Genomic DNA, 72,089 nt, shown 5'->3' with positions numbered 1-72,089 from the left:
CATTTATTGCCCATTCCTACTTGCCCTTGAGAAGGTGGTGGTGAGTCACCTTCTTGAACCGCTGCAGTCCATAGGGTGTAGGTACACCCACAGTGCTGTTAGGAAGGGCGTTCCAGGATTTTGACTCAGCGACAGTGAATGAAAGGTAATATAATTCCAAGTCAGGATGGTTTTTGATCAAGAGCATCTTACCTCTGTGTTCAAAGAGGTCCATCCCAAGATGTTCCCGTGGTCTTGATGGAAAGGAAGATGACATCAATGGTTCTCTTGTCTCCTGATGATGAATTGCACAAGTAATACTGATATCATCTCTTCCAATAACTTGGAGAGACCTGGCCACCAAACAGAATACCTTGCTCTGGCTCGATATTTTGTGATGCCCAAATGTCCATAGTGCAATCGTTGCAGTATATCGGGTCTCAGGACACTCAGAATGACCAATCTCTTGTCATAGATGAGTAAAGCATCATAGTAGTCTGAGAATGGGATTGTGTGGCATGTATGCTGGCCATCCTTTGACACAATACTCTCTGACCTGAGCAACTTCTCTGATTTCATTCAGCCGCTCAGTTGTTGCTGGTAGAGTTGTGGTTATTCTTAATACAAAGGGCTCTCTTCAAAAAGGGCCACATCACCTTGTTCAGGCCTTGCCACTGGTATACAGGACAATGCATCTGCTGTTTTCCTGGAATGTACTCTGTCTTTGTATCAAACCTTACCATCCTCAGTCTGAATTGTTGTAGTCATGGAGGCAATTTTCTTAACTCCGCAGAATTTAAGAGTGTCACTAAGTGTTTGTGATCTGTCTTTATCTTGAAGTGGAGACCAAGAGATTAATCTATGAACTTTTCACAAGCCAGTGTAGCAGATAATGCTTCTTTATCACTGCATATCTCTGTTCAGTCTCTGTCAGTGAATGGCATAGTAACGTGGTCTACGCCTTCCATCTGTCTGTATCTGAAAGAGTACAGCTCCTAGCCTTGTAGAATATGCATCTGCAGCGACGATAGTGAGTAACTCCTGGTCATAGTGAACTAAAAGATCAGGTGATAGCAGCATCTCTTTGATTTTTCTCAAAAGATGTCTGATGTGCTTCCTCCCCGCACTATGTATTGTCTCATTGACGTAGTGGCTCATGGGCGACAACTAGATTAGACAGGAATCTTCCTATAGGGTTTACCATACCCATGAATCTCTGGAGCACAGTCATGTTCCAATGAGCTGGAAATTCCTTGATTGCTCTTGTCTTCTGCGGGTCAACTCTGACACTGGAAACATCTACAATATGCCCAAGGAACTTGACAGTCAGCTATGAAAGTTTGCATTTGTCGTTGAGTAAAGTCCTGCTTCCTGTAGGCATTGCAGAACAGCTTGCACTCTAGTGTCATGTTGTGTCTGAGTGGATCCATGGATTAGGATATCATCCATGTGAAATACGACTCTATCCAGTCCTTCTAAGATACTTGTTATTGTCCTCTGGAAGGTTTCTGGTGTTGATGTGATGCCGAAAGGTAATCTGTTGAACCAAAACTTTCCAAATGATGTAATGAAGGTGAGAAACTTAACCTCTTCATCAGGTAGTTGCCAAAAAACACTATTTGCATCTTGCTTCGTGAAGATTGAACTCTGTCCTAATGTTGCTAAGCTCTGGTCGACAGATGACTTGGGATGAACTTTGCCTTTTATTTTCTTCATTCAACTGTGTAAGATCTATGCAAATTCTGATTGATCTGTTGGGTTTTGGCACTGGGACCATCCCTGAGCACCAGCTTGTTGGCTCTGTCACAGGTGAAATAACCCCTTGCTTCAACATATGGAGAATGTTCCCCCTGTTGGGGGTGGGCGCAGACCCCTTGCATGGGCAGGCCAATTAAGGCCCGCCCAGTGTGACGTGCGCCCGGAAGCGCTAAGCGCTCCCTGTGCGGTCGGCGGGGTCCCTGAGTTGGGGCCTTGTGCTTGTGCGCGAAAGAGCGCAGAAATCCCTCTGAGGCACAGAGCTGCCTCAGGGAGATTAGTTTAAGATCCCAAAATTTTAATAAAGAAAAAAAATTATTTTAAGACATGTCCCCTCATGTGACAGTGTCACATGAGCTGGGACATGTCAATGAACATTAATGAAAAATGTATTTAATTAATAAACCCTTCATGAAACCTCATCCCGCCTGTGGATAAGGTTCCATGAAAAATGCAAAGGCCTCCTGGGCTCTTCGCCTGCTCACCAACGGACAGGCAGCTCAGTTTATTAGGTTAATTGATATTTAAATGTCCTTAGTAGGCCTTTGACAGTTCAATGGGCGTGCAGCCGACTTGGTTGCGTGCCCGCCGAACTGAAAATCTAAATGATGCGCGGTGACATCGGGACGCCCGCCCGACGTCACCGTGTGTCATTTTACTCCTCGGCGAGCGGGGGCTGTCCCTGCTCGCTGAGCAGAAGATTCAGGCCATAGAGTCAATTTCCTTCTTTACCTTTGGCAAAAGTGGATAAGGAACTTTTCTGACTGTAAACAGACACACTGGCTTCATTTCAGGATGTAGAGTGATGGGGTATGTTGTCTTCAGTTTTCCTAGTCCTGTGAACAGCTGTGGAAATTCAGCTCTGAAGCTTTTAGGCTGATCTTTTCGGCTTTCCAGTTTCTCCACTCTGCAAATCAGATGTAGTCAGTACAGGCTTTACTGCTAAAGAGTGAACAACTCTGGTTCAGGATCACATATAAGCTTTCAGCGTTTTTTCTCTGTCTATACTGAAGGGTTGCATTCAGTTGTCTTATGACCTTGAGTTTGATACCTCCTGGTCCATGCAGTTTTTGCATGATGGCTGAAGAGAAATTTTCTCCAATCATGTTTCAGCATCAGAATGAATCAAAACGGTTGCACCCGTGTCTAACTTAAGGCATGTCTTGTTGCCCTCTACTAGGATATCAGCGCTCCAGTGGCTTCCGCTTGGTTCCTGGATCCCTCCTAGGAAATGCATCTTAACATCGTTTTATAGATCTTGTCACCTTTCAAAAGCTCTTCTTTTGCTAATTCTGTGCAGGTTTCTTGCATTGGCACACAGCGTGAGAGTGATCCTTTCTGCAAAAATGGTATTCGGCCTCTTTGACAGTTTTCATGCCCATGTGCTTTGCCACCGCACCAATTATAGTTGGCTAGAGCTGTCGATGGATGCCCGTCCTGCCTCCCCTGCTTTAGTATGGCCACCTCTCTGCTTTTGAATTTAACATACTCCACTGAGTTAGTTGTTTTTGGGGCATGGTTCTCCCTGTCACCATGAATCACTGATCAATTTTGCTTCTTGACCTCAGCTTGTCTGCTCAGTTGAATTGTCTTGTGAAGGTTAAATCATCTCTCGACTGCAAATGGTCAGAGACAATGCTTCATGCAAGGCTCCAACAACAGTTCTGTCCCTGATTAGTTCATCTTTTAAGCTGTCATATTCACAGTTCCCTGCAAGTCTGTACAGATTGTTGATAAATGTATCAACACTTTCCCCTTGTCGTTTGGTGCACTTGTTAAATTTAGCCCACTTGACAATGGTATACTTTCACAGATTGAAGTAGGCATCAAGTGCTTTTATTACTTCATCGTACACAGCTTTAACTTTATTGATCCCTTCCCTGACTAGAATATTGTCTGCGTAGCCACCCATCGCATACAATAGTGTGCTGATCTGCTCTCCACTTGGTTTCACTGCAAGGCCCGCTCGCTGCGATATCTGACAAATCTTCAGTGCTAATTCAGCCACACTTCTGCTTGATTGAGACCTGCAACCTGCTTAAAACTTTCTGGTAATGGCAGAGAATTTTAAATACTTTTTCTTTTACTCACTGCCACCATATAATGTCCCTGGTCTCCTTTCGCTATACAGAATATTTACAGAGTCTGCTGAAGTAAAGAAAACATCAACTTTATTGGAACATCTCTTCCTGTGTCTACATCTTACCCAGAGGTTCTACAACAGAGGACAAGACATGTGACATTTCATCACTTTCTGTGATGATGTATAGTGTATCTTATTAGTAGATTACACAATTAGAATTAACCCCTTATAGTACACTGATCATCTCGAATTTGCTCTTCAGGGGCTTAACACTGGTTTCAAGGCCCAGTTGAGAAATTTGACATAAACAGAGTGTAGCATGTTACTTGCATGCATTGCTCAGTTTTTCTGGGTTCACATTCTAACCAACGGTCCTTAAAGGAACTGCTGAACAAAGGTAAGTCAACGTGGAGCTGGGAGGAGCAATCCACAGCAATACTGCGGGCTGCTGCTAGCCTGTCCTTTTCCCGTTCACTTCCCATTGCCACCCACCAAGATGTGCCTGCAGGCTGGTTCCACGTTGGAACAGCCAAAATTTCTAGGCTCCAACAGATGAGCTGCAACAAAACATCCAGTTGTTATTCCTTCGATAGCATCTTCCAAACCCACGACCACTACCATCTAGAAGGACAAGGGCAGCAGATAGATGGGAACATCACCACCTGCAAGTTGCTCCCCAAGTCACTCACCATCTTGACTTGGAAATATATCGCCGTTCCTTCACTGTTGCTGGATCAAAATCCTAGAACTCCCTCCCTAACAGCACTGTGGGTGTACCTATATCATGTGACTACAGCGGTTCAAGAAGGCAGCTCACCACCACCTTCTTGAGGGCAATTAGAGTTGGGCATTAAATGTTGGCCTAGCCAGTGATGTCCACACCCTGTGAAAAAATTCTTTAAAAATTTGCAGGTCACCAGTTTTAAATAGGTGAGGTCCGAAACCCAACTCTCAATGCACATCAGGCTGACATCTAGGGATTCATATTCCAGGCATACCATCCACTTTGTACTGGTTTCCAGCCCTTGACCGATTTCTCCCACCTATCCCTGACTTTCTATTTTTGCTTCACCCCTCTCTTCAACAGCGTAAGACCCATCACATTTCTACCTCTCTTCAGCTCTGAAGACGGACATGAAATGTTAACTCTGTTTCTCTCTCCACAGATGCTCCCAGGCATGCTGAGTTTTTCCAACATTTTCTGTTTGTATTGCAGGCACATCTTAGCAGGTGGCCTTGGGAGTGAATGGGAAAAGGTCAGCTTTGACTGGCAGCAGCCCACGGTATTGCTATGGATTTCTCCTCTCAGCTCCACATTTACTTATCTTTGCTCAGCAGTGTCCAGCAGCCCTTTTAAAGACTGGAGTGATCAACAAGAGAGTTGAGGGTTATGGGGTGCAGACAGGAAAGTGGAGTTGAGGCCACAATCAGATCAGCCATGACCTTAGCGAATGGCAGAGCAGGCTCGAGGGGCCAAATGGCCTACTCATGCACCTAATTCTTGTGTTCTTCTGAGGTGTGTTTCTTTACATTAATGAGGGCAAGAAAGGGATTGGTTGTGATGGCTTTTCGAGTCCAATAGCCCACTGACATCTGCTGTGCCAGCTTACACGAAGAACCTTGACTGGTACAAAGTGCCAAAGAGAAGCCAGCTCTTCTGAAATTTTACTCAGCTTTCAGGAGGGGACGACAGAAAGACAGAGATAAAAAACATCGAAGAAGGAACAAAAATGTAATGGTTTCTGGAATGCTGATGATTTGGGTAGTGATTTACAGTGGCTGATTAACTCAAATTACATTTCAATTATATTGGAGTCAGGGACTTTTACTGGTGTTTTGAGAATAGCGTTCTGCAATTTCTTGTGACATTGCAAATTGATGCCTTTGTTGTTATCACAAGGTAAACTAGTTTGGAGGAGGTAATAAGATTGATAGTATGATAAAGATAAATTAACATTTGCAAAGATTCAGTCAGTAATATAAAGTGCTTTGACAATCTTGTCATTTTAACTATGTTGTGCACTCCATAACCTGAAAAATGCTTCCTGAATGGAATTATTCTGATTATAGTGATGAAAGGCTTTTTATCTGAAGTACATGTGAAAAAAATTAATTCAGCCCAATTCAATTCTGTAACCAAATTCTGTGGTTACAACAGGAAAACTATTATTAATGTGTAGCAACAAGCTGCAAAACATGAGATGAAAATGAAAATTCTTCTGGGTAAATTGAGCTTCTCAGATTTCCAGTATTTGCATTTTTTTTTCTTTTTATGTCACAAAAGCCTCATTCATACCTTTGAAAATCTACCCATGTGCTACTTATTTTGTGTTAATAGCCAGTACTACTATTGATTATTAATCTCTTTGTCAATGTGAGTGTTCATTTAAAGAGCTACTGCCATCCAAATCTGGTTTGTAGCCAGAGGTAGAGGCAGTAATCTAATTGGTGCTCACTGATTTTTATCTTCTAATTCCTTGATTTAAGACTTTAAATCCATTTTAGTTAGAAGATGTTGTCAGCTGGATACAGTATGATGATATCTGATGTGTCAGTGATGTTGGCAGCCCCAGACTTTTCTTTTCAAAGTATAGACAAAAACATTCAAAATAAAATGACATGTAACATCTGAGGCAATACAATCTGATCCTCCAGTGCTCTCACCCCTTCTTTCTAAGTATGGTGGAGCTTGAATTGAAGTTTCAGTGTGAGGTTTATATCTTTCCCAGGGAACATGCCCTGTCTGAAAAGTCCCCAATGAAGCACTGATGATCCTTCATCAATCTGCACTGTACACATGAGTTCTGGCTGAAACACACATTGCACATTTTAGGGGAACATCTGCTGAGGCACCAATTCATTCCCCATATGTTCTGTAATGCTTATTTCAATGGAATAATTAGAAAGGGGGAACATTTTTCCCACTGTGTGCTAGCTGGGCATTTGAGGAAGGGGTGGCGGGGGAGGTGAGGATGTTCATAGAAGGAATGCTATACTGATAGTTACAGTATATGAAACAGGATATCAGGAAACTTGGAGGCAACTGAAGTGCTGGAGTAGGAAAAGTCAGGATATTTAAAGACTGAGTACTGCGAGGTGATTTCTTTGTCCTTTCATCAAATCAAAATGATCTTCTGTCATCCACTTACACTGAAGAAAATTAGACATACTGGCCCATCTGTTTCACTCTGATGTAGCCCTAATGAGGCATGGAAGCAAATTTATCACATATCGTGAATTGCATTCTCAGATGTTTTAATCAAGCGAGAAGGTTGTTTTGAGCAGGGTTAATGCTTTTAACAGATTGAACTGTACAGAAGGCGAAATTAAATCAACAGTGCATCAATCTAATAATGTACGGTGTATTGTTCATTAAGGGCATGCAGAACATGCTGAGATGCCCATGTGGTGAGGGTACAGCAACTGATGTAGTGTGACTGGCATGGCAGAGCAAAGCTGAACTGATGGAATGATGGTCAAGCTTGAGAGGAGGCAGCTATGAATCATCTGAAAATTCATTCTTGCTCACTGAGCGTGCTGTAAACAATCACTTACAATCATTTGAATGTCACATGGCAGACTGAGAAATGTTTGCGTTTTGTGCTTCTCTATAGCCTTCTGCATGTGTGGATGTGTAAATATGACATTTCGGTGAAGTTAATTTGCTTTTTTATTACAGTTTGTGCAGGGGCATATCTTTCTTGAGGGGAGGGTTCCAGTTCATTAAATGAGTTTTAAGATTAGATTTAAAGAAAAACAACTTGAATCATTAGCCAAATGAGAGAATTTGTGCTGCTAGCACATCTCTATATTGACAAATAATGGCAGCTTGTGTTGGCAGGAACATAGTATTGTGACAGGGCAGAATAATTTACAAATGCACTTATTTCTCTGTTGTTTTCAAGGAAACATGAAAACATAAGGAACTGAAATAGGCCATTCAGTTACTCTAATCTGTTCTTCCATTCAACTAGATCAATTTGATCTGTATCCCAAATCCATTTACCCACCTTAGTTCCACAATTCTTAATGCCATTACTGAACAAAAATATATCATTCTCAGTTGTGGAATGCTCCATTGGCCCAAACCTCAACAACTTTTTGAGGGAGTGCGTTCCAGATTTCCCTTTGTGTCTTGACATCACCCTAAACAGCCAAGCTCTAATTTTAAGTTTATGCCTCTTGGTTCTGGACATCCTCAACAGAGGAAATAATTTCCCTTTACCTGCTCCATCAAATCCTTTAATCATCTTAAACACCTCAATTAAATTGCTAATTAATCTTTGATACTCAAGGGAATACTCAAAGAAATAGTTTGTCCAACGAGTCCTTGTAATCTAAGCCTTTTAGCCCCGGTATCATTCTGATGAATCTATGCTGCATCCTCTCCAAGACCAAAATATCCTGTCTATGGTCTGGTGCCCAGACTGAATGCAATACTCCAGGTGCAGTCTTACTATAGTTTTAAACAACTGTAACATATCCTCCCCCACTTCCTGCTATAATCCTTGACCTCCCCTGTGTGGTACTGCTTCCTCCCTCTGTCTTCTACGAGCCTACATAGGGCTGTCACTTCTCTTTCTCCTTTGTTCAGCCATATCTCATTCCCCTTTCACAGCTGCTACCCAATCACCCCTGGTTCAATAAAGCTCCCATGAAAGAAAAGTAGCTCCTACTCAGTCCAAATCCACCAGGAAGACTATCTCACCTGCTGCACGCCACCTATAACTAGTTGTGAATCTGAAGACATGTGTTTCTCATTTGCTGCATATGTAATTCCAAAGGTACAATTTAATCTGGCGAAATTGTGTTTTAATGAGCTTGCATTGCATGCTAATCTATTAAAAAGAGTTTCCTGCCACTTGATGTTGGGAGGCATGATCCACCCTCAATCCACCGCCAACTTAATACACAACTTTCATCCCGCCGTCAGAAAACTGACATTTTGTCTCCTGCTCAATTAAGTGATCCCACTCACCTTGTTTCCCGCTCCTGTGAACTTCACGAGATTCCGCCCGATGAAAGGGTGGAGCTGATTAGAAACCTAATAGGAAATCTTCCCGTTGAGACAGGGGGCATGTCTGAGGTACTAAATGAGTATTTCGCATCTGTCTTCGCTAAAGAAGAGAACACTGCCAATGGTCCAATAAGGAAAGAGGTGGAAGATGAATCCAGACTCCCAAAGCAACTGTTCTACTCGGAACTTGAATGCGACTGGAGATTCCCAAGAGGACAGTTGAAAAGCTTCAGGGATATCCTCAAAGTATCCCTGAAAAGATCAAATGCCCCACCGACCTATATGGGAGACCTTGGATAGTGACTGACCAAAATGGAGAAGGCTCATCTAGGAAGGCACCAAGCACATCGAGTGACTTTGTCAGGAGCATGCAGAGGTGAAGCCAAGGCATCGGAGAGAGCACAAAACCTTCAAACACCTCATCTGCTGACCCTGCAAACACCACCTGCCCTGCATGTGGCAGAGTCTGCAGATCACTCATTGGACTTCCCAGCCATCTGAGAACCCATCAAATTGGAGTGGAAGCAAGTCATCCTCAATCCCAAGGGATTGCCTAAGAAGAAAGGAGAAGGTAGAGAAACTGAATCGGATAAAAATAGATAAAAAAGAGTTACTTAAAAGTTTGATAATGCTCAAAGCAGAAAGGTCACCTGATCTAGATGGGATGTTTTCTAGGTTGCTGATGGAGGTAAGCGGCATCGGCCTGGATTTTAATCCTTGAGGCAGGTAGGAAGAGTTGTGAAAATTCCTGACTCGGTCAACCCACCTCAGTAGAAAATGCCTGCCAAGGCAGGATCTTTGTTGGGTGCAAGCTGGAGTCAGGCCAGCCGATCTGGGAAGAAGTGCAGAGGCAGCCACAGGAGCTACTGGGTGCAGAGACAAGCTATTTAAAAGGCCCACCTTGGTACTGTGGGGCTTTGTCCCAGTGACAAAAAAAAGCATAAAGGCCCTCTAACACTCACCCCTCACACCCTCTTCATCCTCAAAACACTCCCCATGCCCTGCCCCTTCCATGCCACCTCATGACCCCACCCATTCCCTCAGGCCCCCCGCACCAATGCCAGGCTCTGCCCTCCCACCCACTGCCTATGCCCCTCATTCCCCCTATGCCAGGCTCTGGCACTTACATGCCCATTTACCCACTATGCACTTTCTACAATCAACGTTCACCACAGTGTAAAGTGGAATGTGTTTAAAAAGAAAAGCTTTGAAAAAATGTAGTCTTTGATTACTTTCCACTATGCTTGAAAACAAAGGTCAGAAGTACAAGCTAATAAAAATGTCAGACAATCCAGGCCCTTTGAAGCTTCAAAAGCCACAAACCACAAACACTCGAACTTTTACTTATGTCAACAAACATAGTGAAATTGACTGCAGAGATCAGAGAGTCTGAGCTGTCAATCAAACAATACTTCCTTTGGGGAGCAGGTGGTCTCCTATTCAAATAGGTTTCTGGGCTTTCACAACATGCACCCATCACTCCCTGAAGGAAGACCCAGCCATTCAGGGCATCTTTTCTGAGGTGGGTGCGTAAATCTGGAAAATTTCCTGATCCTGTGCACATGCCTTGGGAGTGGAAATGCAAACCAAGCATGCCATTTGGCTCATTGTGTCTGTGCCAGATAGAAAGGAGCTGTCCAGCCTAATCCCACTTTCCAGCTCTTAGTCTATGACCCTGTAGGTTACAGCATTTCAAGATATCCAAATACTTTTTAAATGTTATGAGGGTTTCTGTTTCAACCACCCTTTCAGGCAGTGAGTTCCAGGACCCCACCACCCTGTTGCTGAAAGGTTTTCTCCTTACTTCCCCTCTAATACTTCTGCCAATTATTTTAAACTATGTCCCCTGGTTATTTACCTCTCTGCTAAGAGAAATAGGTCCTTCTTATCCACTTCATCCAGGCCCCTCATAATTTTGCGCACCTCAATTAAATCTCCTCTCAGTCTCCTCTGTTCTAAAGAAAACAACCCCAGTCTATCTGATCTTTTCTCATAGCTAAAATTCTTCATTCCTGGCAACATCCTCGTAAACCTCCCCAGTATCCTATGGCGCATCACATCTTTTCTGTAATGTAACCAGAACCATATGCAGTACTCTAGTTGTTGCCTAACTAGCATTTGATACAGTTTTAGCATAACCTTCCTTTCTTTATATTCTATGCCTTCACTAATGAATAAGTGTCCTGTATGCTCTCATCATGACCTTATCTACCCACCCTGTTACCTTCAGGAATCTACAGATATGCACACCAAGGACCCTCTGTTCCTTTACACTTCTCAGTATTCTACCATTTATTTCATATTCCCTTAATTTGTTTGCCTTCCCTGGATGCATTACCTCACACTTCTCAGTGTTGAATTCCATTTGCCACTTTTCTGCCCACCTAACCAGTCCATTGATATCATGTTGCATTCTCCAGCTTTCTTCCTCACTCTCATTCTTGACAAAATTCTTTCCTCTGTGAGAGGTCAGGGAATTAGTTTTTTTTTAAAATTCCTTCTTTCATTTATTGGAGAAATTAGCTTGTATTGGATTACAATTTCATAGGTTTATGTGATCTCCAGTTTTACATCTGTAGGGTTAAACAATGAGTGACAGCAGGTTATTTGACTCTAGGAACATGTCATAACTGAGCACAATCCTGTTATAAATCAACATTGATGTATGTTCACGTATGCACATAGTTGCTAGCCAGAATTATTAGACAGTGAGCAGGAACAAGAACTATAACAATTTTTTCCCTTTCTAGCTGTGACACTAAAGCCAAATGGAAAATCCCTACTCCCAGCTCATCTAAGATTAAGATAATCTGGTCTGTAACTCATTAAACCTCATTAAAAAAGTTAACAAAGCAGCTTTTAACTTTCAAACTTCAGGCTGACTGACAAAGCGATGCCCATCTGGATCTAAAGGACAGGCCAAGAGCCATTAGTGAAGGACAGCACTATTGTTAAAAAAAAGTGGAGAGAACACACGGTGAATCAATAAATAGTGATTAGAGGACACCAAACTGAATTAATTAGTGCCTATAATGTGGTAACATGGTAGCCGTATCACTCTACTTTAGCAATATTACAATGGTTATTGTACTGCTGAACTTTCCTCTAAATATGCTTACCCTCAAGAACTTGATCTGCTCGCCATCTGATGTTGAAACCATTTCACAACTTTGTTCATTTCTACAAGATCAAAATTAGGGAACTGTCATCTCCTCTCTCTCCAGCAATCTAAAGGCTTTAAAAACCAAAATTGGTCATCATCTAATCACAATGGCAGTGGGACAATGGTAAGTATGTTTGCAGATGACACCAAAAATCTGTGCAAGTGTTAAGAAGTTAGAGGCATTCAATCAAGTTCAGAAAGATTTAGATGTGTTCGGGGAATGGGACAAACATTGACAAATGACATTTAATTTAAGTAAGTGTAGTGTCATGCATGCTTGTGGGGCCAACACAGAATAGATGTATCATTTGTAGGGAACAATACTGAAAGAAGTTAAGAGAGAAAAAGATCTGATTAGTGTTATTGTGCTTTTCCCTTTATGGCCCTTTTTTTACTGCCTTTTTGTCTCTTCCATAGCTGTGAGGTGGGCTCAGCAGTGGGTGGGGGGTAGTGGTGGGGATGGGGGGGGAGGTGGGGGGTGGTGGTTGGCATGTGGCAGTGCAGTGGGGTGAGGGCTGGTGATCAGAGGAGGGTAGAAGTGTTTAGCTGTGATGATCCTGCTACCTTGGTGCGGATTATTCTTGACTGCCAGTTTGTATGTTAGGTTTTATTGTTTCACCTTATACTCTTTCCTACTCTTTCTCTGTTCTGCACTATTGAGCTTTGGCCTGTCATTTAGGTCTCACAATAAAGAACAAATTCAAGGTGATTACGCCAATTAAAGCAATGCCTCTGATAGCAAGTCCGTGAGGAGGCTGTATCAAAATTTAAGACAGAACAATCAAACCTGAACTAAATAAAATCCTTGCAAAGCCAAGATTTGTGGAAATCATCAACACTATGTAATTAGTTAATAATTATTTAAATTCCTCCTAATGATCACTACATTCCTGAACTTTACATGACTGAAAAATGTATGCTTTTTTATATAACCGCACCCTAGTGTGAGTATAATACTATTATTCTGTCTATTATTGAGGGATTCATTACTTATGTAGTTCTGGACAGCCCTCAAGCTCCTTCCAATGGAACAAGTCTTGCTTAAAAATATTATTGGCAAGTTTCCTTTCCTGCACTAGGAGACAAGATTTGCAAAAGCTTGCGAAGGGTAAGCTTTTCCTTCAATAATACTATCTGAGTCAACATACTGAACTGTTGGAGGGCAAGTAGGGATGTGTGAAATGGTTTTCATCTGGCAGATCTATTATCTCTGTAGCAGTCTGCCCTGATAGCATGAACTTCACATTGTCAGTTGAAGACTGTTTGCACCGGATGGTTTGTGTTGCTTTCTATTGTTGAGTTCGACAGGTTTGGCTTGCATGTTTCCTGATGCCAGCTTGAGCCACTTCTCTGATGCTATGTTACATACAGACAGGCATCTCGGAAATGAAATAATTTCCTCCAAAAAGTGGCCAAATAGGAGCTATAATATGAATAATGAGTACCATTTTATATACAGGACGTCAGATGAATGGGATCAGCAGATATTATTATGGGAAAATTCACATTTAGAGGGCATTCTGTTCTACAGGTATGTGGGAGGTTGGGAATATGTAATCAAATTCTTGCATATAATAGAAATAATTCTAACGAGTTGTGCAGCCTGATTTTTCTGTCCTGATCAACTGGAGTCAACTCAAGTGAGGCAAGCTTTCAAAATGGCTGGCTGTAACCAATTTTGGGATTCCTGCTCCCATTCCCGTCGCCGGCAATTTTGAAGGGCGTAGGATAAAGGTGCAGGTTACGATTTTGTACACAGCTGTCCGGACATTGCCAAGGCCATTGTGGAAGTGTGCATTTCAGACCCACCATAATTTTCATGTCAGAGACCCACAATTGTAATGGTGTTGGGCTGGATTTTGAAGGTGACATGGTTCACACCAGTCCAGTGTTGCGAACTATGGGGGAATCCAGTTGATGAGTTGGGAAGCTTTTGGCAGGTAAGTTCAAAAGGTGTTGTCAACTTCATGGATGTAGTTTAATGCCCCTGCTCCTCGGAGGCAAATTCAGAGGTCAGGGGTGGGGGCATGGGGGGGAAACTGTATAATTGGGTAGGGTGGAGAGCCCGCCACCTTCCAGTCTTCCTCCAATTAAGTTTGGCGTGGGAAGACTTGTGCATGGCCTTGCCCACCCCGCCAACCCGCAGGCCAATTGAGGCCTCTAAGTGCTGGTATTCAACCAGTGGTGGACAGGGGATTCATCATCTGGGTCTGCCCAGCCAACCCTCCTGTTTTGCCTGTGCTCTTCTAGGGAGTAGTCCTTCATTCAAAGGCACTCTCTGCCCAATCAAGGGACTCAGCATTGGGAAGAGGGGAACCTTCAGGGATCCACCTCCCGTGGCCCTGCTGCTGACCCCACCATCCCCTCCACTGGCCTGTGCCCCTCCCTGGGAACCCCATCCCGCCCCTCTTACCTCTTTCTGGAGGATCAATCGTCAATTCTCTGGGTAGGCCCTGTGCAACACCTCCATAAAGCCACTGCTCCTAGAGGCAGTGCCAGTACTGCAGAGCTTCTGGCCTCTGGCTGGCAGCTCTCGGGGGCGATATTTCTGCCCTACTGGGGGTTGGTGCTTTCTCAAGGCTGAAGGAGGGTTTGGACTTTTCCAGCCATTGCATTTACAGGCGTTATTAACCTTGCTGGCTTAGAAAACACTGGATTTCTCCAGTTTCCTGGCCCGGCGGAAGTGTGGACCTGGGCGTTGAGCCGGACCAAGCACTGCCACCATGTCACTGTTACTAAATTCCACCCCACATGTCATAACGAAATACTGCATGATAAGCTATATATGCTTTTAATAGAGTGATTGATAATGGGGCTTGTTCTTAACAGGTAAGTCACCATTACATTGAAATTAAATTGAAAGTAGAAAATTCTTCAAATGCATTGGAGTATATTATCCACTGCATAAAGTGTTCTTCTAAATTGAACAATATTGAAATTCAGAGTCAACTTTGTCAGTTGTTCCTTGTGCTTTAACTTTTCATTTAATTTTAGCTGAGCCATTTGTGTCACTGCTTCAAATCGTGAACAGATGGCTGAGTTCTTTGAATGACTTCAAAAGCTTTAATCCGTTGAACTCTAGAGGTATTGTTGACATAGATGTGCAATGGAATCTCATTATGAATGATTGGCTGAGCTCAAAACCCAGGATTCACTCAGCAGGGGTTATTTATATAGCTGTCAAGGGTACCTTGAACTTAATTATTTTGATGGTTCTATGGCCTCTTAATAAGATAAAGAGTTTTTGAAGTGGATTTTGAATGATTGTTTGTTTATCTTGGCAGTTTTATGAAGTTTCAATAGGTTTATGGTTTTTTAAGTACATTTTGAAGTACTGTTTGTTTATTTTTACATTTTTATTACCACTTCAAAGACTTCCCAATATTATTATATGGCTTGTGAGTTCTGAACATGAGTGGGTATGGAAGAGGTATGTGGGAGTATGGAGGTGGGTATGGAATGGGTATGGAGGGGGTGAAGGGGATGAGAGAGTACGGTATGCCAGTGTTAGGGGACCTCAAGCACATCTACCAAACTGGGCCAATGACAAGGAACAGAGACGGGCCTTTTATCCAGCTACCTCGGCATCCGCTCGCCTCCATTTTCACTTCACTCCTGCTTCTGAAGGTGTCAGCCTGAACTCCAGCCTGCCCCTGCCACGCCACCATGATGATAGCTTGGGCAGACCCTGCCAAGCAGGAGGTGGACGGGCAACTCCCGATTCTTGTCTCCAAGATGAAAATCCTCCCACCCCCAGTCTTGTAATGTTCTTACTCTTGCCAAATCCAGAAGATCACAAAGCTTAATCTGAAGAACAGCCATTAGGTCTGATTCTTAAATAATTCCAGGATTTTTGCCTCCACAACTCCACTGAAAGTCCTTTCCATCCGTTGATTGTGCTCTTAGGACAGCAGTCCAGTTAGATTAATGAGTTCAGACATTTGCTTTCCTGTTGATTTAAAAAAAACTTATCAAATTATTACATATCATAAAACAATGAGGTAAGTGGTGGGAGAGAGCTTACTTCAAAAATAAAACTCTTGAGAGTAGGTTTGCAGGCTCTATTGCAGTTTAGTGCAAAAGGCTTAGTTCTAGTTGAACAGAAATGCGATTTGCTGTCTGCCTTCAATTTTCCTACATCAGTTCATTTCGCCTCAATTATTTATCACAGCTCCCAGCGACGTGTTGTTCTTGTGCAGGTATCTAGTTATTGGGGAGGCAGGAACAGAATATTTGTGGTTTAAGTGAAATTTAAAGGCCAGTGAGATGCAGCCCCTTACATGTAAGCAGCTGCTTAAAGGGGACAAATTTTTAAACACTGCAGTGAAGTTCAAAAGATGTTTTAATCCATTGTTAGTTTTGCCAACACTAAAAGGAAGGAAAAAGACATGTCAGTTGAAAATGAAATGAAAGGAAAGCCCAACATTGGACTTCCTGTTTCATGGCTGGCAAAGTGGACCCCATGATGCATCATGCCAAAACAGGTGGCATAAAATCTTCTCCCTAACTATCTCTTCCCCCCACCAAAAATTGCTTCTTAAAAAGAAGGAAGTCATTTGAAAACCACCGAACAGCACTTGCTGTATATCCTTTTAAATAACTTTTGCTTTCAATGTAGCAGCTGGCAACTCTGACTGCCTATTTTACATGGACAAAACTTTGATTGAACATCACAGCACAACTAATGGTGCATTATGTTGACATCCAAATTATATATCCATGATCCCAACAACCTATTATAATGAAGAGCTTACTTGTTTTTGGCAGATACTTCCATTGTCTGACATCTGCCAGAATGGAAATGTGTGTGATGTGTAATATAAATGGAGTTACTTACATAGAATTTACAACAGAGACAGGCTATTAAACCCATCTTGAGGAACTTTGGCCCTTTGTTTCTTACTATATTTATAAATGGCTTAAATGCATGATTAGAAAGCTGTATATCTAAGTTTGTGGAGAACACTAAGCTAGGTGCACAGTAAACAGTGCAGATGGGAGCAGAAAGTTGAGAAAGGACATTGATAGATTAAATGAGTGGGCAAAGCTGTGGCAAATGGAGTTCAACGTGGGAAAGAGTCAGGTTATCTACTTTGGACTTTTTTCAAAATGGCAAAAAGCTCGGACCTGTGGATGAGCAGAGAGATTTAGGGGTGCAAGTACAGAAATCACTAAAAGCTATTGTTTAGATACAAGTCATTAAAAGTGCTAAAGGAATATTAGCATTTATCTTGAGAGGACTGGAATGCAAAGGGGTGAAAATTTATGTTTCAGCTGTACAGAGCTCTAGTTAGAAATCATTTGGAATACTGAGTTCAATTCTGGGCACTGACCCGGGGAAGAATATATTGGCCTTGCTTGGATTTACATGAATGATATTGGAGTTAAAGGGTTTTAATTATGAGGACAGGCTGCATAGACAAGGCTTATATAGCTTCGTGTGCAGAAGATTGTGGCATAATCCAATGGAAGTGTTGAAGATGATTTAAATAATTGATAGGGTAGATAGAGAGAAACTATTCCCTCGCGTTGGGGAGTCCAGAAAAGTGTGGCATAATCTTGCATAAGAAATAAGAGCAGAAGTCTTCCAATTGACATATTGGGCCTGCTCTGATTGTGGCCTTACTCCACTTTTCTGCCTGCCACCCATAACTCTTGACTCCTTTGTCAATCAAATATCTGTCTAATTCAGCCTTGAATATACTCAGTGACACAGCCTCCACTGTTCTCTGAGGAAGAGAATTCCAAACATCTAACAACCCTCTGAGAGAAGAAATTCCTCCTCATCTCTGTCTTAATTGGGTGATCTCTTATTTTGAAACTGTGCTCCTTAGTTCTAAATTCCTCCACAAGGGGAATGTCCTCTCAGCAACTACCCTGTCAAGCTCCCTCAGAATGTTATATATTTCAGTAAGATCACTTCTCATTCTTTTCAACTCCAATGAGTATAGGCCGAATCTGCTAACTTTTCCTCATAAGACAAACTCCTCATCCCAGGAATCAGCCTAGTGAACCTTCTCTTAACTGCTTCCAATGCAAGTATATCCTTCTTTAAGTAAGGAGACCAAAACTGCACGCAGTACTCTGGGTGTGGTCTCACCAATGCTTTGCACAGTTGTAGTAATACTTCCCTCCTTTTAGACTCCATTCCCCTTGTATAAAGGCCAACATTCTATTTGCCTTCTTAATTACTTGCTGTACCAGCATGCTGACTTTTTGTGATTCCTATACAAGGACACCCAGGTCCCTCTGTACTGCAGCACAGCATTCTGTAGTCTCTCTCCATTTAAATAATATTCTGCTTTTCTATTCTTCCTGCCAAAGTGGTTAACTTCACATTTTCCCACATTGTGCTCCATCTTCCATTTTTCCCCCACTCATTTAACCTATCTATATCCCTTGGCAGACTCTATGTATCCTCCTCACAACTTGCTCATTCCTATCTTTGTATCGTCAGAAATTTAGTGTTAGGGCATTCAAGGGTACTGTCAGGAAGCTCTTCTTCCCGCATAAGGTAGTGAAAAGCTGAAACGCTCTTCCCAAAAACATTGAGGCTAGGTCAATTGTAAATTTTAAAACTGTTAAACAAGGGTATTAAGGGTTACAGAATCAACATGGGTGGATGGATATAATGTACAAATCAGCCATGATCTAATTTAAAAGTGAAAAAAGGCTTGAGGTGGTGCATTGTCTATTCCTGATCCGATATTCCTATTTATATTTTAGAAATTTCCAGACAGCTCACTCAAAAGCCAGACTAATCCATAACTGGATGTGGATCCTATGACGCACAACAGAGCAATTCAGGCCAAAGTTATGAAAAGATAAAAAATGGTATTAAAAACAAGGTTTGTTGGGGATTTATTCACATAATTATACACATGTGCTTTCCCTGTACACTATGGGCAGAATTTTGCTGTCGGTGAGCAGGGGGCGGGGCCCGTTCACTGATGCGTAAAATGATGCGCGATGACATTGGGCGGAACCTCCGACATCATCCCGCCCCATTTAAATTTTCAGGAAGGCAGGGGCACAGAAAAATCAGCTGTGCACCCGCCGACCTGTCAATGGCCACTTGAGGCCATTGACAGGTTCATTTAACCAATTAAAGGACCTGCCCGTCCAACCTTAAGGTTGGCGGGCAGGCCAGGAGCCCCGGCGGGCAATAGAAAAAACATGAAACCTCATCCACCGGCAGGATGAGGTTTCATGCAGGGTTTTAAAACTTGTAATAAAGATGTTCTGTAAATTATGAACATGTCCCAACTCATGTGACATTGTCACATGAGGGGGCATGTAAGGGATTTTTCTTTTCTCTATTTTTAATAGTTTTAAAAGTCGAAGTAATCTCCCTGAGGCTGCACTTAGCCTCAGGGAGATGTGCACTATTTCGTGCGCATGCGTGAAAGAGCACACTCTCGCTGTTAGGGATTCCCCCCGCCCGCACGGGGAGAGCATAGCGCTTCCCGGCAGACATCACGCTGGGTGGGCTTTAATTGGCCTGCCCATGTAAAATGGCAGCACAGCCTGCTTCACTGGCGGCGATCGGCTCCACGCCCGCCGGAGATTGGGTTGGGCCCGCCCACCCAGCAGGCAGAAAATTGTGCCCTATTTAATATTATAATTAAAAGAAAATCCGGTTTTATAACCATCCTAAGTTTCTTCTCAAGGTCAATTAGGGATGGGCAGCAAATATTGGCCTTGCCAGTGATGCTCACATCCCAAGAACAAACAAAATAAGTGGCAACATTATCTCCTGTAAGTTTGTTGCTTATGCTTTAAATAAAAAAAAATCAACTCATTGCTACGGTCATCCTACTCATGGATTCCATAGTTTTTTTTTAAACCTTTATCCACTTCCATGCTGTCCTGTTTTATAGATGGGGCTCGGTTAGCTTAGACGGCCAGAGAGTGGCACCGAGTGATGCCAACAGTGTGGGTTCAATCCCTCTACTGGCTGAGGTAGTTCATGGACGCCTGTGCCTGTGCATTGCCCCATTCTTGATGCAGAGTGGTGCCCTTCAAGCTTTATAACCACTTGTCTCTCTCTCTCTCTCTCTAACAGAGATACCTACGGTCCCTCATGAGCTATGGCTAATTACCTTACCTGTATTGCACTTTACCTCATCTTGTTTTCTCTGTAGAAAATATTTTGGTTCTGAAATTTACTTGTGGCCCTCTTGCTCCATTGGATACATTAGAAATCTGAAAGGAATTATTGGTCTGTTAATTCCAATCCTGAAGTGAGAGACACATGAATGAATTGTGTTCAACCAGGTGATGAAATCTGAAAATAATTCATGGCTAATTGAGTTACCTACCCAGGTATGAGAAATCAAAGAGTGAAATCTATGACTATGACTATGGTTTCTTAATGAAGCTGCTGGAAAATCTGAGATATGGTTTTCTATAATTATATATTTCTCTGCCTCCCTCTTTTTTATGTCCCAGAGCATACATAAAATTATTTTGACTGGTAAATTTCTTTATGAAAACTATTGATGATATATAATTTCTAAAACAATTCCAGGAATTTTTGATAAATGATCAATAAATCTTAATTTAGGTGATTAATTTACGTCCCAGCAAGGAAGCTCACCAGTCATATCTTCATCAGTCAATCACATGTAAATATGATGGTGAGGTGGGGCCAGCAGCCTTATTGACTTCCCTGCTTTCTGTCACTGATATAATTGAATCAAGGGGCTGCCACAGTTGCGCACACTGCATATGGCCCACAGAGCGGCCGCTGGCGCATGCGCAACTGCCCCTGACATCTTTCTGGGTGGCGGCAGGAGTTTATATTTTGTTTAAAATATTAAGAGTTTGCGCATCACTGAATTTAAATACTTGCTGTGGGTCCCACTGATTGAACTGGATAGACATCGAAATGGAGGTTAAAGCCCTACTTAGACTAGATCCACTCTTTTGGCGAGCGGGGGTGGGGCCCGACGTCACAGCACGTCATCCAGACTTTCAGTTTGGCGGGCGCGCTCCCGAGTCGGCTGCGTGCCCACCGACCTGTCAACGGCCTATTAAGGCCATTAACAAAGTAGTTTAAGTCATTAATGGACCTGCCCATCCAACCTTCAGGTTGGTGGGCAGGCCAGGAGCCCTGGCGGGCTTCTGAAAAAGCATGAAACCTCATCCACGGGTGGGATGAGGTTTCATGAGGATTTAAAAATCTCACAATGTTTTAAAATAAAAGTTATGGACGTGTCCCAACTCATGTGGCAGTGTCACATGAGGAGACATGGCAGGGAAATGTTTCTTTTAGCTTTATTTAAAGTTTAAAATGTGAGCCGATCTCCATGAGGCAGCACTTTACCTCAGAGAGATCTGTGCGCTCTTCCGCGCACATGCGCGAAAGAGTGCACTCCCGGCTGAGGGAATTCCACCCCCCCAGCCTGCACAGGGAGCGCATAGCGCTTCCTGGTGGACGTCATGCTGGGCGGGCTTTAATTGGCCCACCCACGTAGAATGGCGGTGCGCCCCTGACTGGGGGCGCTGATCGGAAACCTGCCTGCCTGCGCCCACTCTCACACTTCCCCACCAACAGGGGGAAATGTTGCCCAATGGAATTTTAAATCCCAGGTCATTGTTTGAAGTCTAGCATTGGGTAATTAATATTTCTTGACTATTTTAGTCACATTTTTATTGGTATTTACCAGAAAAGTGTCATTAAACTAAATATTACATCAATTCTCCACATTGGGAGTTGTGAATTACTGAAATTCTTGATTATTTATCTTCATCACCGAATTGTCAGAAGCATGGTTTACAGTTGTTAAATGAAAGGTGGGCTAGATATAAGAACTTGCAATTGGTTAAGGGCTACACAATCTAAAAATGGTTAACTTGAACTTTATTGTTTTTCTGTGTTAAGGCGACTTGTTTGTTTTAATGCTGCCAGCTGATGCTCTGATACTGACACCGGAGACAGCAAATCAGGTGCAGAGAGTGCGTCCCCTCACATAGCAGCATAAACAAATACAGCCCGCCAGGAAAAGGGTGAGGAAAAGGGTGATAGGCCCTGAAGGAATAGTAATAGACCTGCTAGGCATGACATCTTTGAAAGGAGAGGGCCCAGCAATGGGCACCTCTCTCGCTTTGGCTCCAAAACTTACATTGTTTTAGGACCTCAAGACGGGCACAAATGAAGAAGTCCATTTGACCCATCCTGAAAGATTATACAATGTTTCTCAACTGATTCCAAAAGTTTTGCCTCTACTCCATTACTTGGAGTCACCTCAATATTGATCACAGTTTGTGGGAAGAAAGCGAACTGTCTTAAATTTGTCTTTTAATTTGACTTGGCTGTATATTTAACAGGACAGTTTGGGGAGGGGGGCTTCAGTTTTTGGAACAGGCATAACAAATGATGACAGGAATGAGTTTTAACTTTGCTTCACTGCGATTGATAATTACTTTTAAAAAGGTAACAATTAAAAATGAAGGCTTTTACATCCTAAGGCACAGGTATAATAGTTAAGATGGTCATGGAGGTGTTGGCGTAGTGGTATTGTCGCTGGACTAAGCATCTAGAGACCTAGGGTAATGCTCTAGGGACCTGGGTTCGAATCCCGACATGGCAGATGGTGGAATTTGAATTCATAAAAATCTGGAATTAAAAGTCTAATGATGACCTGTCTGGCTTACATGTGACTCCAAACCCCATGAAGTCTCACGGCATCAGGTCAAACATGGGCAAGGAAACCTCCTGCTGATTACCGCATACCACCCTCCCTCAGCTGATGAATCAGTGCTTCTCCATGTTGAACACCACTTGGAGGAAGCACTGAGGGTGGCAAGGTGCAGAATGTACTCTGGGTGGGGGATAGCTTGGTAGCACCACCATTGACCGAGCTGGCCAAGCCCTAAATGACATAGCTGCTAGACTGGGTCTGTGGCAAGTGGTGAGGGAACCAACAAGAGGGAAAAATATACTTGACCTCATCCTCACCAACCTACCTGCTGCAGATGCATCTGCCCATGACAGTGTTAGTAGGAGTAACCACCGCATAGTCGTTATGGGGACAAAGTCCCAACTTCACATCAAGGATACCCTCCATTGTGTTGTATGGCATTACCACTGTGTTAAATGGGATAGATTTCGAACACATCTAGCAACTCAAGACTGGGCATCCATGAAGCACTGGGGGCCATCAGCAACAGCAGGATTGTACTCGAACACAATCTGTAACCTCATGGCCCGGCATATCCCCCACTCTACCATTAGCTTCAAGTCAAGGGATCAACCCTGGATCAATGAACAGTGCAGGAGGGCATGCCAGGAGCAGCACTAGGCATACCTAAACATGAGGTATCAACCTGATGAAATTATAACACAGGACTACTTAAGTGCCAAACAGCATATACTGCAAGTGATAGACAGGGCTAAGCGATTCCACAACCAGAGGATCAGATCTAAGCTCTGCAATCCTGCCACATCCAGTCATGAATGGTGGTCAACAATTAAACAACTCACTGGAGGAGGAGGTTCCACAAACATCCACATCCTCAATGATGGGGGAGCCCAGCACATCAGTGCAAAAGATAAGGCATTTGCTGTAATCGTCACCAGAAGTGCCGAGTGTATGATCCATCACGGCATCCTCCCGAGCTGCAGCATCACAGATGCCAGTCTTCAGCCAATTTGATTCACTCCACATGATATCAAGAAATGGCTGCAGGCACTGGATACTGCAAAGACTATGGACCCTGACAATATTCCGGCAATAGCACTGAAGACGTCTGCTCCAGAACCTATCACTCCCCTAGAAAAGCTGTTCCAATACAGCTACAACACTGGTATCTACCCGGCTATGTAAAAAATTTGCCATGTATGTCCTGTACACAAAAATCAGGACAAATCCAATCTGGCCAATTACCGCCCAGTTTATTCTCCATCATCAGTAAAGTAATGGAAGGGGTCATCAACAGTGCTGTCAAGCGGCACTTGCTTAGCAATAACCTGCTCACTGATGCCCAGTTTGGGTTCCGCCAGGGCCACTCAGCATCTGAACACCCAAGGTGAAGTGAGAGTGACTGCTCTTGACATCAAGGCAGCATTTGACAGAATGTGACATCAAGGAGCCCTAGCAAAACTAGAGTCACTGGGAATCAGGGGGAAAACTCTCCAACTCTCCACTGGTTGGAGTCATACCCAGCACAAAGGAAGATGGTTATAGTTGTTGGAGGTCAATCATCAATAAACTTCCTTCCTACATAAGTTCAGAAGTAGGGATGTTCGCTGATGATTGCACAATGTTCAGCACCATTCACAACTCCTCAGATACTGAAGCAGTCTATGCCCAAATGCAGCAAGACCTGGACAATATCCAGGCTATGGCTGAAAAATGGCAAGTAACATTCGCACCACGCAAGTGTCAGGCAATGACCATCTCCAACAAGAGAGAATCCAACCATTGTCCCTTGATGTTCAATGGCATTACATTCACTGAATCCCCCACTAACTACATCCTGGGGGTTACCATTGACCAGAAACTGAACTGGCCTAGCCACATAAATACTGTGGCTACAAGAGCAGGTCAGAGGCTAGGAATCATTCGACGAGTAACCCACCTCCTGACTCTCCAAAGCTTGTCCACCAAGGCATAAGTCAGGAGTGTGATGGAATACTCCCCACTTGCCTGGATGAGTGCAGCTCCCACAACACTCAAGAAACTTGACACTGTTCCGGACAAAGCAGTCCTCTTGATTGGCGCCACATCCACAATCATTCACTCCCTCCACCATGACGCATAGTAGCAGCAGTGTGTACCATCTACAAGATGCACTGCAGAAACTCACCAAGGCTCCTTCGACAGCACCTTCCAAACCCATGACCATCTAGAAGGACAAGGGCAGTAGATAGATGGGAAAACCAGCACCTGGAAGTTCCCCTCCAAGTCACTCACCATCCTGACTTGGAAATATATCACCGTTCCTTCACTGTCACTGGGTCAAAACCCTGGAACTCCCTTCCTAACAGCACTGTGGGTGTACCTACACCACATGGACTGCAGCGACTCAAGAAGGCAGCTCACCACCACCTTCTCAAGGGCAACGAGGGATATGCAATAAATGCTGGCCGAGCCAGCGAAGCCCACATCCCATGAATGCATTAAAAAAATGCACAGCATATTAGTTAGAGGGTTTTCCCATTTCCCCTTATATGACATTGGCAGAAATTCCCAAAGGAAAGGCATAAGCGTCTATCCATGCCATTTCGGTTGCCATAATGTCGACTCCCAAAGTTTTGTTAAAAATAAATATTTGTTGTGTTCCTGGCTGTGATCAACAATGCTGGCCGCAGAGAAGTTGACACTGGCATTTGCTGCTTTAAACGTTTTGACGATCTGACAGTTCTTGAAACATGTAGCATTCAGACTGAACCTTGCATGCCTGCTGTTCTTCAGCAACATTGTAATTGGGGCTGCAGAGATGGGAATGTGCCTTTATCCCCAATAAGTGCACGGTTGTTGACATCATCTTCACTCCAAACAAACTGACCCCTCCCAACCTGTCTCTGAATAACATCACAATCCAACATCATAACACTCTCAAACTGCTGGGGTATACTTATCCAGGCTCAATATAACATGGGATGTTACACATCGGGTTTTATTATCAAAAGGGGCCATTCCCTCTCAAGCGATTATCTGGTAACCATTTTCACATCTTTTATTTACCCCCTATTGGAATACTGGACACTTGTGTGGTCGAGCGGCATCACAAAGCAGCAATATCAAGCCATTGAAAGTGTTCAGAAAAGGGCTTGCAAAGTCATTCTTGGCCTCAATTACACAATTGCAGCCTGGAGGTACTTAAGAACAGACTACATCAACTCTGCTGTTCTTTCCTGACAGTGCTGCCGAATTCCAAAGTTAATTAAATAAAAGCAAAAAACTGCGGATGCTGAGTTTTTCCAGGTATTTTTGTTTTTGTTCCAAAGTTAATTACTTGTTACTGGCAGACAGATTTCACCGTGGGCTACTAGTTACGGAACTTCAAATAACTAACTGAGTTAAGGTGCAAAACAAGATTTAAGAATAGTCCAGTGCCATATCTCATCCGCACAATGACCATCTTTAATGACTGTTAGACCTTGAATCCAGATAATGCAAAAACCCCAATCTGATGATCAGTACGTTATTCTGTTCTTTCCATAAGTTTTGGATTTTTATACTTGGATTGTAAAACTTAACTTAATTCGGCCCTTGGCAGCGATGGATGTTTAGATAAATTAACTTTTTAGATAAATAAACCTTTGATGATTTGACATTTGCAGCAAATGCAATTGGATATCTGATAATATATTAACATTAATATTTTTGTGCCCAGATGTAAACATGGTCCAATGTCTTCCAAAACACCTCAGCGTGGTGGCTTGTTATTTCTACAACAGGAATTTAAGTATAGTTTTCTTGCAAATGTGGTGCGGGATAGGTTTTGGGGCATTACAATATTTCTAGGTTTCATTGAATTTTCATGCCTATTGAAAATCAAATTGGAATATATTTACTGATTTTAGATGCCAAAAGTTATTCTTTCAAATTCCCATTAGGGGGCAGTGTTAGCTAACTTGTGAATGATTACAAATACCGCTGTCTTAAAATATAATGCATGAACGTTCTGAAGGTCTCTTAGTATATAGTTAACACCAGATCTTTTACTATGACTGGAGTATTTGTTAGTGGTATTGTCATTATGGAATTTGAATCTAGAGGCTGACTTTGTTACAATAGGTAATACGGGCCAGAATTCCTTGGGGCTTCGGATAATTTCCAACTCTCACTCTGGTGGGTGACTAGTACAGAGTTGGGAAATGGCAGAGACCGGGTTGTGCTGCTCCCAAACAAGACAGAGGTTGTCCAGGGTGGGCAGCACCAGGGGTTTAAACTCCCTTCACCGGGAGCTCTCACTCCACTGGCTCAATCTGATGTATCTGCGGAGGCCAGGAACATGGTCAGAAAAGGGACCACATTGCAAAAAGTCAATTCCGGATCGAATCCATCTGACAAAGTCCCTCCTGGGCTGATCCCTCTCCATGGCAGGTGCTCTGGTTATATGTGGCAGGTAAATGGAAAGGCACCCATAATGGGGCACCAGCCCTATGCTAATTAGGTGAACCACTCCTCCTCACTGATAGGTCAGTGATAGAGGGCACTATTATAATGCTATCCCAAGGAACCAAAACTTTGACGCTATTTACTAGCTGAGCTGTTGAAAATTACATTCCAACACGGCATTGTTTGGAAAGAGATTGACCCGTAACGTCCGAGCCCCGGGAACTGGGGGTTACCCCAAAGATGCGCTGGGGAACCACCCCCCCTGCCCCCCCCACGGATGTCCCCAGATAAGGATTATCCGGCAATTGCCCGGGAAGTTCAAACTTTGGTTGGACAATAGCACTGCAATTGGAACCATCCGAAAGCATAATTTCAACCGCAAACTTCGAATGGTTCCATTTGTTTTACAGGAATAGTTACCCAGGAAAAGTTAAAAGAATTAAAACCACTTCTAACTCCCGGATATATAACTATAGTACTGAGCCTCTCTGTGCCCCCCCTCCATGACACTCCTCATCCCCCATACCCCATGAGACCCCTGCTGATCACCTGACCCGCCCGACCATCCGATTCCCACCCACCACTGACCACCGCACTCCCCTGCCCCCACTGACCACCCAACACCGGCCCACCTCAATCCCACCCACTTACTTTACAAACCTGCCTTCTTGCTGGCTTCTGAAAGTGGCTGGACCTTTGAACTTACCTGCTTTATGGCAGCTAGTGCCCTAAAAAAGGAGAGTGACTTCCCTATCTCTGACTCTCCAGCCCTCAACACAAGGCTTCAGGAGCTTGCTGCACAAGCCAGTTCTCACCCTGCCTGAGTCGGAAGGTCGTGCGGCAAAGGAGTGGCTGCATTTTAAGGTACGAAGCTTGTGCCGGGATTTTCCGGCCTCGCTGTGGCGGGACCGGCCGCCATGATCCTGGCAGCAGGCGGGGCTGGAAAATGCCGCCCAAGGAGCAGCGTGGTAATCCAATCCTGATTGCCACTCCATGCAAGTTCACGCTCATTATTTCTTCTGTTGCCACTATAAAAAAGTTTCGGAATTAATGGCACAATAGACAAATCTAGTTAAGGGTATGGGTGGGGGGAGGGGGTGGGGGGGGGGGGGGGGGGAGGCAAGAACTTGGAGTTAAGGCCATGAATAGATTGGCCATAATCATATTGAATGGTGGAGCAAAGTAGGAGGGCCAAATAGCCTACTCCTGCTCCTACTTCTTATGTTCTTATGTCATTCTGAATCTTTCTAAAGTGAGTAACAGATGAAATAGTATGTTTGAAACAACATAGTGTCAGAGTGTGATTTCTAGACAGTTAATGACATTGCCTAACTGGCAGCACTTGGTTATGTTATGACTTTTGCAACATTTTCTCATCAGATAGGATAGTCTTGTGTACTTCAATGCAAATGTGGGACTAAATTTAATGGCTGTGGTAGTGGCCCCGCCCACTGGCTATAAAGCCAGTGGCAACAATTTCGCAGCCATTTCCAGGGGCACTGATGGCATTAAATCCATGTCAGTTAGTCTACTGTCTACTGTGGAGGTTCCTGGGCCTTTGAAGATGAAGAGCTGGCCTCCACAAGCTGCTGGCCAATCAGAGGGTCAACAAGTCTTCGGTTCCAGCAGTGCCAACTGGAGCAGTGGCCACTGCTGGAACTGCAAGTGGCCTCAGACCTGAAGCATTGCTGAAGGCCTGTAAGAGAGAGTTGAGTTGGGTGGGCATGTCAGGTCTGGTCAGGAATGCCCTGGATTGGTGTAGTTGGTGGTGGTAGTTGGCATAGTTGGTGTGGAGGGCAGGAGTGATGCTTATAGTGTGGGTGGCCCTCATTGCTGATGGGGTCCTGTGTAGGTCAATGCCCATATGGCATATGGCCATTTCTAATACCAGTGGTGGTGGGATGAGGCCCTTAAGTGCAAATTAAGAGGTTCATTTGGCCAAGGAGCAGGAAGACCAACCTCAATCTTCCCCGCCCCTGACTTAATTGGATTGAGTTGGGAGGTGGGCTCTCCACCCCATGCTTTCCCATCCAATTATATGCCCTCCCCCTACCTCCCAGCTTGCTCAAGGGTGTAATAAATTCCACCCATAGATTTATGCAGGGTGGGGGCAAAGTTGAATGTCATCTATGATTGTGAATGAAATGACAGGAAAGTGGGGCAGAGTTGTTTCCAGCTCTGATCAGGATTTCCATTCCCCTGACTGTCCCCTTGTGCACTGTGTTACTTGCTCTTTCTCTGGCTCTCAAATGCAGATGGCAGTGCTGGGGAGTTTAACACTGGGTGTGGGGATGGCGGTTTCCCTGGCAGATTTTCCTCCTTTCCACCCATATTACAGCTGCTCCCCAGGGTCCACATGAGGAGAGCAGTGGTGGATCAAAAAGACAATTCTGGGATGTGGAAGAGGAGGACAGGGCCCGTGCTAAGATAAGTTTGAAGACATGGAAACATGCCCCCAAGCCGCACCTCATCCACATCCCCCATTTAGAAATCGTATTCTCCAATCTGATATCACTATCGAAAGTTTAATTTTATCATTCTGGAGCTTTCACACTGGAATTTTAAATCAATGGTTTGTGCGGTCCTAATATTAATCTCTTTACTATGTATTAATACCATCATGACATGCGAAAGGGTCTTTTACGTCATGTCTCTAATGCCAGAATACAGAAGAATTGTACTGGCAAATAACATACACAGCAGTGTTACTTTTCAGTAACCATAGGCTAGCACAGCATTGTAACATTGTAGCTCCTTTTCCTATGAGCCACTTGGAAAAACCAGGCAACCATAACATGACAGTGAAGGAGGATCCAAAGGTAACAATTTTCCTAACCTTGAAGTGCTGAAGATAAGGAGCCTGTGTGACCCAATCCTTCAATTAGAGTGAAATAATGACAGCTGTGGATCGCTAATCTTTCTGTGAGAGCACATTAAAAAATGTTAAAAATATTCTGCACTGCATGATTGTATGCAGTTTTCAAAGCAATTTGCAAGCTAATAAAGAGCTAGTGAACCTGCTCCCTACCTTGGTGATCCTTTTCAGTTTATGTTTAACACAGTTAAATGGAAGCAGCTACGACGGGCAGAACCTTATCCACTTTAAAAAATAATTTCCTCCCCGTCTCTGATTAAAGATTGTGGTCGAGTCCCTGAGGCTAAAGGCCCAATCAGAGCCGTGAAAGGAAGGCAGGAAGGCAGGAAAGCAGAGGTGGGCGCTGCCGCTGCAGGAGGAGTTTTAAGATGTTTCCATTTTTGGAAAGGAACTGTGACCATAGTTGCCAGGCCACCACTGTGGTGCTGCAGCTGCAGCTGTGGCCCACTGATCCCTGCAGCTCTGAGGTTAGATTAAGTATAGGAGGCCTCACAGGTCTCCTGATCAGCCATCAGCAAGCTGTCTCCATGCATTTGCTGGGCCTTGGCCTCATTGGGCGTGGGGCCTGTCCAGACATTCATATACTCAAGTTGGCTACACGTGCTGCCAGGCAGGTAGGCCTTGCTGATTCCACCCTGCCTCTGGCAAGATTGGCCGGAAGCCGGAACTTGTTGGCTCAACTCTCGACCCCCTCCCATCCTATCTTCCGATGTCTTGGGAAGGACAAAGAAAACGCTTCAAAGACACTCTGAAGCTCTTCTTGAAGCACAGCAGCAATACCATTAATGACTCCCAATTGTTCAGCTTGGTAACAACTTGTCCAACAAGCTGCATCACTCTTTGAGTCACAAAGTCTTAATGATGAGGCAGGCTGGCAGCAGAGGAAGAAAGAAAAGGAAGCAAACCCTGCACTCTAGATTCCACTACCTCATGGGATGTCCTGCCTCATGTGCACAAAGATCTGTGGATCGAGAATCGGCCTGTTCAGTCACATGAAGACCCATGGCAGAAACTCATGACCCTGAGTAGAAGTCATCCTCATCGAGGGACAGCTAATGGCGATCCTACCTTCTTCCTGTCCCGCCTTCACAACTGCTTCGGTGGGACTGGTAAGATTCTGCTAAATGTCACTGCCTTGCTGCTGGGTGAGATAATGGGAAGAATTTTCCAGTCGGCGAGCGGGGGCGGGGCCCGCTCGCCAACTCGTAAAATGAGGCGGGGTGACGTCAGGCGGGCATCTTGACATCACCGTGCATCATTTAGATTTTCAGTTTGGCAGGCACGCAGCCGAGTCGGCTGTGCGCCCGCCGAACTGTCAAAGGCCTGTTAAAAACTAATTAAAACAGTTAAATGAGCTGCCCATTCAGCCTTAAGCTTGGCGGGCAGGCGAAGAGCCCAGACGGCCTTTGCATTTTTCATGAAACCTCATCCACAGGCGGGATGAGGTTTCATAAAGTGTTTGAAAATTCAATAAAAATTATCTTAAAAATTCATTAACATGTCCCAGCTCGTGTGACACTGTCATATGAGGGGACATGTTTTAAAAGTTTTTTTTCTTTTATTTAAATTTTAAAACCTTAAACTAATCTTCCTGAGGCAGCTCTGTGCCTCAGGGAGATTTCTGCGCTCTTTTGTGCACATGCGTGAAAGAGCGCACTCCCGACTCAGGGAATCCCACCCTGCCTGCACAGGGAGTGCTCAGCGCTTCCGGGTGAGCGTCATGCTGGGCGGGCCTTAAATGGCCCGCCCATGTAAAACGGTGGCATGGACCCGATCGGGGGTGCCGATCGATTTCGCGCTCGCTCTTGCACAACCCCCCAACGGGGGGAAAATTCAGCCCAATGTTTCATTGTCCCTGTGTTCCTATAGCAACTCCAATTTATCTATTGTTAATCCAGGCATCATTTCAAAGGGTTCTTATTTAACCACTAGTATTAGATAAGAATTCACCATCTAAACATTATAGGTTATTTTAATTTTTAAACAGAAATACTAAATTATGTACATTTTGAACAGTGTATATAATTTTAACAGTATCACATTATTATAGCAGCTCTTTTTTACTCACATTAGTTAGCAGCCCTACTAAGCTTGATACAGGCCTTCAGTTTAGGGTTATAATGAAATTTTGCTATAGTATAAAGATAACTAGTTGATTTGAAAATTCTGATGTAAATTATTTTAAAAGAAAATAAAGGTGAGTTTATGAGTGAGCGTTTGAGTTCATTCAAATTTCCTGATTATACTTAATTGTAAATGTATTAACTTTCTGTTCCATTTAAAAGAAAATCTTTAATCTTGATATTTAAATATGTAACAATCACATTACCACACTGTGGGCCACTCTTGCCAAATTGATATTTGTTCAACTGTGTTTTTTAATATCCCAATTTTGTGTTTTCAAATGGTGGAAATGGTGAACAAAAAAATTGAAAGGCAATCTTTCCTGCCTCAGGAGATGTTATTTAGAATTGATTTTTTTTCCCTGATTTAGAAAGCTCCGATACTCAAGTTTCTGTTCCCAGAGCATTTATCACATTTACAGACTGCTTGGGAGCCATTATTTTCCTTTTTAACTTCATTCCTGCCAATGTTTGGTACATGTAGCGAATGTTAAGTTAAATATTTTATTGCCAATTTGTGTCCAATTGAATAATGAGAAACTGAATCAAAGAAATATACTGAGCTTTAAGCATTCCTATCTCCCTTGTACCAAAGGTACAGAATCTAGGTGAGACTAAAGAAAGCTAATCAAAACCAAAGAGATGAGTATTTATTTTTCATGGGCTCTCTACTTTTGGTCTGTTTGATTAAATGTGCTGTTGCTTTTGTACTGTATATCCATTAAGAGCTGTATAACTTCTGTCTAGCAAATAGATATAGTAATGTTAAATGATTATGAAATTGAGATCAGTTCTTCAAGAATCGAACTATTTCTAAGCAGCCATTATTTTTTTCCATTGAGCTGCTCTGTCCAGCAAATAATGAACAATGGAATTTTCTTAAAAAACCTAGAATAGAGTAATACCACTTGTTTAAGTGTAACAAACATTTTTAAAAAATGCCTGTTGAATTATAAAACTGATTATTGTAAATATTTTGATCATTCATTTATCATTGGAAGGATTTACAAAACACATAGGATTACATTCTTAATTAGCAACTTACATTATGTTCCCCCAGCAAGGGTCCTAGCTGGTTCATTGACTGTTGCATCATAATGACACCCTCAGGATAAAAATAAATAACAGACATTTACTGTTCTTGCGTTCTGCAGATTCCAACAGCAATTTTATTTTATTTCCTTCTTCTATTTAAATAAAATTAAGCTTCATGAAACAAATAATTAGCTTTTGTTGTCTATCCTATTGTGACAACTACAAACTAGCACAGTGTTTAGTGTATTGAGTATCTGCTTGTTCTCAGGCTTGCTTAGTGAACAGTTAAACCCATTGTTAGATTTTATTTTCATTGGCTACGGTTGAATGATTCAGACAATCAGGTTGTACGGATTGTTTATGCTACGCTCCAGTAACTGGAAAGCATTTATCCCTAGAATGGTATGACCTCCTGCTTCAATGATAATCTAACCCACATGCTTCAGTGATTATAGACACAGATGAGAAATCACTCTGTCAGTTTTATTTTATATGAGTGTCTCTTTAAGAAAAATCAATCACATTCAGTGGACCAGGAATGATGCGCTGCCCTATAATATCTTCCTGACTTTCGATTAAAACAAAAGCCAAATAAGCCCCAACCACAGAAATGTTCCTAAAAGTTATTTGAGTTTATTTGGTAGTGCTATATATATTTTGATATTTTATTGACCCTATGATATTAACTGATTCCAAAGGGTTAGTCACAATTAATTAGTCTTGTGTGTAATTGTGGCAACCAGAAGTACATATATGTACATGTATATAGAGTATAAATTGTTTTTTTCCCCTTATATTGTTATTCTTGCGAAGTGTCCTGATGAGTATATTTTTATTCATTCATGGGATGTGGGCTTCGCTGGTTGAGCCAGAATTTCTTGCCCATCCCTAGTTGCCCATGAGAAGGTGGTGGTGAGCTGCCTTCTTGAACTGCTGCAGTCCATGTGGTGTAGGTACACCCACAGTGCTGTTAGGGAGGGAGTTCCAGGATTTTGACCCAGCGACAGTGAAGGAATGGTGATATATTTCCAAGCCAGGATGGTGAGTGACTTGAAGGGGAACTTCCAGGTGTTGGTGTTCCCATCTACTTGCTGCCCTTGTCATTCTAGATGGCAGTGGTCGTGGGTTTGGAAGGTGATGTCTAAGGATCCTTGGTGAATTCCTGCAGTGCATCCTGTAGATGGTACACACTGCTGTTACTGTGTGTTGGTGGTGGAGGGAGTGAAGGTTTGTGGATGTGGTGCCAATCAAGTGGGCTGCTTTGTTCTGAATGGTGTCAAGCTTCTTGAGTGTTGTGGGAGCTGCACTCACATAGGCAAGTGGAGAGTATTCCATCACACTCCTGATTTGTGCCTTGTAGATGGTGGACAGGCTTTGGGGAGTCAGGAGCTGAGTTAATCATCGCATGGTTCCTAGCCTCTAACCTGCTCTTCTGGCCACAGTATTTATATGGTTAGTCCAGTTCAGTTTCTGGTCAATGGTAACCCCCAGGATGTAGATAGTGGGGGATTCAGTGGTGGTAATGCCATTGAATGTCAAGCGGCAATGGTTATATTCTCTCTTGTTGGAGATGGTCATTACCTGGCACTTGTGTGGCGCGAATGTTATTTGCCACTTGTCAGCCCAAGCCTGGATGTTGTCCAGGTCTTGCTGCATTTGGACATAGGCTACTTCAGTATCTGAGGAACCGCGAATGGTGCTGAAAATTGTGCAATCAGCAACGAACATCCCTACTTCAGACCTTATGATGGAAGGAAGGTCATCGATGAAGCAGCTGAAGATGGTTGGGCCGAGGACACAACCTGAGGAACTCCTACAGTGATATCCTGGAGCTGAGACGACTGACCTCCCACAACCACACCATCTTTCTTTGTGCTAGGTATGACTCCAACCATCAGAGAGTTTTTCCACCGATTCCCATTGACTCCAGTTTTTCTAGGGCTCCTTGATGCCACACTCTGTCAAATGTGGCCTTAATGTCAAAGGCAGTCACTCTCATCTCACCTCGTGAGTTCAGCTCTTTTGTCCATGTTTGAGCCAAGGCTGTAATGAGGTCAGGAGCTGAGTGGCCCTGGTGGAACCCAAGCTGGGCGTCAGTGTGCAGGTTATTGTTAAGCAAGTGCTGCTTGATAGCACTGTTGATGACCCCTTCTATTATTTTACTGATAATCGAGAGAAGACTGTTGGGGTGGTAATTGGCTGGGTTGGATTTATCCTGCTTTTTGTGTACAGGACATACCTGGACAATTTTCCACATAGCCGGCTAGATGACAGTGTTGTAGCTATACTGGAACAGCTTGGCTAGGGGTGTGGCAAGTTCTGGAGCACAAGTCTTCAGTACTATTGCTGGAATATTGTCAGAGCCCATTGCGTTTGCAGTATCCAGTGCCTTCAGCCATTTCTTGACATCACATGGAGTGAATCGAATTGGTTGACGATGGCATCTGTGATGCTGGGCACCTCTGGAGGAGGCTGAGATGGATCATCCACTTGGCACTTCTGGCTGAAGATTGTAGCAAATGCTTCAGCCTTATCTTTTGTCTTGATGTCCCTGTCTCCTGCATCATTGAGGATGGGGATATTTGTGGAATCTCCTCCTTGTTTAATTGTCCATCACCATTCATGACTGGATGTGGCAGGACTGCAGAGCTTAGATCTGATCCGTTGGTTGTGGGATTGCTTAGCCCTGTCTATCACTTGCTGCTTATGCTGTTTGGCACTCAAGTAGTCCTGTGTTTTAGCTTCACCAGGTTGCCACCCAACTTTTAGGTATGCCTGGTGCTGCTCCTGGCACGCCCTCCTGCACTCTTCATTGAACCAGGGTTGATCCTCTGGCTTGATGGTAAAGGTGGAATGGGGGATATGCCGGGTCATGAGGTTACAGATTCTGCTGCTGTTGATGGCCCACAGCGCCTCAAGGGTGCCCAGTTTTGAATTGCTAGATCTGTTCAAAATCTATTCCATTTAGTACGGTGGTAGTGCCACACAACATGATGGAGGATATCCTCAATGTGATGGTGGGATTTTGACTCCACAATGACTGTACAGTGCTCACTCCTACTGATATTGTCATGGGCTGATGCATCTGTGGCAGGCAGGCTGGGGAGGATGAGGATGAGTTAAAGACTAAAATCTTAGACATGCCTCTTTTTTCAGCAATACTCAAGTTCAGTACTACCAAATGACTGGTAATAACCTATTTGTTACTGTTAGAGGCTGGAAAATAATTTTATGAAGTAAAAATTCAGTGTGTTGTTTAAGATATAAATTCCTTATAATGTGTTATAATTGTCATACAACAAATGCACTTCGTTCCACTATTTTTCAATTCATTTATATAATTATTTTTCACTTGTGGGTAGTAATGGCATGTTCTGTTACACAATTATTGCAATTAATGGATGTTTGAATATTGAATCCTGAGAAGGATGGAATGGGTTCCTTTCAATATTTCATTATATATCATTATATTGCAGATTGACATCAAATGATTACAGAAGTGATTGAGTTGACTAGAATGATGTGGCTGGAAAGGTTTCAACGAGTTTTAATGGCTAGAAATGCCCTTCATGTTTTAATATGTCTTAAATGCTACTTATCGAGGTATGGATTGTTTGGTGAAGACACTGCTTAAAGTATAATTACAGTCAATTCCCATTTGCCACACTGAATTAAACACTGCGCAGTGGACTGGTGCACAACAACTAAAACACAAATGAAGGCAATTATTGAGGGGGTGGACATGACAGAAATAAGCCAATCAGCAACCTTCTTGTGTGTCTGCTGCAAATCATGTTTGAGTAACCCTTGTGCTGTTTTAAGATTAATACTAAATAATAAATCTGATGCAGTTGTCTAATCACAGCAAAACGATATATAAATACATTGTGATGTGGTAAACTACAGTAGTCATTGATATTCGCTACAATGTAACTTAAAAGGAATTTTAGGATTTGAAGGCAGTAAATGATTTTTTGTAAATGACTATGGTCGTGCCATATCCAAATAAATAAATCTTGCAGCCATTCCATTCCAAAGTAGACAAGCAAACAGGGTTTTGGTTTCATGTCTCATGCAAAGACAGTACCTCTGATAAAGGGCCATTGCCTCATTATTGCACTGAACTGGCAGCATAAAATTGTGTTTCAATCCTGAAGTGGGGCTTGAATGAACAACTTGCTGATTCAGAGATTAGCCTGCTCCCACTTAGTCAAATTGGAAAAGGAATAAATGTGAAGCAGTTCTGCAAGAGCTCTCCTGCAGAAATTCATCCCCAATAACTTCTTAGCACCTCCAGACAAATAATGTTTCCTTTGCAATCCTCCCCGCAACTTTTGACAAATGCCTTTAAAACATTTAACGTCACTTTGTCAGAATTCTTCAAACTTCTGTTTAATAGTGAAATATTCTTTGCATGTTTGTCAGCAAGTATTGTCATCCTATCAACGATGTTTTATTGTGCATAAAAATACACCAAGCACATTTGGAATAGTTTTTAGAAGAAAGAAGGAATTGTGGTCTATACTAAACTACACCAGATGCAATGTGAATCAACTGATTTAATTCCTTTCACATCACTGTTCCCTGAGCTTAAAGCACACTCAAATTGTTTGGATACTATTAAATCTAACTAATGAATACAGGAACATAAAGTATGGAACATGATTGGGTCATTCAGCCCATCACCGTCACTGGTATTTTACCAGCAGTGAGGGGCCCTCATACCACATGGCAAGGTGGCCAGGTGAGAACTTTGATGGGGCTTATTGCAGTCTCCTCCTGATCCATCCAGGCATCTGAACTTAACTTTTAGAAGCCCAATTGCTTGTTCAGTGGTCGCCCTTGTGGTCACCCATCGGCCTCTATGTTGGAATTCTGCAGCTTTGACTTTAACGGATACCCATTGTCACCCAGGATCCACCCACAAAGTCATTTGGGTGGAGTGAACAGTTGAGGCACTGTCTCGGGACATTTGAGTCATGGCAGCTTCTTGGGAACCTTGCACCTGGAAGGTCCTTTCGTTCAGCAAGTGAAACCCTTTTCCATTCACGAAGGCACCTGACTACTCTGCAGGAGCCTTGGTGGCCATATGCACGCAGTCTATAACCCCTCTGGACCTGAGGGAATCGTGCCACAGCCTGAATCCAATCACCTTCTCAGCCTAATTGGCCTGATTGGTGCAAAACCTGCCCTCAATTACATGCATCCATCACCTACTTGATGCAGTAATGGGCTGCTGGCTGAGAGAGATCCCGCAAATATCTCCAGACAATCCTTGGAATGAGCCTGAGACAAAGAAGTTGAGCGCCACCACATCCCACTGGTCTCAACTCCTCCTCTGCATCCTGCACAGGTCCACTAACACCTCCCTGGACAGACGCAGTCTTTGGAGATACTGGTGCTCTGATATCTCCATGAAGCTAAGTCTTTGTCTGTAAACCCTTTCAGTCTTTTGAGAACATTAGCCTGCCTTATTGCCCCAATGCACCCTCCTTATCTGTGCCCCATTACTGCTCTGTGTTGCTGGTGCTCCTCTGGCTGCTGCAGTAACACTCCATGTGGCTGATTCCCATCTTCCTCCTACTCTCCTCTTCACTGGAGGAGTTAAACTCAGAGTGCGGAGGACCCATTGAAATTTTGAGCCTTCATGGTGCAATGTCACTCAACTCCTTCATGCTGCCTGCAGCAGACCTGGGAGACACCTTTCCCCTAACTTCTCTTTGCTATGGCCTCACACTTTGCAATCCCTCCAAATGCACAATCATTTGCTTACCTGAACCTCAGCCTGTCTCGTTGACAACACAGCTTTTCTCAATGGCTCTGCTTCCAGCCAATGCTGATGTGCTGGCAAACAGAAGATGCTCCAGGGAACACTTGTACTCGATGTAAAGTTTAAAAGCACTCTAAACTTGCTCTCAATTGACTACTTAACAGTTCAATTGTCTGCCTGTCACCTTCCTGGTGTTCCTGATCCTGTTGCCCAACCACCCTTGGAAAATTTGTACATCGGTGGGAAGATGTCAGGGATTCTCTCTGGCATATTCCCCGCCATTTTACCAGCCTCCACACCTCCAAGACGGTCATCACAGAGCCGCTAAAATTCCACCCATTGTGTCCGGAAGGGTCAGAGAGATTAACAATGGCATTGGAACAATAGCAACTAAAGCCACACCAGGGGAAAAAAAATCATAAAATTTTTCAAATAAAAGTGCCCTATATGAATGCATGAAGCTTTTGTAACAAGGTAAATGAATTGCTGGCACAAACTGAGATAATTAGGTTCTAGGAGCCATTACTGAGATGCCGTTGCAGTGTGTCCAAACTTGGGGGTAAAATGGAGAAAGAGATGGGGCAGCCCTGATAAAGGATGAGATAAAGGCGGCAGTGAGGTGGGATTTTATCCCAGAAAATCAAGATGTGAAATCAGTATGGGTGATGCGAAGAAATAGCAAAGGACAGAAAATAGATGAACTGGAGTGAGTAGTTTATAGCCCCCTATACTGTTAATGTTGCCCATGGTATAAATTAGCAATTAAAGGAGCATGTAGCAAGGATAACGCAATCATCCTGTATGACTTTAATCTTCATATAGACTGGGCAAACCAAATTGGCAACTGTAGCTTAGATGATGAGTTTGTGAAATGCACTTGAGACAGTTTTCTGGAACGATACGTTGAGCAACCAACAAGGGAACAAGCTATTTTAGATCTGGTGTTGTGTAATGATACAGGTTAATAAGCATTTCTTATATAAAGGATGCTGTGGGAAAGAGCAAGCATTATATGATAGAATTTCGTATTAAGTTTGAGACTGATGTTGTTAAGCCCAAAGGGTCTTATTTTAAACAAGACCAATTACATGGTGAGAAAGGTGAATTGGCTGAGGTAGATTGGGGACTTAGATTAGAAAATGAAATGGCACATTAGCAATAGCAAGCATTGAAAGACAATTCAGAACTCTTAATGAATATACATTCCCTTAAGAATAAAATCTCCAGTCAAAGCAGTATTATCGTGGCTATTTAGAAAAGTTAATAAGAGCATTAGGTTAAAGAAGAGGCTGACAATGTTGCCAAAAAGAATTGTAATCCTGAGGATTGGGAGTGTTTAAAAAAATCAGCAAAGAATGACCGGGAAGGTGACAGAGGGAGAAAATAGAATATGCAAGTGAGCTAGCAGGAAATATAAAAACAAATTGTTGGAGTTTCTGTTCACAAGTATGTAAAATGGATGAGAATAGCAAAAATAAACATGGGTCCTTTAGGGGCATAGGCACAACGTATTGAATGGCTTCATTCTGTACTGCAACCATTCTATCATTCAATGATTCCATGGAGTTTTGGTGAAACCACACCTGAAGTACTTCGTACAATTTTTGTCTCTGTACCTAAGGAAGGTTTTACTTGCCTGTAGGAAAAGCATAACACAGGTTCTCTAGATTGATTCCTGGGATTGGAGAATTGTTCAATCAGGATATGGAGTAGTAGGGGCCTATATTCCCTGGAGTTCAGAAGACTGAGAAGTGATCTAATTGAAAAAAACATTCTAAGAGGGTTTGATAGGGTAGATGTTGAGAAGCTGGTTTCCCCTGACTAGAGGGCCTAAAACCCAGGGCCATATCTCAGGATAAGGCATCAACCATTTGGGACTGAGATGAGGAGAAATCTCTTTACTCAAAGGATTGCGAATTTTTGGAATTCTCTACTCCAAAGGGTTGTGGGTGTTCAGTCCTTGAGTATTGATAGACTTTTGGGTACAGAGGGAATTGAAGGATATAGGGATAGGGCAGGAAAGTGAAGTTGATGTTGAAATACAGCCGTAATATTATTGAATGGCAGAGCAGTCCCAAGCTACTCCTGCTTCTATTTTTAAGTCTTTTTGTTCTTACATTCATTTGTGATAAATAGTAGTAATTTCTTAAATTGGAATATACTGGGCAGAATTTTCTGCCTGTTGGGTGAGCGGGCCCGACCCAATCTCCGGTGGGCGAGGAGCTGATCCCCGCCGGAGAAGCGGGCCCTGCTGCCATTTTACGTGGGCGGGCCAATTAAGGCCCACCCAGCGTGACGCCCGGCGGGAAGCCCTGTGCGGGCGGTGGGGGGGGTATTCCCCAAAAGCGAGAGTGCGCTCTTTCACGCATGTGCATGAAAGAGCGCACATCTCCCTGAGGCTAAGTGCTGCCTCAGGGAGATCGCTGAAAGTTTTAAAAATATTAAAAATAGAGAAAAAAAACCCTTAACATGTCCCCCTCATGTGACAATGTCACATGAGATGGGACATGTTCATAATTTACATAATAAGCTTGTTAAACTGTTTAAAACCCTGCATGAAACCTCTTTCCGCCGATGGATGAGGTTTCATGTTTTTTGTATTGCCCGCCGGGGCTCCTGGCCTGCCTGCCAACCTTAAGGTTGGACGGGCAGGTCCTTTAATTGTATAATTGATCCTGTCAATGGCCTCAATTGGCCATTGACAGGTCGGCGGGCCTGTAGCTGATTTTGCTGTGCCCCCACCTTCCTGAAAATTTAAATGGGGCGGGATAATGCCGGGGGTTCCCCCTGACATCATCCCGCATCATTTTACGCATTGGCGAGCGGGCCCCGCCCCCTGCTCGCCGACGGCAAAATTCTACTCACTGTGTCTGCAAAAGGTACTTGGTCAAATTGGTCTGATGTTCAATGATTGTCCTTCTTGCTGCACAGTGTTTGTTGATAAGCAAGTTTATTACTTTCACCAATGGAAAACTATTTTTTTTAAACACTTGTGTTAACAGTGTTGCTGATGTGGCTGTATGCTGTTTTAGTAATTTCTTCTATCAGTAGGAATAATAAAGCATGGTGGAATAAGTAGGGGATAATTTTAACCCCTGCTGGGTGTTAAATGAGCAGGTTTGGGTTTGCCCCTCCCATTTTACGCCCTGCCTGATTTTACTCTCCATTGAAGTCTATAGAGAGTAATATCAGGAAGGGTATAACATAGGCCAGAATTTTCCTTTTGGCGTGCGGGGGTGGGCCCTGCACGCCGACGCATAAATTGATGCGCAATGACGCAAGGGTCCCGACATCACCGCGCCCCATCGCGATATTTAGGTGGGCAGGCGTGCGATGTTCTCCGATGCACACCCGCCATTAATTAATCATGTAGTTAAGGCCTTTGAGGCAGCAATTGACTGCAATTTTTCGGGGCCCGTGCGATCTTCAGGATGTCGCACAGGCGCAATGGGCAGGTGGGTGGGAGACATTTGTATAAACCTCATCCATGGGCTGGATAAGAGGGGTGAGTGGTGTCGCGAATGTTATCTGTTAGATGTTTAATTTTGAAAGTTACTGATACTTGCCTGTGTGAGCAGGAATACTTCAAAACTCATACCAGTTGCTTGGACAGGAGTAACAGCCTTCAGGTCAGGACTCTACAGTGAAGATAATTTTTGGGGCCTGCAGGTTTCAAGAAGCCTTCCCTTAGCCTGGGAATGGGAGTTGTGTCCTCCACTGGAGGCCCCTGCTCTGAGGAGGAAGGGAGGGCTAGAAGGGGGAGGAGGCCAGGAATGTACATTCAGCCTCCAGGGGAGCTGCCTTTGGGAGGAGAGACACAGGGACAAGGGGTGCAGGGCCAAGAGGTAGTCCAAGGTGGAAGGGGCTGCAGAAGATGCCACTATCCTGCTGCCAGGGTATACAGGCGGCAAAGCAGTTACCTCAATATGTCTGAGGTGCAGTGCCGAAGGAGGCTCCGTCTCTCAAGGGAGACAGTCCAGGGTGCTATAGACTGCACACATGTGGCCATCAAGGTGCCAGCAGGTGAGCCCGGTGTCTTCGTCAACAGGAAGGGCTTCCACTCCATGAACGTGCAGATAGTGTGTGATCACAGGATGCTGATTCTACAAGTCTGTGCAAGGTACCCAGGCAGCTCCCACGACGCCTACATCCTCAGACACTCCCAGGTGCCGAGGCTCTTCAGTGCTCCAGCCCGGCTTGATGGATGGCTGCTGGGTGACAAGGGCTATCCCCTCAGAAGGTGGCTCATGACGCCTCTCCGCCATCCAAGAACAGAAGCTGAGCAGTGGTACAATAGGAGCCACGCCTCCACAGAGCTGTGGTGGAGAGAGCCATCGGTCTTCTCAAGATGTGCTTCTGATGCCTGGACCGCTCTGGAGGCGCACTGCAAAAGCCCCCAGATTGTGTGTCGCTGATAGTGGTTACATGCTGCACTCTCCACAATCTGGCGCTGGAAAGCAGCGATGCTGTGGGCGAAGAAGATGTAGCCGCAGTTGCTCCAGATGCACACGATGAGTCCAGCAGTGAGTCCGAGGATGAGCACACACAGGGAAATGCTGAGGGGGTAGACGCTGACCCGGGCATACTCCAGGGAGGCAGGGACACCAGGGAGGCTTTAATCCAAAGAAACTTCAGCTAACACACCACAAATGGACCTTCAACAGACGCCAAGGCCGCAGGCTCCATACTCGATACCTGAGTGCTACTCTGCCTGGATAGTAACATTAACTAAGGTCCTTGTCACTAAAGCTCAATGTCAAACAACTCACTCATAACATCATAGGTTCCTGTCCACCTGCAGAAGTAAGGAATCACCCTGAGGCATGGTTACATATCAACATTTAATGAGATTACAAAAGTAACTTCAGGAACCAAAAAAAGTGTTCCACATCACACCAAGTCCTAAATGAACTAATATGGGGCAACATAAAAGTGCCAGTGAGAAACCCGTGGTGTGCCTAATGTGCCTTAAATTTACGCTTATGGGTGCTATGTCTAGGTGCTGCCCCCTCACTGGCACTGGTTTCTGAGACAGCCTGTTCACTGTGGTGTCCTGTGGCCTTGATGACCTTGGCGGCCGTTCCCTGGCCCGTGGAGCCTGTACTGGCCCCGCCTGGGAGGGAGCAGCCAGTTCCACAGCTGGCATCTCCCCAGTCGTCGCAGCCTCATCAGATGCCATGGTCACTGGCAGAGGGGCGGAGGAGCTGCTGTCCTCATCTGGAGCGCCCTGAGAGGAGCCTGCAGAGACGATAGGCAGCTGCTGTGCCGACGTGAGGTCGCTTCAGACCTCCCTGCTCACCGTAGATGGATGGGCACTGAGCTGGGATACTTGGTGCCCAGACCTACTCCCACATGGGCAATGACCAGCTGAGGTCAATGCCACTGTGAGGGCTTGCAGGTCCAAGTGCAACCCCAGGAGGCCATGATTGTCCTCCCGAAGGAGCCTCTCCATGAGAGTCGCCACTCTCTCCATGAAGGAAGCAAGGCACTCGGCCATGAGGCTCATTGCATCAGTGATGCTCTGCATGGACTCCTCTGGCACGGGCACCATGCCATGCATTGCCTCATGTATCTCCGCCAGATCCTCCCGCATACCCTGCTGCACTTCCACTGTTTGCTGCCTCACGGAATACTCCAGAGGCACATTATCAGTCATCGACTGAGCATGTGCCTGGTCCCCAGCAGTCCTCCGATTGCAGGCACCCTGGGCACTCTCCGTCTCTGCCAGCTCCCCCAGTGAGTGTGAAGTGCCCTCACCGGCGTGCCCCGGGACACTGGCCGAAGATCTAATTCCCACCGAGGTGCTAGTATCTGCGCTGGTGCCTACCTGGCAGAGATGGTGTGACACTGGTGAGTCGATTTCCTCTGGGCCCTTAGGGGTGAGAAGTGGCCCCTCTGCCTCCTCCTCCCAGCCCTGCTCCGGTGATGCTGAAAGGAAGTGCAAGGATATTTCATTAGTTAAAATGGAGACAATGTCAATGTGCATGCCTCTCTCCTGGATCATTATGCGCTCATCCTTCCACATTCAATGGTCATCCCATGTTGCAAATTTCAATCACTGAACATTCAGCATTGCCATGGCTGCTGGGACACACATAGTGACCTCAGTGCTTGGCAAACGTACCTCCCCGTGGCACCCCAGCCTCACTGCCACCGGTGGACCTGGGGCCATGGTGTCTCTCCAGATCCATGGCCTGCTGTTCGTAAGCTGCTAGGATGGCCAACTGGGCCTGGCCTCCGCCAGTCCGCATCCGCTCGGCGGAATTGTGCACAGTCTTCTCCTGAAAGGAGAGAAGAGCATTGATTAGTCCAGCCTGTACCTGGATTCCTATCACATCCCTGCCACCCCAGCCAGAGTGGGACATTGCAGGACTCCAGTTCTTCATCACCCCGCAGCCGCTGCACACTCACGCAAACAAGCCAGGGCTGTACCCCCCCTGCCCTGTTCCATTGCCCAAATGCTGCCTCCTTCACATGTGGCACCACAAGGTGTAACTTTGCTAAGCAAGGAGGCACAAGCATGTGGAACGCAAAGACCAGCAGATGGATTAGTGCCCCGCCACCTGGAAGCTTCCCTCCCAGCAGGTTAGCACCCGGACTTTGATATGCTTCCCAGTTCCAGCACTCTGCCTAGGTGCAGACCCTTGAGTTTCACCCCCATTCTATACTCTGGGTGTCAGTGTCACACATGCTGTGGGTGCAGAACCCATCTTAGCTCAACCGTCTCAGGGTGAACTAGGCACGGGCAATATCTGCTGGCACACCCAGCGAGGGATACATGCTGTGAAGGATTCAATGTTGTAACTGTACTCAGAGTTGCTGGGAGGGGCGGGAGCCGGGGATGTGGGTTGGGGGGAAAGGTGACGGCTGCATTAAGTGACCTCAGCCAATATGGTACTCACCCTTCCCAAACGCAGGAGGTCGTTGAATCTTTTTTGGCAGTGGACCCATGTGTGTCGCACCACATTATGGGAGCTCACACTTTCGGCCGCCTCCTCCCACACACATTTGGTCAGGTGGGGAGGCCTCTGCCTCCCGTCCCTCGGAATCAGGATCTCCCACACGCTTCCACCTCCTCCAGGAGGGCAGCTGGGTACTCATCCGAGAACCGAGGGGCACACCGCCCCGCTGACCTACCCTCCGGCCTGGCCTGCGCCGCTGGTCTACCGTCTGGCCTGGCCTGCCCCAATGGCCTATCCTCCAGACTTGCGTACTGAACAGAAGCCCTCTGCTGAGCCCTTCTGCTGGCCATTGTGAGCAGCCTCACAAAGGCTGCCAGGCTTTCATTTAGACAGGCCACCAGGTCACCATTGGACCCGGCAGTCTGTGCACGCCTGCTGCTGCCCGCCCACTCCCACTATCCTCAGGAGTCGAGAAATACACTGGCTGGCCTTTACTGGCCTGCCCGTATAAAAAGGTAGCGCGGACCCGATCGCGAGTGGCGATTGGGTCTGCGCCCGCCCGCTCCCGCTCGGCCTGCCTGACATGGGGAAAGTTCTCCCCATAGGAATTGGACCCGAACCTGCTTGTTTCCTGCCCGACAGGTCAGGTTCGAATGATCGATATCATTTCTTTTTAAATCTTGAATGTTTCAAACTTAGCTAGTGGATAGGCACAAAGATCACAAATGTTTTTGATCAGTTTGGCATATGTAAAACCAATGCTGCATTTGAAAACGACATTTTATGTTGCAGACCCACCAAGTGTTAGGTTTGCAGTTACCCGCGCTAGTTTTAAAACGCAATTTATTCTGATTTGTCATTCTTACACATCACAATCTTGCTTCTGAGGTTTGAAATTCACTCTGACTAGAGCAGAGCTGAGAACTGTAGTATGAAAATCTCTGAGCTTCACATGTGGGCTTGGATTCAGATATTATTCTTAATGGTTCTTAAAGGGTACTGTATGAAATTGGTTTTGGCAATCTCAGCTCCCAGTGAGACTTGTCTACAGAGTAAAACATCTGTTACCATTTCACACTAAATTTAACAAGCAACTACAAGGAAAGAAAGTGGCAAATAGAATTCTCACATGCAAAGGATATTTCTAAAGTGGAATTGAGGTAACACTGTTAGAATAAAGTATTGAAATTGTATTACTCCATCTCCAAACTTAGAATTCTAAATCTCTTCTGACTCTCTTGTTTACTGAAGCTCTTTTCTGTCCTGCTAATTAGGACTTGCTTAAATATGTACTTTTTGTTTTATTTTAGGATTAATTTCTTCCAGTTATAGTTTTGTGTTTTTGGGTGGTGAAAACCAACTTTGGGTAATTTTGAGATGTGACAAGTAACTTTTAGTACATTTTTCCAACACTGAGCTGGCTTGTGCCATTATTAATTTACAAGTGTCTGATACTGTTGCAAGGTCTAAAAGCTAGGGAGAATGTTCTGTTCTCAGTGCATGCATGTGCACAAAGGCACGAACTAATAGAACTTTATTCACTTTTACTCCTGTCATGCCCAGTACAGGCATGTCACATTATGAACTCCCAGTCAATACTTTTAAAAATTGGACATTATCAAGCTGTTTAGATGGCTGCTGTAAATCATGTGACTTTTGGCATTTGGACTACAGACAATATTAAGTCTCCGACGAATGCCTAGTTAAACATGGACATAGGTAAGGGTACCTCAGCCATCTGTAGAATTAACACATCCCATTGTTTAAGGATGCCTGAATCCATGTTTAATACTGGACAAAAGTGAACATCGAAACTCAATGGCTGTTGTCAACTTCCCACTGTATTGCTCTGGTCTCCCCATCCAAACCAGACTGGGTGGGCCTCAGAAATTTTAACTCAGCGGGCATGCAATCGAAATTGGTTTCTTGGACTGCACCCTTATTACTCCAGGACCCAGCAGAACCACCAGAACCATCAGTCACCTGCCAGTCTGAGAACCAGACTCTGAAACTAACTGAAAGTCATCAACCAGCCAAAGTACTTAACCTGTCCCAGTTTCAAAGTTCACCTGAGATCCAATCTCTTAGACATTCAACTACAAGAAACCTCACAACCTGCTGTGAGCCTTTTACTTTACAAGATAGCCACTTGAACTTTAAATCACTGAATCCTGTCAAGAAACCATAGGCCTGGCACAAGGGTGACCAGAAATCGTAAAGCAGAGACTGAATTAATTTTAATCTGTAAAAGTGCACAATCTTTATCTGTATCCAATCTTTGTGTATGTGTGAGTCTGTACATGAGACCATGTGTGTGATGTTGTGTTAGTTCGGGGTAAGTGCGTGAGAATAAATAATTATCTTTAGTTTTAAACTCACAGATGCTTGCTGCTGATTTATTAGTTGGAACCTCACACTACAAGGATAAGAAAAGACACACCTCTTCCAATACAAAACATACCAGTTATGGACAGTAAGAGATCACATATATTCTGCCCATGACACTCCATTTTGACAAAATTAAACTTTTTTGGTCACTTACAGAGTCATTAGATTATTGTATGAGGTTATTTTGATTATTGTATTTTCATCATTGTGTACGCATTTGGACTAAAATTCACATATTTTAAAGTTTTGATGTGTACTTGTGAGTAAATATCTGTGTTTTAAATCGAGATTCCACTACAATCTGGTGAAAAGATCTACATTATGTATGGACAACAGAAATCCTTGTCTTATTTTTGTAAAATAGAAATTCTGATCAGCTGTAGCAGCATTTTGTAAAAGGAGTAAATATTTGATTTGAAGGGTCATGGAACTGACTTTCCATAGATACTACAGGAGAATTTCCAGTTTCTTGTTTTGCTTTCAGGTGTCTATCAACTGCAGTATTTTGTTGATGTCAGATTTGAAGTTCTTTTAAGTTTTGTTTCCTTTATATTGTCTATGCTACTTTACTTTTTGCAATCAAACAGTTCAATGAATTAGAATTAACTAAAAAAAATCTTTTAATTTTTGCTTCAAAATAGTTTAAAAGTTGAATGCTGATGCAATTGAAGGAAATGAATTAGAAAAGTTATTGAGCTTGACAGTGCTACTGAATTAACATATATCATTAAAATGACAATTATTAAAGCCCTGTGGGAGAATGATTGTGAGGCCTATATTCTGAGTGGTAATTTTTAGAATGACTATTGTCATGTAAAAAATGGCAGTCCAGGCATGAAGATTCCCTTGAGCGATATTAATAGCAGTTTGCATATTCTAATGTAGAGTGACAGTGATTAAATGCTTAGTGTGTGAACTGAAAATACTGATTGAACCAGATATTGTGAATCAAATCCAATTAACTGAAGGCACACAATACTTTTTAAAAATTATGTATGCACCAGAGCTATGTGTCACACACAATCCAATTTCTGTAGATAGTTTTAAGCCCATATGATGCAGTACAACAAACCACTTGGTATTCATTCATGGGATGTGGACATCACTGACAAGGCCAGCATTTATTTCCAATCCCTATGTGCTCTTAAGAAATTGAATCTTGAATCTCTGCGGTTCATGCAGTGTTGGTACACCCAAAGTGCTGTTAGGAAGGGATAATGAAAGAATGGCAATGATCAGGATGGCTTGGAACTTGGAAGAGGTGCTGTTCCCATGCTTCTGCCATCCTTATCCATCTTGCTGATTGTGGTTGTTGAGATCTACTGCTGAAAAGGCCCTGCTCAGTTGCAGCAATGCCCTTGTAGATTGTCCACAGTCCTCAGGTGGTGAAGAGAGTGAATGTTTAAGGTGGTGGATGGGGTGTCAAACAAGCAGACTGCTTTGTCCTGGATGGTGTCGAGATTTTTGAATGATGATGGAGCTGCATTCATCCAGGCAAGTGGAGGCTAATTTCATCACACACCTGACTTGTGTTTTGTAGATGATTGAAAGGCTTTGGAGGGTCAGGAAGTGAGCCACTCTCTGCAGAATTCCCAGCCTCTGACCTGCTCTTGTAGCCACAGTATTTGTGGCTGGTCAGTTAAGTTTCTGGGCAATAGTAATGCCCAATATGTTGATGATGGGCTATGTGATGATGGTAATACCATTGAATGTCAAAGGGTGATGATTAGACCCTCTTTTGTTGGAGATGGCCATTGCCTAGCATTTATGTGGCGTGAATGTCACTTATCACTTCTCATCGTGAGTTTGAATGTATTTAGATCTTGCTGCATGGAGCACAGACTGCTTCATTATCTGAAGAGTTGCAAATGCGACTGAACACTGTGTAATCATCAGCGAATATATCTATTTTTTATGATGGAGGGAAGGACATTGATGAAGCAGCTGAAGATGGTCGGGGCTTAGGACACTACCCTGAGGAACTCCTGCAACCATGTCCAGGGGCTGAGATGATTGGCCCCCCACAGCTACAGCTATTTTCTTTTGTGCTAGGTATGACTCCAAGCCTTGGAGAGCTATTACATTGATTCCCATTGATTTTAATTTTGTTTGGTTCCTTGTAACTACACTCAGCCAAATGCCATCTTGATTTCTATGTTTTCTACATCACAACGGTGACTTCATTTCATTTGTTGCAAAGTGCTTTGAGCCATTTAGTGGTTGTGAAAAGCACTATTAAATGTACATTTTTTTTCTTTTTTGATGTCATGCCAGACACTCTCACCTCACCTCTTGAGTTCAGTTCTTTTGCCCATGTTTGCATCAAGACTGTAATGAGTTCTGGCGCTAAGTGGTCCTGGTGGAACCCAAACTGAACATCTTTGAGCAGGTTATTGCTGAGTAAGTGCTGCTTGATAGCACTATCGATGACCCCCCCTCATCACTTTGCTGCTGATTGAGAATAATAATTGGCTGGATTGGATTTGTCCTGCTTTTTGTAAACAGGATATACCTGGGTAAATTTTCCACATCGCCATCTTGTAGCTGCACTGGAACCACTTGGTTAGAGAGACTACTAGTTCTGAAGCACAAACCTTCATCACTACAACCCGGATGTTGTCCAAGATCATAGGTTTTGCATTATCCAGTGAAGTAGATCAAACCGGCTGAAGACAGGCTTCAGTGATGTTGGGGGCCTTGGGAGGAGGCCAAACTGGATCATCCGCTTGGCAATTCTGGGCCTGAAAATGGTTGCAAATGCTTGAACATTGTCTTTTGCACTCATATATGCTGGACTACCCCATCACTGAGGATGGAGATGTTAATGGAGCCATCTTGTGGTTATTGTGGTTTTATCTGATGTGTAATATACCTTTAAGGAGAATGTTATAAAGGAAGATCACAATAGTAAAACAGCGTGAGCTACCTCAGTGGTTAGTAGTTAGTAGTGCAGAGATAGAGTTTGAAGTATAAGCGCATGTATGGTTGCTGCTGAGTACCTTTGTAAATAAACTAAGAGTTCCTAGCTAAGAGGTGTCTGCTGATCAACTCTATCAGTAGTACCAATTTGGTCACCACTCACATGAAACGAGGATCCACAGGATCCAACAAACTGGTGACGAGGTTGAAACAAGTTTAATAGAAGAAATCAAGAGAAACGAAATCGGCACCGTACATCGCACAGTAATCGTAAGTAGAAGAGCCGTTCAAATCGTCTAAGTAATTCCCTCACAGAATGCCACAATTCGGAAAAATTGATCCTTTCGATCCAGCAATGGACGATTGGTCTCACTACATTGAACGTCTCAGGTTCTTTTTCCAAGCGAACAAGATTACGGGGGAAGAGAAGAGGTGGGCGATCCTCTTAAGTACAAGTGGGAATAAGACCTATGGCTTGTTTCAAAGTTTGACGGCACCAAGTGCCCTAGATTCAAAAAATCTTGAGTCGGTGGACCTGGTGAAGGGTCATTATCAGCCAAAGCCCTCAGTAACGATGCAAAGGTTCAAGTTTAACTCGAGAAATAGAGCCCTGGGGGAGACGGTTGCATGTTATGTGGCAAGTTTGAAGTAATTAACGGAACATTGTGAGTTTGGTACATCCCTAAACAACATGCTTAGAAGATCGTTTAGTGTGCGGTGTGATTGAGGACATGATTCAGAAGCGATTGTTATCTGAAACAAATTTGGATTTCAGGAAGGTGCTGGAGAAAACACTGGCAATGCAAAGCGCAGTAAGAGATTCAAAAGCCATATTGGGAGCGCAAAATGGCACCATCCTCCACAATGGGTGGGAAACCCCAGCCAAAAAGGGCGCAAAATGCAAGACCCTGCCGAGAGGTGGGAAACAGCCCCTGCTAGCAGGAAAATGAGAAAAATGACTTAGCAGCGAAAACAAGAAATAATTTCAATAGAGGTGGAAACAATCAGTCTTTTAACAATTGACAGTTTAAAAAATAGAATGTTTTTATTGTCATAGAAACGGACACATAATGAGACAGTGCAAGGAAAGAGTGAAGCAGACTTTTAAACAAAAGAAGAAATCCAGTGAGATCTACAATGTAGAAGAACCTGAAGCAACAAATTCAAATATTTATTCATTATTTAATTTGAAGGTTGGAAAGACAGAACCAATATATGTAACAGTGAAAGTGAATGGTAGACCAGTTAGACTGGAAGTGGACACAGGAGCTTCCAATACAGTAATTGGGGAACATACCTTCAGATATCTGAATAATGGGGAATATTAATTAAATTTAGTAAAAAAACAACTGCCCAATTAAAAACATACACGGGTGAAAACATCCAAGTCAAAGGCATAAGTACAGTAACTGTTCATTAGAGAACAGTTCATTAGAGAAGATTCCAAATGGAAGCTGGAAATGTCTCTCTTTTGGAAAAGGAGTGTGCAAGGACTCAACAACCTGAAGAACTTCAGGCTGTCTTAAACCAAAACATGGAAGAACAGCAGAAGGAACTCAAAGAAACCATGCTTAAGGACAGGGTTCGAGTTGAGGTGAGCAATGCCCGAAAGGATAAAGAAAACCTGCTGAAAGACCTTCACGCACTACAAGATTCCCTCAGGTCTAAGCTTGCACCTCTGGAAAAGTATGGAAAGAAACAGAAAGAATTCAGCACTTCTCTGAATAAACTGAAGGATGAGTTGGCAGAGAAGACACATCAATGCTCAATTTTTCAGGAGGCAGCAAACAAATACAAAAAAGAGTTGGAAGAGCTGAAGAATCAGCTACATGGAGCCAAAGAGGCTTTGAAGGCAAAAGTCGCAGAATTTTCTAAGAAGCAGAGAGATGATGAAATTTTGGGAGATTCAACCACTGAGTTAACTCAAGACTTGCTCCTGAGAGTAGTCTGGCCAACAATGAAGCTGAAAAGAAGGGCGAGATTACAGTCAGCGCTGGAAAGAAGAAGGCATATAAAAATAAGGTACAGAGACACAAATAAGGCCTTAATCCTGGCAGCATATGAGTATACTTTCGTTCATAGGCCTGGCAGTCAAGTCGCAAATGCTGATGCACTTAGTCATTTGCCTTTACAAGAAAATGATGAGAATGTCCCAGTTCCACAGGAACTTGATTTATTGTTAATTTTCTTAGATTCCTTGCCGGTATGCACTCGACAGATCAGAGACTGGACAAATAGGGACCCAGTTGTATCTCAAGTATGAGAACAAGTGCTTTATGTTTGGTCACAAGAGCCCGTATCTGATGAAATAATACAATACTTCAACAGAAGACGTGAAATAACCAGCCAGGATGGCATTTTATTGTGGGGAACACGGGTGATAGTTCCTCCAAAGGGAAGCGAGCAATTGCTAATTGAACTACACAGTGCACATCTGGGAATATCCCAAATAAGGACCATAGCTAGCAGTTACCTATAGTGGTCTAGGATGGATGGTGAAATAGAAAGTTTACTGAAGAATTGTGTGCAATGTCAGCAGTTGCAAAATTACTATCAAAAGCTCTGTTACACCCTTGGGAGTGGCCAGGAAGACCATGGGCAGGATTTTCGAGTCATCGGGTGGGTGCGGCGGGCCAGCCCAGTAGTGGCCGGGAAACGGTTCGCCGCCTGCGATCGGCCCCAACTGCGATTTCACGCTGGCTAGCCAATTAACGGTGTGAAATGCGCACTGAGAATCTCGGCGCCCCGGGGTGGGAGCAAGAGGAGGGTGAGCACAAAAGTCTGTGCATGCGCGGGGGAGTTCCCTGAAGGCAGGGAGCTGAACAATTTTAAAATCAAAAATAAAGTTTTTAAAGAGACATGGGACTCACTCACAATAAATTCAGCAGAATAAAAATTCTGCCCAAAAATTTATATTTATTTTTAAATTAATTGTGGAAACCTCATCCCATCCCTGGATGGCTAAAAAATCAAAAGGCCGCCTGGCCGATTTGCCCGCCCACCAACCGTAAAGTTGGACGGGCAGTGAGAAATAGATTTAAATTAATTGATTAAGGGCCTTAATAGATCTCTTAATTGTCGGTGGGTGCACTGCCGATTCTCTCGCGTGCCCGCTGACCGAAATATTGCGCAAGTGCACAATGATGTCGGGATGCTCGCCCGATATCATTGCGCGCCATTTTACATCCAATCGGGTCAGACCCGCGCTCACCTGTGGGACGTAAAATCATGCCCCATGGTTGCAGTTATACATTGACTATGTGGGACCTTTCATGGGAACAATGTTTCTGCTCATTGTTGATGCCCACTCAAAAATGGATGGTCATATATGAGGTGAAGCCACCAACGTCTTCTATACAATTGAGAAGTTACGTCAATGTTTATCAGTGTAAATATTTTGCTATTTTGAGAAAATTGTAATTGTAAATATGAAATGTATTTCTGAGTAAAGGGGGAGGATGTGGTAATTATGGTTTTATCTAATGTGTAATATAACTTTAAGAAGAATGTTATAAAGGAAGATCATATGATCTTAGTATCCAATAGTAGAGTAACGTGGGCTACCTCAGTAGTTAGTAGTGTAGAGATAGAGTTTGAAGTGTAAGCACATGTTTAGTTGCTGCTGAGTACCTTTGTAAATAAACCAGGAGTTTCTACCTAAGAAGTGTCTGCTGACCAGCTCTATCATTAGTACCAACTCGGTCAGTGCTCACAACAAGTGTGCGACGAGGATCCTTTTTAGTTGTTTCGCAACTGGAGTGGCAAGACTGCAGAGCTTTGATCAGATCCATTTATTGTGGGATTGCTTAGCTCTGCCTATAGCATGCTCCTTCTGTTCTTTGGCATGTATCTAGTCCTGTGCTGTGGTTTCACCAAGATGGCATCTCGCTTTTTAGATATACCTGGTGTTGTTCCTGTTATGCTCCTTTACACTCTGTATTGAAGCAGGGTTGGTTCCCTGGCTTGATGGTAATGTTAGGGTGAATGATATAGCAGGTAATGAGGTTACAGATTGTGATGGAATATAATTCTGCTCAAGATGGCCCAAACCAAATCATGGATGTTCAGTTTTGAAATGCTAGACTACTGAGATGATCTTGTTGATGTCCTCTGGATTTTGGAGCACCTGGGAGCCCTGCTAAAGATGCCCCACCTGCAGCTGTACAGGAGCAGACTGAGCCATTGCGACAGGCGTTACAATGTGACGCACTGACTGAGCAGGGGCAATGAGTGAGAAGTGGGAGTACTTTGAACAAAGTCCCTATTTCCATGTTCCCTTTTTTCATCTAAATGTTGATGACCCAGCCACATTTCCCTGCTAGTGGTTGCGCAAGCTAAGTGAATGGGTAAGAACATATGGCGAATGGAATATAATGTGAATAAGTGTGGAGTTATCCAATTTGGTAGAAAAAACAGAAAGGCGGATTATTTTTTAAATGGTGAGAGGTTGGAAAGTGTTCATGAATCATGAGTCACTAAAACCCAGCATGCAGGTGCAGCAAGCAATTAGGAAGGCAAATGGTACGTTGGTCTTTATAGCAAAGGGAATTGAGTATAGGAGTAAAGATGTCTTGCTGAAACTGTGTAGAGCCTTGATGAGACTGTGCCTGGAGTATTGTGTACAGTTTTGGTCTCCTTATCTATGGAAGGATATACTTGCCATAGAGGGAGTACAATGGAGGTTCACCAGACTAATCCCTGGGATGGTGGGATTGTCTTATGAGGAGACTGGGTTTTGAAGAATGAGAGGTGATCTCATAAAGACTTACAAAATTATTACAAGCCTCCACAGGGTAGATGTAGATAGGATGTTTCCCCTGGCTGGTGAGTCTAGAACCAGGGGACACAGTCTCAGAGTAAGGGCCAGCTCATTTAAGAGTGAGATGAGGGGGAATTTTTTTCACTCAGAAGGTGGTAAACCTTTGGAATTCCCTATCCCAGAAAGCTGTGGAAGCTCAATCATTGAGCATGTTCAAGACTGAAATTGATGGATTTCTGGGCATTAATGACATCAAGGGATATGGGGAAAGTGGGAAAAATGGCATAGCGGTAGATGATCTGCTATGATCTGTATGAATGGTGCAGCAGGCTTGATGGGCTGAATGGCCTACTCCTGCTCCCATGTTCCTATGTTGAAGAGCACTCTGCCACACTTCATTACTGAAGGATCGACCAGATTTACATCAATCTTGTGCACAGTGGCATTTTAAACGTGAAAGTTATTGTTGAGGCCAGCAGTCACTCAGTGGACTGCCACAACTGATGCTTCATGTAGATTACCATTCTTTCCACTAATGTAGATATCAATGTGAAGGTCGCAATGTCATGGTACTCATGTCTGAGACAGACTATTCTAATCCCTCTCTAATCATGTGCAGTGTGGCCTGAAAGGCTGCAGCATCTCTCACATTCTCTGCTCCTGCTCCAGAACTACCCTCTTTATCAACAGCCAGGCACACAGAGTTTTGAGCAACCTGCACATTCCAGCAGGGACTGTACACTGCTGCCCCTGTCTCCACTGCCTGCTCTTAATCAATAGTGATACGAAACACCAGGTGGCAACCCAAATACCTTCTTGACAGATCCAGCAAAGTTTGTATATCTGAACTGGTGGACAGTTTGCATGGCAGTGTGATGGTGCATCACAGAATGAGTGACCTGCCCTGAAGAGACTACGTCCTCCTTCTGTACCACCTCCTGCAGGATGCTTGATGGCTCTTTGAGAAAAACATGAATTAGAACTGTCAAGGTAAGAAGGTGATATGTCATTATTGTGCACATGATCATATTTCACTCGTTGCTGATACCATGTCAACATGAGTGAGTGTTGTATGCCTTGCGGCTCTGTGATATTTAATCCAGTCATCGGAGAGCTGGGATGGCCCAGTATGCTGAGATTCAGTTTACCTCTAGTGCTTTCTCTGTAACTGTCAGTATGGAGATGGTTAGGAGGCCACCTCTCTCTGATCTCTTCAGCAAGGAGAGAAAGAAGAACTAATGAGTGAGGGTAATGGAATGTGTTGAATGGGTGGACGGGCAACAGTTGTGGAAGATCTCTGTGACATTCATAGGTATGATATTCCATGAAGGTGAAAATGAGTCAGTAGTGGATAGTTAGATGAGAATGTGAGGATGTGTCCAGACATAGAAAGATGCAAGGTAAGTTGGTATGAGCAATGATGTGCAGGAGTAGGCTTGGGAAGGCAGAGTGAGGGGGCTTGGGCTAGGCACTCAGAAGGATATACTTGGATGTGCCATGTCACTCACCTTCCCTGACCTGGGGTGAACAAACCTCTTCTGGCACTATATCCAGGAGCATGGCATCACACTCCTGCTGCTGACCTCCTGAGTAATTTCCAGCCATGCCTTCTTGTTCTCTGTTCAGGCTTCTTCCTTCCTTGGTCAGGGAAGAGAATCTCCCTGTGGGCTCTTACAGACCATAACATGGACCCTAGAGAAGCAACAATGAAGTGAGGCGCTGCCTTGCAACATTCTGAATCCGTTACTGCAGTTTCTTACTTTGCTGAAACACCTGACTAATCCTTCACCATCTACCTTCACAGTATCCCTTTAAATATTTCAGCTGGAACAGGCTCATGCTGGTCATCATTACACCTGGATGTGCTAATTGGTCATAAAACCTGGAAGTCAGATGTTAATGCAGTGGCCGGATTCAAAAGTCACTAACAAATGTACTGCTGAAAATTCCAGGTTTCCCATGCACTCATCTGCTGCCAATGTATCGGGGCAATTAAAATCCAGCTAATAGTATCTATTTTCTTTAGTCGTCTAAAGCCCTTGCACTTAGTTTTGCATATAGTCATTAATATTAACAGTGACTGCTATAACTTTCTATAAAAGCAATATTACTAGATGAAAGCTGCATTCAAATAAAAATGTGCAGTTTCCTATGTGGAGGGATTGGCATAATGTCACCTACCTGTGTGCCCTGAGCTTCTTGGAGAATTGGTCCATTATCCGACACTACCTTAGTCAGAGCACTGTGCTGTTCTGCTGTTATGTTGCTGCATTTACAAGTTACCCAGGATTCCAATTAAAATGAAAATTCTGGAAACACTCAGAAACTCGGGCAGCGTCTGCGGAGAGGGAGAGAGACAGAGTTAGCGGTGCGAAATTTTAATAGCAAAGAACACATGGGTTGACGCTTGTTAAAATCGGCAAAAATATTAGCGTGCCTGGAAGCTAGCTCCAACAAGCTGACAGCTGGGTTTAATTCTGGTCTGTTTGGATGTGTGTGTATAACCTCCTCTGGAGAGGCAGATTTTGGTCATAACATTTATATGAACCACTTTTGATGAGATTTTGACCAGCATTTAAATTTCACATCATAAGCATGGATTTTGTGGGCTTCCTGAAACTTGCCATCAGAAAGATATGAGAAGATTGTATACCAATTCCTGGGGATAATGAAAAGACCCAGTTAAGTAGAAGTGCTCAAAGTTTTCTTACCTTCCACTGAGAAAGGGCTGGAAATTATGTCAACTTCATCTGAGATGGCACTAGTCGGAATGAGTGGGTATTCGGGTTTGTGCCTCTGGCTGGTCCCCCACAGGTGCAGGATCTGGAGGTGCTCTTCAGTACTTCAGTGTGTGCAGCCAGCCAGGGTCCAAGAATAATTGTGGTTCTCTGCAGAACATTGTGTTAAAGTGAGGAGCTGCAGGAGGGACAAGGTGCTGAGCACGAACCATCTGTGGGTTATTCCAATGAGGAGCTGAAGGATGAGGATGGTTCCTCCAATGCAGCACCAGCCACTTACATCCTGCCCAGGATGCTAGAGATTCCATTATAGCTGTAAGTTCAGCTAGTCACCATCACTGGACCAATATAGCACTCATACAAACATACGAATTAGGAGCAGGAGTAGGCCACTCGACACCTCGAGCCTGCTCCGCCATTCAATAAGATCATGGCTGATCTGATTGTAACCTCAACTCCGCATCCCACCTACCTCGATAACCTTTCAGCCCCTTGCTTATCAAGGATCTCTCTAGCTCTGCCTTAAAAATATTCAAAGGACAGGATTTTTAGTTCGACGGGTGCATGCGATTGGTGGGCCCGGGAACGGCTGGGGAACTGACTGCCAACCGCGATTGACCCCTGACCGCCATTTTGCGCTGGCTGGCCAATTAACGGCCAGCCCACGTGAAATGTGAGCTGAAATGCTCAGCGCTGCCAGGGTGGGGGTGGGAGGAGGGCGGGCACTGATGTAAGCGTGGAATGAAAGCTCCCTGAATGCAGAGAGCTGCCTCAGGGAGATGAAGAGTTTAAAAGCAATCAATAAAGATTTTAAAAAACAGAAAAAAATGTCCATGTATCAGAATCAATCACCTGAACGTATAGATGATGAAAATTCCATCCAAACACTTATATTTAAAAAAATTTAATAATGGAAACCTCATCCCGCCCTTGGATGAGGTTTCATCAAAAATGCAAAGTCCGCCTGGCAGGTTCGGTGGTCCGCCAACCATAAGGTTGGATGGACTACGCAAAATCGGAGTCAATTGAAACTTTAATGACTCTGCTTCCATTGCCTTTTGAGAAAAAGAGTCCCAAAGATTCAAGACCCTCTGAAAGAAAAAATTTCCCCTCATCTCTGTATTAGATGGGTGGCCCCTTATTTTTAAACAGTGACCCCTAATTCTAGATTCTCCCACAAGAGGAAATACCCTTTTCACATCCACCCTCTCAAGACCCCTCACGATTTTATATGTTTCAATCAAGTTGCCTCTTACTCTTCTAAACTCCAGCAGATACAAGCCTAGCCTATCCAACCTTTACTCATAAGACAATCCTCCCATTCCAGGGGCTGAATTTTTAGCTCGGTGGACGGGCACGTGCCCGACCCAACTGGGCATAAAATGACACGTGATGATGTCGGGTGAGCATCCCGGCGTCATCGTGCACTCGCGCAATATTTTGGTTGGCAGGCGCGCACCGGAGTTGGCAGCATGCCCGCCGACAATTAAAAGGCCTATTAAGGCCATTAAAAAGGTAATTAAAACAAATTTTTCACTGCCCGTCCAACCTTATGGTCGGTGGGCAGGCGGAAAGGCCAAGCGTCCTTTGTACGTTTTTGGAAACCTCGTCCGCAGGCGGGATGAGGTTTCCAACGCCAAATAAAAATAAAATTAAAATTTTTAAATTTATTTAATAACATGTTCCTACTCATGTGACAGAGTCACATGAGGGGACATGTTTCATAAGATTTTTAAGATCTTTATTTTTTATTTTGAAAACTGTTCACCTCCCTGAGGCAGCTCTGTGCCTCAGGGAGATTTTCATGTGCGCAAAGTTCACCCTCGCCCTCCTTCCCCCCCCCCCCCCCACACAGGCAGCGCTGAGTGCTGCTGCTCGCGTTTCACACTGGGCTGTCTTAATTGGCCTACCAGCATGAAATCGCGGGCGGCTTCCCAACCACCCCCGCCCGACAAGGGCAAAATTCTGTCCCAGCTATTAGTCTAGTAAACCTTCTCTGAACTGTTTCTAATGCATTTACATCCTTCTTTAAATAAGGAGACCAATACAATACACAGTAGTCCAGATGTGGTCTCACTAATGCCCTGTATAAATGAAGCATAACATCTCTACTTCTGTGTTCAATTCCCCTTGCAATAAACAACAACAATCTATTAGCTTTACTAATTACTTGCTGTACCTGCATACTAACCTTTTATGATTCATGCACTAGGACACTCAGGTCCCTTTGCATCTCAGAGCCCTGCAATCTCTCACCATTTAGATAAAATGCCTCTTTTTTATTCTTCCTGCTAAAATGTACAATTTCACATTTTCCCATATTTTGCTCTATTTGCCAGTTCTGTGCCCACTCACTTAACCTATCTATGTCCCTTTGTAGCCTCCTTATGTCCTCTTCACAACTTACTTTCCTACCTATCTTTGTCTCATCAGCAAATTTAGCAACCATACCTTCAGTCCCTTCATCCAAAGTCATTTGTATAAATTTTTAAAAGTTGAGGCCCCAGCATTGATTCCTGTGGCACACCACTCATTACATCTTGTCAACCAAACATCCAGTGGCCACTTTCATCCCCAATCCCACTGACACAAAGCAATCCTGTAACCAACATTGCACACTTATTCTGCAAATCCTCCATTGGTCCCTGTCAATTCATGCCTTACCATTCATCAGCAAGCAACTAAAAAGGCAAATTGCCACCCAGTAACCAAAAATTAGCAGCATGGAAAAGTAGTGCAAAGCAATGTATTTTATGTGATTGTACGAAACAATGGAAATTTAATATAACAATGTTTCAAGGACCCATGTGCACACCTTGGTGAACTACAAATTATTACTCTTCCTTTTCCCATATGGTATAACCTTTGTGGCTTCAGCAGGGGTAGTGGCAGTTTGCTCACACCCCTGCTTTGACTGTTGAGATGCTCTTGGCCAATGAGCTTTGGGTGCTGGGGCTTACAGGGGCCTTGTGAAAACCTATTGTACCTGCAGCTGTACAGGGGTACACTCAACCATTCGGAGTGGAGGCAGCATGTTGGTTGCTGACTTTGGGAGGCGGGGCAACACGGGATGAGATGTAGGAGTGCTTTAGGTGGAGATCCCACTTCCATGCTCCCTTTTGCCATCATCTCTCTCCTGGGCCAGCCACATTTCACTCCTATCACTCTGATAGAGAGCAGCTTGGTGCAGATCAGCGAGGTGCTGTAGGCCAAGGCTAAGCTATTTGGCATCCTATTTAAGATGTCAAAGTTGTTAGGATCCAGAATGTACATAGCTGTGGTCAAGGCCTGCGTGGACTCATTTGATAGCATGATTGATGTTCCATGGCGTTGGCCAATCTATCCGTGGAAGAAGACAGCTTTGCATTGCCCTGTGACATCAACTCACTCATACTTCTGGTGGCCTCCTCCATGTCTTCTGCAATTGTGGACAGTGCACAAGGAATGCCTGATAGTACTTTGCAGATTTTCTGTTCTCCTCAATGATTAGCCTTTTTGTTGTTATCCCCAGGAAGCACCATCAGTGTTCAGCCTAACAGAGCTTTGAGGGGGCTGTAATCTTTGACATGGACTCTCCGCAGCTGTCCCTTACATCCTGTCTACTTCTGTTCACATGCGAACTGTGAATCGTCAGATGGAAACACAACTAACTGCCTCACTGGGCCTACCGAAGTGCAAGAATTTGTGCTGGTGCATGTTAATGATGGGTCCTGTGATGGCGCATCCCCCAAAGGAATCAGCTCCTCTGAGGGTTCATTGTCAAGTAGATCCACTCACTGCTGCTACATGTGTGTCAGCCTTGGTGGAGAGAAAAGATATGAATTATGAATGGCAATGTAAGAATGTTGTAACTTACGATTATGAAAATATCATATTTGCTGCTGAAATCAAGGCAACATGACTGAGTGTTGTATGATATATGGATAACTGCTAGTTAATTCTGTCACCAGGTAGCTGAGTGGCCCAATCCCACCATCTCTGATGGTCAAAACACCAAAATGCAACTGATGTCCAGCACAATTCCTTCTCTGCAATTGTTGACTGAGAAATCTCCGGGGGACCAACTTTGGTACTCTCCTGCTCCTTAGTGTTCCATACTCTCTTCTCCTGCAACAGGGAAAATGTGATTGTAATGGTCTGTGTTCACCCGATGGCACATTTGGTAAGGGTGTCCAACAGAGAGGAGTGTCAAATTGCAAAAGGATCAGGATGAGTGGTGGATGGCTACCTGGAGATGTGAGGATGTGCATGGAAACAGAATGATTGGTGCGCTTGCAAGATTAGTGCGTATGAGGAGTGAGGTGATGGAGTAAACCTGACAAGGCAGTGTGAGTCGGGTGAATGATGTGCACCATAGGATGTAGGTGAATATGCAACTATATCTTGACCTGGTTTCTTCACTGAATCCAGGAGCATGAGAAGATGATCCTCCTCAGCTACCTCCAGGTATGTTTTCTTCATTGCAGTGCCGGTCTTCTTCTTCCCATTGCTTGAGAAGAGCATCCCTCTACCATTCCTCGATGCACCTACCAGTAGCATCAAGCAATGTGTCATTAAACCTTTGAACAGCTGTGACTGTCCTGAACCCATCGCAACAATTCTCCTTCAGTTTGCTGTAACTCCTAATTCCTCCAAATTTCAACCTTGGATTGGCCCTTTAAATGTTACAGGTGCGATTGTCATGTGGGTCTGCACCATGCATGCTGCCATCTACGCAATGACAAACGTGAAAGTATTATTATAGTCAAGTGACCATGTTGAATTTGAACACTTTGAATTGGTATGAAATTGAACGTTGCTGAACTGGCTTCCATTTTGTGTGTTCATATTGCTAGTTTTCCATGACATCCTTTTTTGTTACAGTAAGTAAATAATATGTACAATACAACTTTTACACATTTGAGTAATTTTGTGAGGCCCTTCTTCAGTTAGGAAACAGGGCAATACTACAATAGGTAAAATGATAGACTGGGTTCTGCAGTCTACATTAGCATGTAGTGCTTCACACTGAAAGCAGGGTCGTATAAAATTCAAATAATTGGATGCCCACCAAAATGAAGCCAGCCCACCCAGCCTCAATAATGTAGTATTATGTAGGTATATGGACAATCTTAATGTGTCTGTAAAGAGGAAACATGAGGCAAATCAGCACAGTGACACCCAAATCTATTTGACAGTTTACCTTGACAATAATTTGTTCATACAAAAGCATTTTTCTGCAGCTGGAGCCTAATGTTACTCTGTATGGTAGCTAATACCATGCCCAGAAGGGTGTATTTTCTGTTCACATGTAATGCCTCAATGACAAGTGTGCACTTAGAGTTACTGAGGAATGACTGAAGGTTCATTTGATATCCAGTAGTATCCAGCAGCACCGTGCAGGACTTGGGCCACGTCATGAGTGCAGTTCCTCACCTCCTGTGTGAACAAACAATAACATGTTTCATTAAAGCAATCTTGTCTGAAGCATCCATTAGTTTTTTGAAGGTATTAATGGCATTGTGTTTTGAACTGACATGTGGAGTATGACAGGAACTGCAAGGCCCGATGAGAGCAGATGACAAGATAAGTAAATATTTGAATGGTTTTGTTTTCCTGCAGGTCATTTGATGAGATAGATTTCAAACTGAGAAAACTAAAACCTGTGAGGAAGTCTTCAAATCAGCTCTGGGATGAACCATTTTAATACAGAATTAAAGCCAGTGGGAAAAGAACCTTGTATCAGTTAAATGAACAACCCTTGCCTGCACATTTCAACTTATGACAATATTTCTGTGCAAAATAATTAGAGGTAGGGAGAAAAATTTAACACCCTTAGCCATATCTGAAAATGAATGTCTCAAAACAATTAAAGCAGTACAGCAGGCATAGGCTCAACGGGCGGAATTTTCCATTCTTGAAACTAAGTGCCTTGGCGGACGGGTTCCATGGCTCGTTTTGCGCTGCTTGGAATGGTGGGAAATCACGCTCGATTCAGTGCTTAGAAGCTCATCAATTTGGAAACAGACGAGTATCTCTCTGAATCACCTGACAGGTTGGGAGCTGATTCATCCACCCTGCCGTTACCTGACGGGGCCGAAGGTCCAGGCGCCAGATTTAACCGCCACCTGAGCACATACATTTCACTCTCTCTAGCCCATCTGTCTCCAGGAGGCCCACAGAGTTGCCTGGCAGCCAGAGGAAGGCTGCTGGCCAGAAGAAGGTGCGTTCATCCTGTTTCTGCCCTGACGCCCTCAAGGTCTTGTTCCGAGGAGTGCGACAGCATAGGGATGTGCTATACCCTAAGGATGGCTCCAAGAAGCTTGCCAGACTCACCTCTCCAGCCTGGGAGGCCATAGCAGAGGAGGTCAGCGTAGCTGGCCACTGCACCCGCAACACCATCCAGTGCAGGAAGAGGATGAATGATCTCACCCGCTCCACCAGGGTAAGTCACACTTCAACTCCCTCCAATATCAAACTCTCATCATGGCATCATGTACTCAATGGGCTACTCTCTTCAGGAATCCCACACAACCATTAGCAGGGAACACATATCACCACTGATTATCCAATGGATACTTCCACATCGCCACCATCTCATCCGTCATGCTGCTCACACTCCACTCTCAGCCCCTTCTGGAGAGGGCCCACCACAAACAGGAGGCATGCATGTTTCCCAACCTCTTCTCTATCCCTTCTCATAACATCCTTTCTTTTGTCTTCTCCCAGGGCATGCTGGCCCACAACTGACGGGAAAGATTCCATACTCGGGGAGGGATGGCCGCCATTGTACCCCTCACCAAGTTCGAGGAGGATGCCTCCCAGCTGGCTGGGGCGGACAGGGATCGCTCCTGTGGGGAAGGGGAGATCAACTTGTCCCAGCAACCTGGTATGGATGACACCTCCATGAGTTCATCACATCCTGACATTCACAGTGAGTGATATGCTAGCTTGTAATCTGCCTACTCAAACTTACTTGTCTCTCTCATAGGCACCTGCACATCTAGGCAGATGAGGAGGGCCAACATAAGCCCCAGCCCCCAGACAACACCAGATGAGGAAGCCACCAAGGAAGTACAGTAACTGCACGCACCAGCATCCCTCACCAGCGCAAAGACACACACCTCAGTGGGTCATAGCTCTAGATTAAGCTCAGGGCCACCTACTGGAGAACACCTCATTGACACGTCCCGCAGCAGTCAGAGGGAGTGACAGCCCAGGTCTCCAGCACTCGGAGGGTTACTGGAGACCAGCCATCCACTCGGTCTGAATCAGATAGTGGAACCTCTGCAAGCAGCTGCCAACAGTGCTTGAGGTGCAATGACAGGCAGGGATTCAGCAGTCATTCAGCTGACTGGAGTGAAAGGTGAAGGAGTCTGTCTGCATTCTGTTTGATGGGACCAAGGGAAAGTTGGTGACTACCATGGAGACCTTGGTCCAGCAGGTTCTGCTGTATTTGCACTCGGCCCTGGACTTCATGGCCACACACACTGGTGGGCACCATCTGTGTCTTGGCGAGAGGGAAAAGAGTCACCTGGATGCCTTCTCCTCACGGAGTCAGGGAGGGGCTCTTGGCACCAATAGGGAGGATGAGCATCAGCCGGACACCCTGGGGGTTACACTCAGGACACTCCAAGGGTGTCAAGCTGTTCCAAATCCCCTCTGCCTGTGACCCCATCCACTCCAGCTGCTCAGGCTGAGGAGGGTGCATCTGCCTCTGAACAGGTGGCTCTTATCAGGCCGGGCCCTCCAGGCTTCGGGCCACCGGAGAACGTTCGTCAAGGTCATCACAGACATCAGGATGTAGCAGTCAGCAGTCCGCCTGCACCTCTGCTCCGGGTATTGGGGCTGCACCCAGGCGTAGTGGTAGGGTTAGGAAAATTAAGGAAAATTGAAATCACTTTTAGGTTACGTGTGTGCAACCACTGTAAAAATATTGCACTTTTGTTAATACAGTTGTTGTTTATGTGAATAGTTTGGTCAACTGAAGGCGTTGTGATTATGTACATATGAATCCTCTTATTTCAAGGTGTAACCATCCTCCAACTCAGTAATAGCCTGCCTTTGTGAAATTCACATACAAGTGATGTCAATCTCACTGAAGATAATTTCTGCATCGTTATGTGATGTCATGGAGATGTGTTAAAATCTTCATTGGAAATGTGTGCTTAATGCGCTTGTCACCCTTTTTCTTCACGACATATTATGTGTGAGGGCAGCTCAGCAGCCTTGAAGGATTGGCGGCTGGTGTGTCTCCCCAGTGGTAGTGCCAAAGGACAAGACCTGGATGTGAGGATGATTTTCTCAACCATGTCCTCATCTCACTGGCCGCTATGGTTTCTCATTAATGTGACGATGACTGCATCAAGTTAGTTGCTGCAGCGTTCTCGCTGTTGTGTCAACTTTCACTTCCCAGAGTGAGCGCAAAAAGGGTGCACCACAGACCCTCTTAGAGATCATGGCCTGGTGAATCATGAGACTGGAAAGTGCAAATCTGAATGCTGAACTTGCCCTCGATGTGACTGGTTAGACATCACTTTTAATGCAATGGAATGGCATTAAGGGACAGGAGAAATGTGGTCATCTCCCATTGCCTTCACTTTACTCCTCCTGGAACCTGGTGGCAATTAACGTTGCACGGGCACGTCTTCCATGTCGTGCTTCCTCAATGGCATCGTCCCATGGAAGCTGACCCTCATCACCCTCTTCAGATTTCTGGCCCTCCTGCTCTTCATGCTCTAAAAAGCTCTCATCCTCCTCCATTTCTCCCTCTGGAAAGGAATCACCCCTTTGCAGTGCCAGGTTGTGAAGGGCGCAATGCACAACAGCGATGCATGATGCAGGATGCCCTATCTGGAGTGTACTGCAGTGCCTCACCTGAGCGGTCCAAACATAGGAATCGCAGCTTCAGAATGCCAATGGTCTGCTCGATTAGGGACTGTGTGGAGCTGTGAGCTGTGCTATACCTCTACTCTGAAGCACTCTGGGGATGACGCATGAGTGTTATGAGCCAGCATTTCAATGGGTACCCCTTATCCCCAAACAGCCATCCCTGTAGACGTTCAGGCCCTTTGAGTATGTCAGGTACCTGGGAGTGACTCAGGATGTATGAGTCATGGCAACTCCCAGAGTACCTGGCACAAACGTGCTTATGTGCTACTGATGATCACAGACCAGTTGAACATTGATGGAATGAAACCCTGTACAGTTGATAAACAGCAGGGGCTGCTGCCATGGGGCCCTTAAAGCCACATGTCAATTGAACCCTGCACTCTTGGGAAGCCTGAGATGGCTGCAGACCCAATGAATCCTGCAGCCTGGCTATCTTCACTGAATGTAAACCTCACATGGTGATGTGCCTTGCTGAAGAGGGCATCTATGACCTCCTTGATGCATCTATGTGTGGCGGACTGCGAGATGCTGCACAGGTGCCTTCTGGGTCCCTGGCGCAGCAAAAAAATTGAGCACGGCAGTCACCTTCAAGGCCACTGGCAGGGGATAGCCTCCGACTCCACGGGGCGTTAGTTCCTCATGAAGAATGTGGCACGTGTGATCCACCAGAGCTTGGGACAAGTGCAGACATGTGCGGCATTTGCTCTCGCTCATCTGGAAATAGGAGAGTCTTCATTGGGAGACCCTTGTCCAGTGAGTTGCCTCTGTGGTCTGTGTGTATCTGATTCTTCTGTTCTTGCTGTGGCTCCCCTGGACCTCAGGCGGGGCCTCCTCCTGAAACTCCGCTCGGTGTTGCCTGTCCCTTCTCCTCCATTTTATTAGAACCTTCAAAAAGGCAGCATTAAGCCCTAGATTCATAATTGTTTTGTCCTTCTTTCTGAAATGATAGATTGAATAGATTAATGAATAATGGGTGAAAATAGTGAAGCCCACAATCTTGAACCAATAGTAACTGTAATGGTCTATAGTGGCTTCTGCCCTATTAGCTGTATCGCTGATGCAGCCTTGTATTTGAGGTGCTAACAGACACATTGAGGTGACCAAGATGCCATCCCTGAAACTTAACATCTGAATCCCACAGTGGTTAGAAAAGGTTTGAATGACATGGATGACCTGACCTAGTTCAGTGCTCCCAATCTCAGATCTGGCATGTTAAGTAACAATATGTTGCTCATGATTAATGACTGGATGCCCTTTGGACTGTTGTGAATGCCAATTGCGGAAAGCATGAGAGTCTTCCATTGATGGGGTGCCATACATGCTATTCCTGTGCCTCCCTAATGGTTTCCTCATTCCCAAATTTCACATTCCTGTTTGTTAATGATGACCTTTAGCGACTGTGATGTTAAGCCAGTGACTCCTACAGTGTGGCAAAAGGCATGGGTTCCAGTGGCTCGCTTCTCCAGGAGGTCTTCCTCCGTTCTCTCAGCTCTGACTCAATTTTAACCTTGTGGCACCAATAAGTTACAGGGCGCCCCGGATAGAACCCCTTAGTCCAGCTCCTCCCACACTGTCTCAGAGCCCTCCCATTCTACTTTTGATTCAAAACTGCGCCATTAGTTCAAGAGTGCAAGGTGGTGGTTCTACACCATTACTTCAATACCAGATTTGACACTCCCTCTCTCACTGTCCACGTCCCTCCAATTTACCTGAAATCTCATGATGCGCAGGTAGAGCTCCCTCCTGTTATTCCCCAACCTTCCCCAGTAATACTGGATTCCATTGTTGTTGTGGTCAACATTCCAACCCTCTCCCCGAGCCCGTCAATATTGATGAGTCAATGCCCCATGTAGACCTCAGTCCTCCGAATCTAGAGGCTGCGTGCACTGTCACATACAGAGGAGACCCACTCCACGGAAGTTTCACAAACACCCACCCCACCCCCCCTGCCGCCTTATTATGTTTTCCCCAAATACAGGCTACAGATGCCTCCAATAACCATTACCATCCTGTCTGCAGACCAGCACAAATCCAGACAAGCCAACGGACACAGACTGTGAAAACACCCTGTACACCAAGCTGTGCATTATCCCAATTGAGCACACAGCCCTTGCCCCTCCCTGGAGCAGGAGCACAATGTGCGTGCCATGCACAGTCCTGCCGCATGGCCCATTCCACCCCAGGACAGTTTCTACTTTCTAACTCCTGACTGTGAGCCCAAGGAGTATTTCTACTCTCTGACTCTGACCTGCTGGCCCCAGACCAAGGACTTTGACTTTTAATGAGTTTTCGTTGCCCTCTCATTGCCCTCATGACTGAACACTACACTATTTCCCTCCCCACCCCACCTTCATGAGTCTCAGTGCGACCTATCCCTCTTGTGCCACACGGACACACACCCCCTCTTTTCTTATTCCAGAGTCCGCATGCATCTCCTCCCACTTATACATGTGGTATCAAATCCATCCCTTTGTATGTCAGTGTTTCAGTTTTCCTTGTCGGGCTCCAGCTTTCCACCCCTCAGTCTCCCCTCCGCCTGCCATTGTTTCTTCTTCTCCTCCATCCCAAAGCCTTCCTGTCCCTCTCCTTTCATCATTCCCTGTCACCCAACAACTCCTTGCAATGACATCCTGATGCTTTGCCCCCATGTGTGCATTATCCTTCATGCCCACCCCTCCAGACTACCCCCCCGCCAAACAAACCCCTGTTGAAATGTTGGTCTTTGAATATTCAGCCCTGCCTGAGTACCGCAGCACAAGCAGTGCTGTCCTTCAGTACAACAGAGGCACCCGCTGGGAGCAGATCAACCCTCCCCCCCACCCCACACCCCCCACCATGCCCGGTCGCAATGCTGGCCTCTGAATGTTCAGCCCTGTCTGAGTACTGCTGCACAGTGTTGTCCTGCTGAACTATGGAGGCATCTACCGGGAGCAGACCAACCCTACATCCCTTGCAGTATGGCTTTCCACTGGCATTGCAATGAGACCGGCGCAGCGCTGTGGCGGGCAGGCTATGTATGTTACACTCACCTCGAAGTCGCAAGTAAAGTGAGGTCGGAATGGTGCACACCACTCTTTTTCAAACACGATTCAGACTAGTGTGATTTCCTGCTGGCGTGATCGGAAAGCACCACATAATTCTGGCGAGCAGCATATTTAATGAGCATTCTTGAGATGGTAATGAATGCAAATGGTGCTCATGCCACTAGTCAGCGGGATACCTGACCCACCATTAACTTGCCATCGAGAGAACTGCAAACTGTTTTCACACCGGTGCGATTCCGATTTTCTTTTGCTCTCACTCGATTCTCTGCACCCGCCTGCCACGAAACCCGCTATGGGCAGGATGGCAAAATCCTGCCCATTGTTTCTTTAAAAACTAACTTCCACTGATTAAACCAAGGAAAATTTTGCTGCAACAATCAATTAAAATTTTCCTATTGATTTTGCAGTCAGTATTCACTTTAAAATATCAGACACAAATATCCTGAAAGAATGTAACATCACAAAGGATCATCAGATCTCAGCGATTCAAAATATCTTGAAATGTTCTGAATGAAAATAAGAATATGACACATTAGCCCAGATATTGCTGTCCACCTTATGCTTTGTACTGATTACTACTATGCAATAGCAGCTGGATGTACTGAAAATGTAACACTTGCTTAGGGCTGCAGCAAAGTTAGTGCAAGTAGAACATTGGATTGCAGCCCTAATGCACACAGTTTGTATGACAGGACAATCACCCTGGCACTATGGGCACTTCCAAATGAAGCATCCACATTAATATTCTAACCTAGTCAATTATTTGATCTGTCAACTCTTCAAATGGAACAGCATTATTGGAAAGGCAGCAACTTGAATGCTGGAGTTGTCATTTGGAAGTGAGCAGCTTCAAATTTTCTTTCCATAGTTCTGAATTTTTGTGCACAATTTGAATAGTATTTGGTGCACTGTCAACACTGGGCTTAGCTGAGGCAGACCACAAGGAGCAGGAGAGGGCTGTCTGTGACATTTGATCGTTCACATGGCATACAGGCCAGGCTCAATCATTCCATAGACAGGTGTAGCTACCTGGTAATGGCAGGAGAAATGTTCTGAAGGAAACTGAAATTTAACAGAGAATACAGTGCAGTGTCATTTGCTTCATAAAGAACACCAGTGACATCTATATGGTTTTGTCAATACCATCAAGGTCAGTGTGACCCTCATTTATTAGGCAACAGCTCTTCCTAAACTAGCACAATGCATCTTCTGTGCTGGTAATTTTCAATCCATGGGCATGTCAAAGAGATTACTTTTAAGTAATCAACATCAGCAATTTAAAAAGACGACACGTTTCTATAGAGCCACTGACTTCTCCAAAGGGTAATTGACACAGGATTACATAGGATATACAGCATAGAATTAAGCCATTTGGTCCAATCGTGGGGAGGCAGTGGCAAGTAGTATTGGCACTGGGCTAGTAACCCAGAGACCGCAGGGTAATGTTCTGGGGAAACCAGGTCCAAATCCTACCATGGCAGATGCTGGAATTTGAATTCAATAAAAAAATCTGGAATTAAAAGTCGAATGATGACCATGAAATTATTGTCGATTATTGTAAAAATCCAGCTGGTTCACTAATGCCCTTTAGAGA

This window comes from Cetorhinus maximus, chromosome 2 (assembly GCF_964194155.1).
Source record: "Cetorhinus maximus chromosome 2, sCetMax3.hap1.1, whole genome shotgun sequence".
Lineage (NCBI taxonomy): Eukaryota > Metazoa > Chordata > Chondrichthyes > Lamniformes > Cetorhinidae > Cetorhinus > Cetorhinus maximus.
Note: the sequence above shows the minus strand (reverse complement) of the source record.